A 72,089-nucleotide genomic window follows, 5' to 3' on the forward strand; every position below is an offset into this window, starting at 1 on the left:
TTCAAGTTGGTCAGTGCTTCCTGGCATGACTCTATTTTCGTTATTTTTTTCTGTTCTTTTTTTTTTTCTTGAAGATGGTTGATATTTTAGTTTCATCGAAACTTTCCACAATTAAGGTTTAATACGTGTGATTAAGAAATAGTATGGTTAAGAGTCAAATAATCTTCTAATATTTTCTTATCTGGTTTTCAAGTCTCTGTTGTCTTTTAGTATAATCCTTGTACATTCTTAGAGGGATGTTCCAAAATTATTGTAAGTATCTCAGAAAGGTCATGTAATGGCAATAATTTGTTCCCCTATGAACTCTTGAGCTGAATTTAGATTGTTATGCTTGTCTTTAATTTTGCTACGTTCCAATCCAATTTGGCATCATACATGCATGGTTTTCACTTAATTAATCTTTTTGTGTAATTATTTATTATTTTTGTGGTGTTTGTTGTGTTATTGTTATTTGTTCATTCAGTTTGACTAATATGCACATAAATACGATTTTCTACACAAAAATTTAAAATACATAGCCTTAAGTGCCAAATGTCTAACAATATTCTTTTCCGATGACTAGTACATTTAAAAATACCACACATACACAGACTCGATAGTGTGAGTCTAGAACACAAGACCGGTGACCCATTCATTTATGTAGAATGCAAGTTGCACCAGTTCAACAAACTTAACAAAGCAAAATAGGGTTTACAACTTGGACTCGTTTATTCTTATGGATCTATCACCAAAGTGGACCAGCTATATAGCCTAGAGATCAGGGCAACAACTGGACTCGTTTATTCTTATGGATCCATCACCAAAGTGCACAAACTATATAGCCTAGAGATCAGGGCAACAACTATAGGTAATGAAGCTCTTCATAACTTTGCCACAAATAAGGCATTTAACCTTTTTAGGGGTGCTCCCTATGTTAGCAACAACGGCCAAGCTGTAGCAATCATGATAGCTTTCATAGGTCTTACCCTCTTTAATCTTCTGAATGAGTGCATCAACAAAACCAACTTGTTTGTTGAGTGCTGCCCATGTAGTGTAGTTTTTCAATAGATTTAGAATGGTTTCATCCTGAGCTTTGGCCATCTTAGGGCTTGAACCACGACAAATTGCAGCCCATCCTCCAGCGCTTGCATCAAAGCTCAGAAGTGTCACGATGTTTTCCATTGTCATATCATCTACAATAGACTTACCACTTTCCACCCTAGTTTGCCATATGCTTTGCAGGGTGGCCCAAAATGACGACATGTACTTTTTTTCTGTAAATCGAAATATAATATTGAAATTGGGGTTTTTTTGTTCGAAAATCTTCTGGTGTGTTTTCCAGCTCAAATTGCTTTTTCCAACGTACATCATGACGAATTCTATGTTAGCATCCTTTACAACGTTGCAAGCATATTCTACAAATTCCTGAATCCACTTTGTGTCTTCACCTCCAAACAAGAAGATGTACTTTCGAGCATCAATCTGGAAACACGAATAACCTCCGTCATATTACCATATATAAGTATGTAATAATGATAAAAATATCACTATTAACTTATACTACATGTTAGGAAGATATGAAAATGACATTTTTCAAACGCAACTAATCATGCAGGGCAAATAGCTGCTGTTAAATGGCCAATTAAGTGAGAATATAGTCACATACCCATTCATTTATTGTTTCTCCCAAAGTATCTTGCAACAGTTGAATCATGGTCCCTTTCCAAAGTTGTTCATCTTCTTCCTTGATATTAGTCGATTCAGATGCAAAAACCGATTTTTCCCAAATCCAAAAGAGGTCGACGGCGCCAGATTTCACAAATTTTCCTTGTGGGTTTAGTACCACAAGCTGTGACCTGTCCTTGAACTTCCAAACCTCCTTGATGTACTTGATGACAGCTTTGCCAAGCTTGAAAGGCTCGTTAATGCAGTACCAGGGCATTGAATCTCGAGTTTTCTTGAAGTATTTTGCTATCTCCTCATTCCATGAAATTGATTCATCCATGATAGGAACCCACACGATCTCATATGGAGTCAATTTTCTTTCATATTTCTCAGAGAGAATAGAGATTTCGTCTTCGGAAAGCTGCTCTAGGTTTGAAAAGTATAGCAGCACATGTTTACCACTTAGCTTGTTCATTTCTTCCTGTGCACACAAAACAACCACCGCCAGTTCAATAATTACACATATAACAATTAGAAAAGAAGATAATAAAAACTTGAACACGATATAACAGTCGAGTTCCATAGCCATTGAGTTTTTTCCTTGCCATCTCAATCATGAAGATGAAAAGAGAGGATTTAAGGATGATAAGCAAGCTACAGTCAATAGATAGTTGAAGCAAACTTCAATAAGCTAAAACTCCATAGCCCACAATCATCATACAATCTGGGCTCAATAAACTCCCAGAAAAGGTTCATCATTGTAGGAGATACAAGTATTTGGGCTTATTAATTAGGGATTAAAATATATAGATCTCCCTACACCTGATCCAACAATAGAAGAGGCTTAGCAAAGATAAAGCAAACCTGCATCTTAGTAGAACAATTATAGATCATTGTCGCTTGACTCTCTTTCCAGAGTAGAGCTTTGAGGATTTCCATATTATTGGTGTATGTTCCCTTAAACTTACGGACAAGTCTCCCATAATCCTCAAGAACAATTATCTCCTCTGCAACATATATGACAACTTATTATTCGGTTTGTTCCATTATGAATCCATGCAATTTACAATACACGCTAAATAAGCAAAAATTGGTATTAAACGTTTGAGATAAAAATGACGTGTCTATCTTATATATATTTATTAAGAACAAATGAACAAGAAAATATGATAATTTTGTTGGATTTTCCAATTGATAAATTGGAGTTGGACTAACCAATGTACTTCTTCCAGCTTTCCATTTGGCTCCCTAGCTCCATGCGTACGCTCTTTAGCTCTATCGCTAGGCTAGAAAACACTTGAGCGTCCGTTGCTGTTGGTTCATACCTGATATTAAGGGATTATTTAATTGTGTAAACCAGTCCCTATTTTCAGAAATGTAATTAAAAAATTTATTCAAATATAAAAGTTTTTTAAATAAAAAACTCAAAATAGAGATTTTCTAAACATGATTCTTGAAATTAAACTGAACTTGGAATAGTTCTAAAACGATACTTATTTGGATATTTGAAAAACAAGGTTCTCCGGAAAATTTTGCCAAAATCATTTTCATCTCCTCTAACACAAGTTACGCGGAGAAAACTCTCTCTCTCTCTCTCTCTCTCTCTCTCATGCATATGCTCCAATTTTCTATATTAAAAATTATTTTCCTGTGCTTTTAACATTGTACTTCTAATATTGAACGCTTTTTTCGCTTTTATAAAATTTTATTAAAGAATTAAAGATAGAAAACTAAAAGACACATTTTGCACATCTTAACCCTTGTCAGGCCAAGCTGTCGAAGATAAAGAATATTCATATATAAAATATTATTTGTATAAATAATTAGATAATCAAGAGGATAATTGAAAATGCTACTTTCTAACATTAAAGGCACCAATCGGGCTAAGTCCGGCCAGGTCAGATTTTATGATGAAGCTTGATGATTGATGATGAAATTCGATCTAATTTTATCATTGAATGAAGTCCAATTCGATCATCGAACTTGTACATTTCGTCAGTATATGTAATATATCCTAAATATATTAATTTCACAAAATGCTATATATAGAAAAAGGATATATTATTGCTCAATTAAGTTGGAGAAAACGTACTCATATCCCAAGGCCACAGTGCTCATCAGTAGTGATTCAGAAGCCACGGTACTTAAAATGCTCAAATACACAGCCTTTGCCAAATCATCTTCATAAGCATTGAAAATTGAAGTTAACATAGCGTTCTGAGATTGGAAGGTCCTGACGTCAACAATGTACTTGGTAAGATAGAGGATGGCCTTGACAACTTTCAGTGCCTCAGACTTGAATGTCGAATGGGTCTGTTTCGATTGATTTGGGGACAGTTGGAGGAAAGCCACAGATTTGACAAATGGGTCGTTCCTCTCATAAAGTTGGGAAACCAGTAAATATGAGCCATAGTTGGCGGCAAATGCGGCCAAGGTTATGACAGCCTTGGCTTCCCATGAGTAGCTTCCCAGTGATTGAAGAAGTACCAGGGCGACTTCCCTCGTGTTTGCAGTAGCCCCCGAACACTTGCAGGAGAGCTGCCACAACAGTTGACACATATAAACATCTCGAATCTGGAAACAACGCTGCCTTTCAAATAAAAAGCAGGAAAAAGTTCACCTTGTCAAATAATTGTTTCTTTTTTCCTTCAGTTAGTTCAAAAATTTCACTTCTATCATTTTACTTTTTTGCTCAGGCAGTTCTATGGCACATAAGTTTAATTGAGATTAAAAAATTCATATATCTGAATTCTGATGTTAGAGATAATTAAAAAATCTAAATTAGGTTAGTTTAAATTAAATTTATCAGTTTAAGTTTAGGATTAGATCAGTCTTATCTCTTGGATTAGGGTTAGATTTATCTTTGTTTCCTAGATTTATGTTTAGAGTTAAAATTAGGGTTAGTTTTGTTAGGTTTATTATTATATTGTATTTTAATCTATAATTTTTTTGTATATTATCCTTGTTATATACGCAAACCAATACAGTATCTACCTTTCATATTCTTCTAACATCTCGAAAGCTAGTGAGGAGCAAATTTAGAAATTCATGTAAGAGGAATCTGAAATTTTTTTTTAAGATGTAAAATTATATATCACAAATTTTATAGTGAGCTGTAATTTTTATTTTTACTAGCTTATTATTAAAAAATATTTTTTAATATAAAAAATTAATTTTAGTCATGAACCGCCCTGCGCTGAGTCCAAGGCAGCTCAAACATAGATCCGAAGTTATCCCATTTGGCAGAGAGAGCTAACTACTCTCCAGAATTTCTTTCACCCAGAATTGCCTTTGCGACCACACATGGCCTCTGTTCAACTTCCCTCACAATTGATTTGTGAGCTCACCTACTACCTTCCCCAATTTCGTACTAACAATGCTCGGTCTTGTTAGACCAAATTGGTGGGGGAGAATGGGCGGAAAGTCCTTCCTAGCTTTTGTGCTATTGTTGCCAGGGTTTGTTTGTTTGAGCTTCCTGTTTTGTTGGGTCCTCTAATGTGTTTGGGTCTTCTTGTTGCTGTTTAGTTGTCTGTTGGGCCCTAGCTTGCTACTTTTGTAGTTTTAGGTTCATTATTATATGTAGCCTCCTTTCATGTGGCCAAAGGTTAGACTCTGTGCGTTAACCCGAGCTCTTGTGCCTCTATACTTTGGTCTTTTTATGAGAAGCTTATGCAATGGATGTTTACAAGAAAATAAATAAATAAATAAAACTAACACACCTCACAAGAAACCTTTTTAATAGTTTCATGGATCCAGGGTTCCATCATTCTGCCGAGATCGCCTTGGGATGCCTTGCCATTGGATCCCTCGACCTGGGTTACATTCACAAACAGTTACATACATATATATATATATATATGAATATATAGCAGGAAAAAAAAGATTAAAAATGATTAATACTCGTCGAATGATATCCTCTACAGCATCAAGAAGAGGCTTGGCATCAAATTTCTTGGCATCCAGTGGCTTATGAGAGTCCAGGATTCTCTGCAACAGTGCTCCATCTACGTTCTCGGGGATCATTCTTACAGCTCCATTTGCAGTATCCATGCAATTAGGCTCAGTAGGGGGACTCTGATGAACAAATAGATAAAACAGGACGAGAAAGCACAGTAGGAACTAGGACGGACGGACGGAAGGAAGGAAGGTCTCTCTGTGGAGCCTATAACTTGGTAGCGTGCATTTGTCCTTGTCGATCGGTAATCCCTTTTTATAAATGAAACAAATCAATGAATACTACACTGCATGGTGCGGTCTGCGACATTTTAAAAATGGTTTAAGGATTAATGTTAGATCTCAGAGTGTGATAATTTTAATAATAATAATAATCGTTATAGATTGAAGATTGTCTATTATATGAACTTAAAATATAAAGGCTGGAAGAGGGTCCGGGAAAAAAAAGAAATTGCATCGGCCTTTTAAGATATTTTTTAAATTACATAAATTTCATTGAGAGTTGCCTGCCGCATAGAGGTTAATTAATTTGAATGTAGTTTACTATTGTTATATTTGACTATCAGCTGTTATGATTTCATAAAAAAACATGGAGTGTTCAGCCTATTTAGTCCCATCTTATTCAAACAAAGGTGGTTGAGCAATAATATTCTTTACAGCAACTTCTTATCAAAGCTAAAGGTAGAAGTTGCAAGAAGCCTCGTATAAGTGACCGTGACACCCATGCGTCATCCATATGCTTATGTTCGCATCCCTTAGAAATTTCTAGACTTTTGAGATGGCGTGTTGCTTTACATTTCCATAGGAATCAAACATGCACGTCTATCAATGCTTCATAAAATCATATACGACAATTCAACCCAAGGGTTTATAATCGAATTGAATTAATTAATATTTATACGAAATTTGAGGCTTTACAAACATGTAGGGGCTGAGTTGAATAAATTTTAGTATTTTAAATGCATGTTAAATATTTTGAAAATAGGATTAAAAAAATTCACAAAAACCTGAAACATTAGGAATTTATATATATATAACACAACCAAAACACAAACGCAAAACACGTTGTCTTCCTCTCTTTTGCTTTGGTCCCCCATTGGAATTAAAAAGAAATTAAGAATATTGTCTTTAGTTCTTTGCCTCCAATTTTTAATTGCTTTTTGTTTCAAGAATATTGTCTTTGGTTATTTGCCTCCAATTTTTAATTGCTTCTTGTTTCTATAAGATTGGGATATTTACCTTTTTATTGTTATATTTTTAAATCTTTTTTGTTTCTATAAGATTGGGCTGTTTGAAATGTCAAGCCACTTCTGTAGTACTCTTTGCATGTAATTCGTATGGGGGCGAAAGCAAGGATGGAAAAGTATGCTATATTCCATCATTTGAATTTATTTTTTATATGAAAAATTTATATAAAGATATATTTTCCTTAATAAAATTATTCCTTTATCAAATACTTCTCATGGTTTTTACTCAGCAAAAATTTGATAAAAGTAATTAAAATATATTATCGGAGTTAGTTTAGTGATGAGTAATAGTCTTAGTGAAATTAAGATCTTAATTTCTGTTCTTGTGAGTCACATTTACTCTTCTATTAAGTCTCAAGGAATATAATCTTATTAATTGAAAAAAATAATAAAACATAAGCAATACCTTTTAGTTAAATGGAGTTGAAATTAATCAAAATTAGCTCCCTAAACTCTATTAATAAATAATTAGCTTAAATTTCTTTCTAGTGAAGGCTAAGTTTGTATACTTAGGAAATTAATAATGCCCAACTTGTTTCTTTGTAATGAGAAGTTTGGTGGGCCTACTTTAAGTATTTTGTATGATTTCGATTTAATTTTTCATAACATATATGTGAAGTTTTTTCATCCTCAATTATTTTGGTAAAAGAAATAAATTTAGTCAAACCATAGAATTTTGGGGCCGATCACTATCCGATTTACGCAACAGTCGTACTATCTTATAGTTTCACTTAAGGTTGTCCTAGCAATGCTCAAGTGTGAACTTGTTTGAACTAGTTCTTCCTATAAAAGAAGAGTGGGGCCTAGTCTTCTAGTGAATCTTTTAACACTTAAGTTAGTCACTTTGTTTTTTGTTTTTTTTTTAAGTACAAGAGATATGCATAAATAGAAATAAAATGTCTGTACAAAACACAAACCAAGGCATACCCCAGTTTACATGATCACCTAAGTGAAGCATACACTCAAGATCAAAACAAGACTGTAGTTAAAAACATAGCAGAAGTAACAATGGAGCTACATAAATGGAAAGTAATGAACAGCTCCAGATCCAAAGGGGCTTTAATGCACGTCTTCCAGATGAACGTGAAGACCAGGGAAAAGTTGCGAACCTGAGGCAAGCATGGAAGAGCCACCTCGCTGGCAATGTGTACAAAGTGACAAACTAGGACCAGAAGAATGAATAAGTGTTACCAAGTGACCCCAGGACACATACTAGAACAAATTACACTCAGGGCCAACCATCAAAACATAGCCCAACTCAGGAGTTACAGTTTTATTATGGAGACACACAGGGGTTATGTCTGCTCCAAGTTACTAGGTATGTCAACGTATCTTTTGACTATGGAAACGCATAGGGGGTCTGCCCGCTCCAAGTTACTAAGTAGACGACCACTTGAGCAGGCAAAAATAAGAGGCTGCAACATTCTACATGACATCATGTACAAAGTAAAATCTAGGATCGAAGGATAGCATCAGTTTTGGTCACAAGAGTCTCTCAACTCCAAGGAACTCATTGACAGACCCCAGCAGTCCAACATCGTCAAGTCATATCTGGCAGTAGGGCCATCCACCGTTTAACTATGGAGACGCACAGGGGTTCTGCCCGCTCCAAGTTACTAAGTAGAATGGTACCTAAGCCAGGAGTGCTAGTTAGTAAGGACCCACCAGAAATATTGCAGTGCACGGCTCTATCTAGTATGGGAAAGCGGATGGTGACCAATTGTGCCCACATGGCACACTGTACTTGATGTGTGAGCTGGTCCGCAGACTGCTCGGAACCTCGCCAGCACCGGTTGTTGCGCTCACACCATAAAAAATATACCATCGCCTGTAAGACCAAACTATTAGCAACATGCCAAGGATTTTTACCTTTCCACCGAGCCGCCGCCCAAAGGACCCCAATATCCCATTGATGCCAAGGCCATGCAAATTTTTTTGAACGTCGAAAACATGACACCACCTGCCTAGAATAGGAACATTCAAAGAATAGATGGTTGTGTCTCTCAAAATCTGCTCTGCAAAAAAACATCTATTGGGAAATGGAAGAAACAGGTTAACACGATCAAGAGTATATAATCGTTCCCTAACTGCTAACCAGAGAATAAATGAATGCGCAGGGACTCCATACCCAAACCAAACCAACCGATGCCATGGGACTCATTCCCGTTGTTCTAACGAACCATGTAATACCAACCTAATAGAGAAGGTACCATCTGGGACCAGGGTCCTAACCAGCACATCACTACTCCCAACCCTATGGGGCCTCGGCATCCGGTGCCGGATAAGCTCTAGAGATGGACATGTCCAGTCCGACAACCACTCCCACCTACCATCTATAATGATGTTAGAGACACGGGTCGTAATAGGGATATTAAGCCGATGGAGGAGCTGACAGGAGAAACGTTCGACAAGGATCCTAAGGGGGTCCCACTTATCATACCATAGAAAAACACGACTGTCGTCCCCCACCTTCCACCCAAACATATCTTTGACCACACGCCAGACATATAAGAGCTTCCTTCGGTGCCAGGGGCAAGAATGTGGCACTGGGAGCATCCATAAGCACTTGTTCTTGATCCGAAAGGTGTGGATCCATTTTACCCACAAGGACTCGCTCTCACCTGACAAGAGCTTCCAAATTATCTTTATCAACATTGCCTTGTTCCACAAAAAAAAAAAGGTTTTAATCCAAGACCTCCTTGCTCCTTAGGACAACACATATCACACCACGCGACCTTAGCTTTGTGGGAATCCTCATCTGACCCACTCCAAAGGAAATTCTTGATGATGCCCTCTAACTCCTTAATCACCCACTTGGGCAACAAGAAGACAGACGCCCAATACAAGTATATCGTGGCAAGAACCGAATGAGCCAACTGAAGTCTACCCCCAAAAGATAAAGACTAACTATGAGCACACCCGACTCCTCACTTTATCCAAGATGGGCTTACAATCCCGTAGACTAGCTTCGTCAATAATAGGGGGACCCCTAGGTACCTCATGGGGAGTTGACCTTTGTGGAATGCTGAAGCAAGGTGCAAACTCTCTCTCAAGGACTCATCCTAACAAGACACAAAGCAATCACTTTTCGCGGGATTAATGTGCAAACCAGGCAACAAAGCAAATTTTCCTAAGCACTCCTTGAGGACTCTAATGGAAGCAACGTCTCCGTGAAAGAATAATAAAAGGTCATCAGCAAACATGAGCATCACCGTCTGGACGTGTCGGCTAACGATACCTTGCAACACTTGCATGACCAACACAAACAGATGAGGTGAAAGTGGGTCTCCCTGCCTCAGGCCCCTACCTCCCCGAAAAAACCCATGCAGTTAGCCATTAATCTTGACTAAAAAGTGAGGGGTGGGGACACATTCACAAATCCAACCACAGAATCTAGGCAAGAAGTTCATCAGTTGAAGGATAGCTAATAGGAAATCCCATTCAACAGAGTCATAAGCTGATGACCCCTTCACTACTTTGTTAGGAAACAACATAGTAGTGATGCAATAAATATCGTATATGGCTCTTAAGAGACTGTACCTTTATATAGGCAAGTTGAAGGGGTCAATATAGGCCAAGATGATATCACGTGAACAGTTTGATTTGATCCTTTAGATGAATCGGGTGAACAGTTTGATTTGATCCTCTAGATGAATTGGGTAAGCTAGCTATAGGCCTGGCCTTGTACTTAGGCTCTCCTTTATACTCCTTGCTTGGATAACCTTAGGGTGGGTTTTTAAGTAGGTCCAACTCTTTAGTCCTCAATTTTGTTAGGGGCCTTAGATTAAATTTGGGTTGTTATGGGATAGAGTTTTGCCCATAAGAACTAAAGATCGCATCGCCACTTGCCCCCTTACTAATTGGTATAATTTTTAAAGGTTAGGCTATGGAGTAATGTAAGAGGTCTTTTCAACTTTAACTAACACATCCTTAGCGGTGAATGCTAAGAATTGTGAGGTCTTTTTAGGCTTTAACTAGCACACCCTTAGCATTCGATGCTAAGAATGGTGAGATCTATAGCTTCTGATTAGCACATCCTTAGCATTAATGCTTTACTAAACCCATTAGCTAGAATCTTCCAATTGGAGGAGGGAGGTCATTTCTCCTCCTTTTGCTCCAAAGTGAAGATAAATAAGGGGTTGCCACATTACTAGTTTAAAGGGGTGAGCGATGATTAGCCTTCTTGTTAGTGTAGTATGTGCTAATGCTAGATTTAGATGATATTTAGTGGCCGTGTAATAAATAAATTTGTTGTATCTTTATATATATTAATAAAAGGAAATTTTATTTTCATTCATAAACTCTCCAATTTGTTATATATATGAATGAGTCCTTAAATCTCCTATTTGAGAATCTTATTCTTAAGGTGTTAAAAATGTGTGACAAGATTCTATGATGATAGAATTTCTTAAATAATTCATGGTCTTTTACACTACAAGAATTTTGTGTTTTAGCGACGGAAATATTCCATCGCTAAAGCCAAAAATCCGTTGCTAAATCAATTTAGCCACAGATTATCGACGAACTTTATCTATCGCTAAAGTCTTTGTTACTAAATTTTTTTGGCGATGGATTTGTCGCCAATTTAGCTATGGGTTAGAGATGAAAATATTTCCATTGTTAAATGTAATTTTTTAAATTTAGCAACAAAAATTTATTTCATTGCTACTACTATAATTTTTTTAAATTTCTCTACGGAATTTTTCATTGCTAAAATATATTAAAAAATAAAAAATTAAAAAATATTTTAGCAACGAAAAATTTTCGTCACTAAAAAAATTAAAAAAATGAATAAAAAAATTAAAAATATTTTATTAAAAATTTAAAAAATAAATAAAAATTTTTAAAAATTATATTTTTAGCAATGGAATGGCATCGCTAAAATAAATACATTTTTATTTTTTAAAATATAATTAATTAGTAAATTAACCTTGATATGCCCTATAAACTTGGAGAATCACAAGACCTAAAAGAGTCACGAGACATGGACATGAAGCCCAAAGGCCCAACGAGTTGTAGGAGATCAAGGAAACAAGCCGAAGGAGCAAGAGGTCAAGCCGAGACCAAGTGGCGAGGACCTACTCGGTTATGCCAAGTGGGTACGACACTGATTTAGTTTTTAGGGCATAACTCTCTCATACGAGCTCTAATTGAGATGATTCAAAGTCCTATGGAAAGATAAGAGAATTATCTACAATTTTTATGTTTTGAGTTTTCAGATATTTAGGATTCATCAAGGCTGAAATTGGGCTCTAAGTTGATGCACCTGCACTATTAAGGCTCAGAGTCAAGTATTGGAGCGGAGATGGATCCGAACCAAGACAAAAGGTAAAAGAGGCCCTCAAATCCAAGAGAATGAAGACCTACTCGGCCATGACCGAGTGGGGGGTCACTCGGTCATGACCAAGTGGGCGGGTGACCAATTTCCCCTCACTTTTCATGACCCACTCGGTTATGCCGAGTGGGTACGACACTACTTTCGTTTTTTAGCCACAACTTTCTCATACGAGCTCTGATTGAGCTGATTCAAATCCTATGGAAAGATAAGAGAATTATCTACAACTTTCATGTTTTAAGATTTGAGATATTATAGCTTAATAAAGGTTTAAATTGGGCATGAAGTTAAAATATAGGAACCACTCAAAACCAAACCAAGGAAAATGGCAAAAGAAGGCATGACCAAGTGGCCCCCCACTCGGTCATGACTGAATGGCCCCCAACTTGGTCATGACCGAGTGGTTCCCCACTTGGTCATGGTCGAGTGGCCCCCCACTCAGTCATGGTCGAGTAGGCTTGGCCAATCTCTCCTCTTTTCCCTCTCAGATGGGCCGCAAAATCATCGAAACAGGCCGCGAGATTCTCGCCTCGATTATCGCACGTCTCCTCTCTCTCCTCCTCTATAAATAGGAGACCATGCCTTCATCACAAGGTACACACTCTTGGGTCCCTCAACACAATTCCATACTTTTGGCTCTCAAGAACTAACTTAGGCATCAGAGGGTTTGCGTAGGGACCCCTATCCGCGCCCTAACGTTGCTCTCATTTTGTAAGCCACTCGGTTATGAGGCCACTTGGTTATGAAGGTCACTAGGTTATGAGGGCCACTCGGTTATGAAGGTCACTCGGTTATGAGGCCACTCGATTATGACGTCACTCGGTTATGAGGCCACTCGATTATGAGGCCATTCGGTTATCGAAGGTCATTCGGTTATCTTGGGTCACCAGATCATCAGACCCTCAACGCGCCTTGGTCACGAGACCCTCAGCTCACCTTGGTCACGAGACCCTTAGCTCACCTTGGTGATGAGACCCTCAGCGCGCCTTGGTCACAAGACCCTCAGCTCGCCTTGGTCACGAGACCCTCAGCTCGCCTTGGTCACGAGACCCTCAGCTCACCTTGGTCACGAGACCTTTAGTGCGCCTTGGTGACGAGACCCTCAGCGCGCCTTGGTGACGAGACCCTCAACGCACGTGCACGTTGGAGACGAGATTGTACTCTCATGGCACCTTGGTGACAAGACTCTCGGGACACTTGACTCTCAAAACCCTCAAGACTTGCAAGTCTCTAGAAACTCCCATGGTCAACCACGCACCTTACATTCTCCCACGTAAAAAAAAAAGATTGTTGTATTTTGGCAACAAGAATTGGCGCCGTCTGTGGGAAACGTAAGATAAAAAGTTAACTTAAGAATGGCAAACACCCGTGGACACCGACGAACTCTCTCTCAAGACGTAAAAACACGCCTACCACCACGAAACTCTCAACAACAGGGAGCACCTCCCATTATTCCTGATTCTCACCCACAAGGAGCACCTCCGCCCTTCATAATGCTTAACCCCAAGGAGGTGATCGCTCCGTTTCCATGAGCCAGCAAGTAGGGAACCAATCAGTCCCACCTCCACTTAACATCGGCTCAAGGCCACTTCCCCTTGATCAAGCTGGGACTTCACGACAGCCACAGCATACAGTCCCGTGCGAAGAGTATGAAGCATTGAGACAGCAACAAGTTGAGGGCATGTAGGCACTTCGAGACATGGTTGGTATACTCTAAGATATGATGCCAGGAGGGACGTTACCCGATACCTTGAAAAAGTTTATGCCACCGCCTGAGCCTTAGCTCGAGGTGGGAGCTGATTCCTATCAGGAGGCCACTCCCAATTCTAATTCTTGATCTACTTCTCGTCAGGAGGATAGGTCACCACCACCAAGGAAGAATCCTCGCACCATGCCTTGAAGAAATGAGAGCCCACGAAAGGAAAACCGGGCTAAAATCCCCCAAAGGCGAAGATACCATGAAACTGGAACCAGCACGCCAACAAGACATGATAACCAAACAACAACAAGTATACGGGATGACATGAAATGGGTAGTCAAAAAAGTACTTGAATGACAGAAATTGATCCTAGCCATGGAGGAGCAACAACGCAGAAAATGTCCGTTTACTACAGATTTATTGGAGAAGCCACTGCCTAGAAAATTCAAGATGCCTCAAATCACTCCCTATTTCGGTAAGGATGATCCCTATGATCACATTCAAAACTATGAGTTGTTGATGATATTGCACGGATTGGATGATGACATAATGTGCTGAGCCTTCTCCTTAACTCTGTCAGGGCATGCCCAAACATGGTTCAACAGTTTACCTGAGGCCTCTATCTCTTCATTCGGTCAGCTCAGAACAGAATTTTTTAAGGCATTTATGATTAATAGTCGAAGAAAAAAGGACGCCACATACTTGCTCAATATTCGACAAGGTAACAAAGAAACTCTGCGTCAGTATGTAGATAGATTTCGGAATGCCACCCTCGAAGTTCATGATTTACCAATTGCAATGGCAATGTCTGCTATGTTACAAGGAACACGATTAACTTCCCTACAAGAATCATTATCTTTGGATCCACCAACATCCCTAACAGATTTGTTTGCTATAGCAAATAAATACGTGCACCATATGGAAGTTATGAGAGTTGTAGGTGGGAATGAGGACAGAGAGCGAAAAGAAAGGAATGTGATGTTGAAGAAGACTCCAGACAGGTTAGGGGATCACATATACCTTGACCCCAGTTCCACCATTACACAAGACTTCTTCAACCTCAATCGACCATACTTACAGCCATCGATGGATCAGGTCTCATTAAACTCCCGAAAAAGGTTGACCATCCCATGGGGAAGAATAAAGAAGAATATTGCAGGTATCATAGAACTCGTGGACATTCCACTGACCAATGCCGGGAGTTGAGAGATGGGATTGAGATGCTAGTTCGTGAGGGACATCTTCGAAGGTATGTACAGGTTAAAGACAGGGAGCCTTGAAGAGGAGAAGATAGACAGGAAGAATGGGAGAGATCAAATCAGAGACGTCAAGAAAGAGAAAGGGATTATGTAGAGAATCCACCCTAGACAATGAACCAGTCATGAGCCCATACATGTCATCTCAGGTGATGAAACTATGGCAAGGGACTCCTCCTATTCCACCAAGACAAGCCACGAAAGGACATGCCCTTAGGACAAGGCAGTTAGCCAACTCAAGCCCGTTGCCCCGCTCACGGCCCAGCAACGAGGGAAGAATAAACTCAAGCCCGTTACCACACTCATAGCCCGGCAACGAAGGAAAAATAAATTCAAGCCCGTTGCCCCACTCATGGCCCGGCAACGAGGGAAAAATAAACTCAAGCCCATTGTCTCGCTCAGAGCCCGGCAATGAGGTAAAAGTATAATCTAGCATGTTACCCCGTTCACGGCCTGACAATGAGGTAAAAGTACATTCAAGCCTGTTGTCCCGCTTATAGCCCAGTAACGAGGTAAAAGTACATTCAAACCCATTGTCCCGCTCACAGCCCGGCAATGAGGTAAAAGTATATTCAAGCCCGTTGCCCGGCTCACGGCTCGACAATGAGGGAAAAATATAGTCAAGCCCATTGCCCCGCTCACAGCTCGACAATGAGGTAAAAGTACATTCAAGTCCGTTGTCCTGCTTATAGCTCAGCAACGAAGTAAAAGTACATTCAAACCCATTGCCCTGCTCATAGCCCGGCAATGAGGTAAAAGTATAATCAGTCTAGCCCGTTGCCCTACTTACAGCCCAACAATGAGGTAAAAGTACATTCAAGCCCGTTATCCTGCTTATAACCCGACAATGAGGTAAAAGTACATTCAAACCCATTGCCCCGCTCACGGCCCGACAATGAGGTAAAAGTACATTCAAGCCCGTTGCCTAGCTCACGGCTCAACAACGAGGGAAAAATACAGTCAATCCCATTGTCCCGCTCACGGCCCGGTAATGAGGTAAAAGTACATTCAAGCCCGTTGTCCCGCTTATAGCCCAGAATGAGGTAAAAGTACATTCAAACCCGTTATCCTACTTATGGCCCGATAATGAGGGAAAAAAACCAACGCAACCCCGTTGTCCTGCTTATGGCCCGACAATAGGAGGAAAAAATAAATTCAAACCCGTTGCCCTACTCACAGCCCGACAACGAGGGAAAAATGAACTCAAGCCCATTGTCCTGCCCACAGCCCGACAACGAAGGAAAAATGAACTCAAGCACATTATCTTACTCACCACCCGACAACAAGTGAAAAGAAAGTGCAAACCTATTGTCCTACACACAACACCAAAACTGGGAGCAGAATCAAACTCATTGTTTGGTCCACAGTTCAATATCTATGGAAAGCGAACTTACTAGTATATCTACCTCATACTTCTGCAAAAGAATTGAAAATCACTAGAGCTCAGAAATTTAAAAGCACGGTGTGCAAACAAGCTCGAGAGGATGTGTAGAAGATGAAGCAGCTAAAAGAGAAGTAATGTTCAAAAGTTTACAGGACAAGATACTCTTTCACCTGAAGCTCCCGGCTAAAAGAGTAGGGAGCAATTGATATGTCCTGCAAACTTGGAGAATCACAAGACCTAAAAGAGTCGCGAGACATGGACATGAAGCCTAAAGGCCCAACAGGTTGTAGGAGATCAAGGAAACAAGCCGAAGGAGCAAGAGGTCGAGCCGAGACCAAGTGGGGAGGACCCACTCCGTTATGCCAAGTGGGTATGACACTGCTTTGGTTTTTTGGGCATAATTCTCTCACACAAGTTTCGATTGATCTGATTCAAAATCCTATAGAAAGATAAGAGAATTATCTAAAACTTTTATGTTTTTAGTTTTAAGAGATTCAAGCTTCATCAAGGCTGAAATTTGGCTCTAAGTTGATGCACTTGCACTATTAAGGCTCAGAGTCAAGTATTGGAGTGGAGATGGATCTAAACCAAGACAAAAGGCAAAAGAGGCCCTAAAATCCAAGGGAATGAAGACCCACTCGGCCATGACCTAGTGGGGGGTCACTTGGTCATGACCAAGTGGGCGGGTGACCAATTTCCCCTCACTTTTCATGACCCACTCGGCATAACTGAGTGGGTACAACACTGCTTTGATTTTTTGGCCATAACTTTCTTATATGAGATCTGATTGGGCTGATTCAAAGTCCTATGGAAATATAAGAGAATTATATACAACTTTTATGTTTTGAGATTTGAGAGCTTCGAGCTGAACAAAAGTGTAAATTAGGCATGAAATTGAGGTACGGGAACCACTCAAAACGGAACCAAGGAAAAGGGCAAAAGAAGGCACGACCGAGTGGCCCCCCACTCGGTCGTGGTCGAGTAGGATTGGGCCAATCTCTTCTCTTTTCCCTCTCGAATGGGCCGCAAAATCATCGAAACAAGCCCCGAGATTCTCGCCCTGATTGTCGCACGTCTCCTCTCTCTCCTCCGTTATAAATAGGAGACCATACCTTCATCACAAGGTACGCACTCTTGGGCCCCTCAACACAATTCCATACTTTTGGCTCTCAAGAACTAACTTAGGCATTTGAGGGTTTGCGCGGGAACCCCCACCCACGCCCTAATGTTGCTCTTGTTTTGCAAGCCACTCGGTTATGAAGCCACTCGGTTATGAAAGTCACTCGGTTATGAGGCCACTCGGTTATGACGTCACTCGGTTATGAGGTCACTCAGTTATGAGGCCACTCGGTTATCCACAGCCACTTGGCTATCCAAGGCCACTCAATTATCTTGGGCCACCAGATCATTAGACCCTCAGCGCGCCTTGGTCACGAGACCCTCAGCTGACCTTGGTCACGAGACCCTCAGCTCGCCTTGGTCACGAGACCCTCAGTGCACCTTGGTCACGAGACCCTCAGCGCACCTTGGTGCTGAGACCCTCAGTGCGCCTTTGTGATGAGACCCTTAGCGCGCCTTGGTCACGAGACCCTCAGAGCACGTGCACGTTGGAGACGAGATTCTACTCTCATCGCACGTTGGTGACAAGACTCTCGGGACACTTGACTCTCAAAACCCTCAAGACTCGCAAGTCTATAGAAACTCCCGTGGTCAACCACGCACCTTACATTCTCCCACATAAAAAAAAAAATAGATTGTTGTATTTTGGCAACAACAAACCTAATTATCAAACAATAGCATTTAAAAGGTGAAAAATAAGTTATTATCAAGAAAAAGAAGTGCATGACAAAAGAGACTAAATTGTAGAAAGTAAGGCAAACTTAAGGTGGAATGAGATGAATGCTATAATTCAAAACATGGAAAAAATTATTCCATGAGAGAAATGAAAAGCTGTAAAAGGACCAAAACTAATGGAGTTATGGTCGCGGAGTGAGGAGATAGCATAATCTTGCCAAAGCAATGCAACAACATTGGCACAAGTACAAGAAGAAAATAGGCAAACTCAAACCATAAATTTATTTCCAAGACAAAAAATACTCGCAGGCAAGCCACAAACATTATAATTTGTAAATCCAGCTATATATATACAACTATTAATATGTAAAAGAAAACAAATATATATAAAGAAAGAAGATCATGCTTCATTTTGATTTCAATCCTTAGAAACTTCAAACCTTATGGAAGTTAGTTAGCTGAAACCTTCTACAGATTCCCTACAGTTGGAACTTCACTAATCCTTGCTTAATTAACCATAAGCTCCTTAATTAAGCCTTTAATCCAACTTCCTCAATTTTAAACCAAAATTACTAATTTCCATATCATTAGAATCCTTTTTTTATGCCTAATAACATATTAAGAATGAAAATATTTATCTCTTAATTTAGTCCCCAAAAATTGATTATAAATTCAGTTGCTTACTTATGGTTTTCCACTTGCTTGGCTACCACCTTACATACTTTGTTTCAGCAAATATCTAAGAATAGCTCCTCATCTTTTGAAGTGTCATGCTGGGACCCTATTCCTACACTTAATTTATGGGTATCACAATTAACATGATCCTTAAATCGAATAAGATGCTTAATGCATGCCCATTTACAAGAATAAAGAAGGTTCAAAGTGATGAAAATTATAAGGGGGTTAAGTAAAAAATTATAAAGGGATCAAGTTAACTCATACTACGAAACTTTGGGAAGAATGTCTAAGCAAAGATTAAAAAGAAAAATCAAGGTCTCTGAAATCCAATTTAGTTTCAATCCTAGTAGGCCAACAATAGAACCTATCTAGTTACTGAGACACCTAGTTCAAAAGGTCTAGCGAAACAAACAAATTTGCTTATGGCGTGATAAGTGTTTCAATTGATTAATTTGTCCTAAAACTATTCTATTAAATAGCTATATTAATATCACAAGCACAACAAGGGCTTGAAAATATAAGTTAACAAGGTAGAGTTAGTATGTTCCTAATAATAAGTAATAAAAATACACAAACATAATTTCTTTGGAAAAGAAAACCATTTCAGGAAAAAATGACTGTAATTTTGAAAATATATGATTGCTAATAGTACTTGCACTATAAATGAATATTGTAAATGTAATCGCTTTTGCATATATTTCTATAACAATTTACTTTTACAACTATCGTAATACCTAAAAGCTAAGCAAGATGAATAAATTCTTCTTTTGTATAATTACTGTAGTCTCAACGAGCACGTTGCAAAAACAAATCCCATACCTTCCTAAAGCACTGAACTTCCATTAAATAGTTTGCGTGTGTTTTCCTAATGCTTGTTCAACAGATAAAACTTACGAGGCATAAAAAATGGTAGGTGTTGTCTTTTTCTTCGAGGCCTTATTGTTTGCTGCTGGTGGAGCTGGATATGGATTTCCTGGAGCTAAAACAATGGAAGATGCCTAGATTATCCAAGCATTACGTAGTCATTGACATAATAACATGATTACTTGAACAGATATATTACCACCCAATCTAAATGCAAAACGAGAAATGCCCGTTAGGGCTTCAAATTGTACAAATGTAGAAATGGTAACATCGAAGGCATGCCTAACATGAAGGCTGGGATTCGGGGATAAATCCACCTCCATAAGTAATGGGATTGGTCGTGGCCTCAGGAGCAGGCTTCAAGATAGCGAGACTAGAGTCAATCTTTCTGGAGGGATAGCTCTGTTGCCATGCGAGAATCGAGCAAAAGAGCGAGAGTGATTTCCCGATGTTGGCGGGGGATTCTAGTAAGGCGTGGGAGTGGTCGTCCCTTAGGGCTTGATCGAGAGTTTTCTTCAAGTTGCGACGGCGGCGGTGGGGGATTCTGTGCACATAGTTTGCTTCAAGTTGTGGTGGTGGTGGGTGTAATACCCAAGAAACTTGGATTATTTAAGAATAAGTATTTTATTAGAAAAATGAAATTTTAGGGAAGATTGGTATCTAAATAGCCCAAAAAATTGACTGAATAGACTGCAAAGAGTGCCCTGGAGTCGAGATGTCTAAGGATGTGGTATTGACGAGAATTTTGAGGGTTGATTTATGGCATCGAAAGAAATTGGATTTGAGACAGTTTTTAGTACAACTAAAATACAACTATGATTTAGGCTAAAATACCGAGTTATAGTAGGGGACTCCCGGGAAGTCAATAGAAGCCTGAGAAGGGTTCGATTTTTCATAAAGAACAACCCTTAAGTGGTTTCAGGAAGAAACAAAAGGGTTTGAGGTCAAAATAAAGATTCGAGCCTAAGGTCAAAATGTCATCATTTCTGAATCTTTTGGGATGAGATGGAATTTTTAGAACTTGTGGGTAGTAATGGAATTCTTGAAAGTTCAAGGGCTTCAAGAAAATGGGCAAAGTGTAATTTGGGAAAAGGTAGGGGCCAAAATGCAAATTTGCCAAAATTTAAAGCTGCCATGGCCGACAGCTTCTGCCTATCTCCGACCAGGCGATTCCAACCACAGGGAGTCCAAGGAGGATGGTCAAGCATGCGTTAGGGACAAGTCTTGGCCGACCGAGCATGGGGGTGGCCGAAAAATTGAAGAAATCAACCACAGTTTGGTTGGCTAAGTTGCATCCTGCAATTGGGTTTTTTAGGCGTTTGTTGCTGCTTTTGGGTCATCTGAGGGGTTCTAGAGGCGTTTGAGGCATCGGGTAAGACAACCATGGGTGTTTCGAAGATCAATTTTGGCTATAAATAGCTGAGTTTCAACCGAGGGTTTTGGCAAGTTGGGGCTTCAATTTTTTCGCATTTTCAAATGAATTTAGAGGTTTCAATAAGGGGTTTATGTTGCCCAAGGCTTGAGGATGAATTCTGGAAAGTTTGAGGCATTTTCATGTGCGTTTGAAGGGGATTCGAAGCTTGCCGGAAAAGGGAGGCAGTGGTCTCGGTCGAGACTTTGGCTGGTCCATTCAGGGCTCTCTGGTGCTCCTTTCAAGGCACAAGATATGCCATTTGGATCGACTCTAGGAGAGGTTTCCTGAGGTGCAAAGATCCGTCGTTGTCGGTGTGCTATGGCCGGAGAAGAAGGCCGGAGTGTGGGCTTCACTCGCGGCCAATCACGTGCAGGCGCTTGGTAGACCTTGTGTGGGCGCATGGCTTGCTGAAAAATTTTGAAAAAAAATGAAAAAATAGAGAAAAATATGTTGAGGAGGGTTGTGTAAAAAGATTTGGTGTTTGTCTTTTTAGTTTATCGATTTTTGCAATGACTAGCCTCATTTTGCGTGCAATCAATGTGTCGAGGTAAGTTCTAGAATTTCCTTTTGAAGTTCTTAGAATAAATATGGTTTATAAGATTGTTGTGCTCGAGATTAAGTGATTTGTGTAATTTTTTAAGTGTGGCATGAAAATCGAGGCGATGCACATTTTTTGAGGTGTTCTAAAATTTGGGCATCTCGATCAGGTGAGTGGTTTTTCCCAAAAACTTATATATGATATGATTTCTTATGTTATGCATGATATTCATAAAAGTCATGAGCATTTTGTCATATTTGTTCATATATTATTGCATGGAAAGGCATGATCTTCATATGGCATGATGTTATTGGCATATCGATACTTATGCTTGGGATTGGGATGCCGCCCCGATAGTGTAGACATAATTCCCTAAGGACAATTGATGGAACAACGTTAGGATTATCCTGCCGAAAGTGTCAGGATTCTGCCTAGGGTTTCGTGCCGGACTGGGCCTAGGAAATTACTATAGGGAAAATGTTTGTTCATGTATTTGCATCATGCATTCATGTATCATGTTTTTTAAACTCTCATTAGAAGATTCATCTTCTAATTGGGTTATGCCCTTGGAACATTCAAACGTTCCAGTTAGGACTTGCAGCTGAGGTAAGGAGGCAGTTGAGATATAACCGACACGAGACTATGTGTCTGGTGGAGTTGGTGAGTAGATCCGGTATTTCCTCCTGTATGAAGATTCGGATATGTTTTAGTCAAGTTGAGAGATGATCATGTATGATGTTATTTAAGGTATCATTTATTATTATTTGAGGTATTTAATTATTATCTCTTGATGATGAGTCTCCATGTAATTTATGTATTTGAAGATGTAATGGTACAGATTCTTGTGATATAATTAAAGTGAATTCAATTGTGTACCATATCAGGTTTCGATTATTGCTTCTGCAGTTGTAAATGATGTGCTGGGGGTTTTGTTTGGAATTTGGTACTCAAGATTTAGGATATGTACCGAGAAAAAAAAAAGAATTTATGTATGTTTCGACCCTAGCATAGTGACACACTCGGTAAGAAAAAGTGGGGTGTTACATTTGGTATCAGAGTTAAAGTTGAGTCAAAGAGCTACTTGATGATTTAGGGGTTGTGGATTTAGAGCAGAAGTTTATTGGGAGTCCGAAAGCGGCTCTCATAAGGTGGATATTAGAGCGGAATTTTATTTGAAGACTTAGGAGAAGTCTGATTTGGAGACTTAAGGATCTGATATTGTTAGAACCAATTAGTAGGAACCCCAAGTGGAGACTTAGGGGGAAAAGAGACTGATCGTTCGTAGAATGAAATCCCTACTTAGAGATTTGGAAATTGTCGGTTGAAGTCTTAGAGGTTATTGGATTTAAGTGTAAGTATAGTGAAAGTGCATGTCTGGGAGAGTTCTTGCTAAGGAAAGACTTGGTATTTAAGTGTGTCCATTTGTGACCCATCTCTCTTTCCTGGGAACTTACCTGGTGTACTATTCACGTGCAGACACTATTCCAGTATACAGTTACTATTCACAGTGAATAGTGGAAGCTTGATTGAAACTAGTGCAAGCAAAATGATTAGTCTGATGTGGCATAGACTAGCTGTTGAGTTAGGATCGAATGATAAGTATTTTCAAGGATCATTTAGTGTCTTGAAAATAAGATGTGTAGATTAGGGATCCAACAGATTGGGTCAAGCGAGAGACCAAAGGTGGTCGAAATGATGGCGTGTGAGTTGCATCAATCGATGAGGTGACAATGGTGCAACCAATGTGACTGGTAGAGACGGGATAAGGAACCCTTGTAGCGTGATGACACTACTAGTTCGGTGTTGGCAGTGACAGATCTAGATCTAGGGACCCAGGTGCAGAGGGTTAAGGGATGGCTTGCGGTAAGGTACGGGAGACCCGTCGACCAAAGCATCATAGCGGACTGCCTGTGAGACGATCAGATGCTAAAGATGTGGGACAACCCAGTAGGGTTTATACCTTGTATGGGGTCTAAGTCCCAATGGTCTAGGGTGCGAGGTGTGCCACTAGCCTAGGGAATCAACCCAAAATGAGATGGATTGAATAAGGACTGTGTGTCCTATTCAAAGAATTGCATCGGGGTTCGCAATCATCTTAGGAATGGGTGACACGACGAACAATGCGAGGCTTGAGGGGTAGAATACCTCGGTGTCTGGTATGACAATCGGATCATGAGATGGTCGTGCTTGTAATTGCCTCAAAGAAAGAGTTGGGTTGCAAAGGAAAAGCTACCCGACATGTGAAATGGATAGGGAAGATGCATGCTCATGATCCGTTTAAGCGCTACCTATGTGGTGACGTAATCACCGCCTGTGATGAGGACTTGGAATGAATGTTCTTGCGGAAGGAGTTAGACTCATGGCAGCGACAGCGAATGATAGTTTTTAGAGGACTACGACGAGACCGTGTAATTTTCACCCAAGACGTACCCATGTGAGGGTCGACGTATGGTGTAGGAGTAAGCTTACTATGTGATCGAGGTGATGATGACAGCTTGTGTGCTGGATGACGGTAAGTGTAGTGCCTAGGAAGAACTAATTTAATGGTCGTGTGCCGATAGTCAACTGGATCTAAAGAACGAAATGTGAGAGTCAGTGGTTTCTCGATAAATGAGATTTCAGGTAGTGGAGCATGGCCAGTCTAAAACCTTGACGATGAGTTATGAGATGGCAATTTCGACTCAAGGTAGAGTTTGAGAACCAAAAAGGTAAGAGTTGGTTGATAGGTCATATCGACCCTAAAAGGAATGATAAGGAGACCTAGTCAACAGAAGTTGTGACTACGTTTCAGTGTGCCAAATGGACCTGCGGAATCAGGTAGAGTACTCAGTGGTCGACTCGACAAGGAGAACTTGAAAGCACCATGATGAATGATGGATTGAGAGCTATAGTTGCAAAGAAATCGATTTCATGGAAGACGATTGGAACGAGAGATCGTGATCTAATTCAAAATTTTCGGAGATAAATCAGTTTGGGATTCTTGAGAAATTTCTTGAAAGAATTGATTGAGGATCTAAGGATTCATGATGGAACTTTAGAGCTTTCAGGAAGAAATCCAGCGGGAATTAGAGTACCGTAGGTGACATAAGTACTTACTTGCTCTAGTAGGTAGTATAGTTATGGATTGTTGTCTTGAAGATTATGTGAATCTTTGATGTGATTAAGAGAATTAGGTAATAGCAGATATGCTAGAATGACAGGTCGCAGTAGGAGAAGTTGCATACTAAGATCCAAGATTTTCGATTTTAGAGAAAGGAACCTCGTATGGCTAAACGATTAGTCTAGGTAGCCTGGTAGGCAAATTGGGAGATGTTTAGCTGGACAATTATTAAAATGACTTCAGCAAGTTATGATTATAAGGAGCCTATTGATATGTGGTACAGACACTTACGGTTAGTGAAAAGCCATAAGAAAAATTGGGAGATACCAAGAATGTATTCTCGAAAGATTTAGGATTATTTCTTAACAATGAATCCTAATTAGGCCAATGATAGCTTGAGATTATTGGATGCTGAGTTATGTGTGGCTTGATCGAGGATGTAAATTATAAGGCTTTGGAAGATGTGATAATTAAGAGTCTGTATCTCTTACCTCGAGTTTGATGAATTATGAAACAGCTGCAAGAGGTTGGGATATTTTTATGATTGATATGCGATCGATGGTAAGATAAGGGAATGAGGCATTCTAGAAATGGCATTTGAGTCATGATTTGATGATTTGACCAATTTACCATCTGCATTGAAGTTGCGTTGGTAATTGTGTTTATCGATGATATACTGGTGTACTCCTCGGATAGGGAGACGCACAAGGAACATTGAGGATAATGTTAGGGAACATCGCGATGGATGTTGTGACCGAGATTGGATTGCTAGGTCGTAAGCAAATCGTGAAAGAAATGATGAGAGCATGAGGGACCATGTCAGTGAGCGTGAGGTCAAAAATTGATTGTTATAAGCACCGTAAGCTTAGGAAGTTTCAAAAAGTAGGATGTCCCGATAGGTTTCAGGAAATGAATCGAAAGTTTTAGAAAAGAGGTTGATCCAAGCGAAGATTGGTAACCTGAGCAAGTGTAACTCCGAAAGGGATTAAGGATCCGTGAGGTGTGGAGATTTGAGCTGGTACTAAAAGAAGTACTAAAAGTGACAAGAGTTGAGTCAATAACAACTCTTGGAGATGGGATAAGGAGGCTCTATCATGACGATAACACGATGGGTGTATGGCTTGTAACAGCGGATCTGAGCCTAGGGACCAAGGTAGAAGACTAGTAATGAGCTCATGACTACTAATGATCGAAGCAGCTAGGCTGGCAAGCTATGGGGTGGGACCCCTGGGTCTGAGTTTCTTAGTGAATTGCCAAGGAGACAGTCAAATGCCAAAGTTTAGGTAACAACGTGACTGTTATTTTTTGACTAGGATCCAAGTCCCAAGGGACCGGAGCACTGTGATAGGACCCCTATCTGTCTATGAAATGATTGAAAGTTTTTGAGGTTGGCAAACTATTGTCAGGGGTTCGTGAAGGGACTCTCTGAAATAGTTGTGTCCACAATAGGACTCATAAGATGGTAGAATGGGCTGACGGATGCAGGGAGAGCTTTCGATGGCTCAAAGGATATGGTTGCATGTTAATGCAACATGGATGGGTGATCATGTATGAATCACGCCAAGGCACAAAGTGAACTACCCGATGTAAGACTTGGAGCTGGCAGCTGTGGTATGTGCTCTTGAGCTTATGGAGGCACTATAGATACGGTGGGACATTTTGATGTGCTCAAGAACCACGAGGAGCCTGAGGTATGAGTTCTCACAGAAGGAGTTGAACGAGCAGTAGCGACAATGGATAGAGTCCTTGAGGACTACGATTGCACTACTTTGTATCACTCGAGGCGGGGCAGTGAGGTGCCTGATGCTTGGAGTAGGAGTGTGCCTACTATAACTGGGTGGATAGTTGTGAGTGGCAGTTATTGGGGGCTTGTTGGCTTGCTAACTGTGAGTGTAGTGCCGAAGGGATTGTCTGTTTTTATCGCTAGTCTGACAGTTTAGCTGGACCTAGTGAACGAGATACGGAAGGCATGTGTGGTTGACAAATGTACTTGTCTATGGATTAATGATCATGGCCAGTCCAAAGATTCGGGCGTAAGTGCAATTTCCTGAAACTGACTGAAGGAGGTCAAAATATCGTCGTTTCCGAATCTGTCGGGATGAAAGGGAAGTTTTAGAACTTGTGGGTAGTAATGAAATTCTTGGAAGTTCAAGGGCTTTAAGAAAAGAGGGTAAAGTGTAATTTGGGAAAATGTAGGGGCCAAAATGCAAATTTATAAAAATATGAAGCTACCATGGCCGACAGCTTCTGCCCGTCTTTGACCAGGCGACTCCGACCATGGGAAGTCTAAGGAGGATGGTCGAGCATGCGTTAAGGACAAGTCTTGGCCGACATCGAGCGTGGGGGTGGCCGAAAAATCGAAGAAACCGATCGTGATTTGGTCGACCATGTTGTGGCCTACAATTGGGTTTTTGAGGCATTTGTTGTTGCTTTTGGGTCATCTAAGGGGTGCTTGAGGCATTTGAGGCATCGAGTAAGGCAACCATGGGTGTTTTGAGGGTTGATTTTGGCTATAAATAGTTGAGTTTCAATCGAGGGTTTTGTAAAGTTGGGGCTTCAAATTTTGTTCGTTTTCGAATGAATTAATAGGTTTCAATAAGGGGATTTTGTTGCCCAAGGCTTGAGGATGAATTCTGGAAAGTTTGAGGCGTTTTCGTGTGCGTTTGGAGGGGATTCGAAGCTCGTCGGAGAAGGGAGGCGGTGGTCTTGGTCGAGGCTTTGGTTGGTCCGTTGAGGGCTCTCCGGTGCTCCTTTCATGGCATAAGATATGTCATTTGGATTGACTGAAGGAGAGGTTTCCCAAGGTGCAAAGATCCTTCGTCACCAGTTGCCATTGCCGGAGAAGAAAACTAGAGTGTGGGCTTCACTCGCGGCCATTCACGCGCAAGTGCGTGGCAGACCTTGTGTGGGCTCATGGCTTGTTGAAAAATTGTGAAAAAAATATGTAAAAATAGAGAAAATATGTTGAGAAGGGTTGTGCAAAAAGATTTGGTGTTTGGCTTTTCAGTTTCTCGATTTTCACAATGACTAGCCTCGTTATGCGTGTAATTAATGTTTCGAGGTAAGTTCTAGAATTTCCTTTCGAAGTTCTTAGAATAAATATGGTTTATAGGATTGTTGTGCTCAAGGTTAAGTGATTTGTGCAATTTTTTAGGTGTGGCGCAAAAATCGAGGCGATGCGTATTTTTTAAGGTGTTAAAAAATTTGGGCATCGGGGGAGTGATTTTTCCCAAAAACTTATATATGATATGATTACTTATGCTATGCATGATATTCGTAAAAGTCATGAGCATTTTGTCATATTTGTTCATATATTATTGCATGGAAAGGCATGATCTTCATATGGCATGATGCTATTGGTATTTGATACTTGTCCATGGGATTGGATGTCGCCCCAATAGTGTAACCGTAATTCCCCAAGGGCAATTGATGGAACAACATTAGGATTATCCTGCTGAAGGTGTCAGGATTCTGCTAGTTCTGTGCTGGGCTGGACCTGAGAAGTTACACTAGGACAAATGTTTGTTCATGTATTTGCATCATGCATTCACGTATCATGTTTTTTAAACCCTTACTAGAAGATTCATCTTCTAATCGGGTTATGCCCCTGGAACATTCAAACGTTCCAGTTAAGACTTGCAGCTGAGGCAAGGAGGCAGTTGAGATATGACCGGCACGAGGCTATGTGTCCAGTGGTTTGGTGAGTAGATCTAGTATTTCCTCTTATATGAAGATCCGAATATGTTTTAGTTGAGTTGAGAGATGATCATGTATGATGTTATTTAAGGTATCATTTATTATTATTTGAGGTATGTAGTTATTATCTCTTGATGATGAGTCTCCATGTAATTTATGTATTTAAAGACGTAATGGTACAGATTCTTATAATATAATTAAAGTGAATTCAATTGTGTACCATATCAGCTTTCGATTATTGCTTCCGCAGTTGTAAATGATGTACTGGGGTTTTGTTTGGAATTCGGTACTCGAGATTTAAGATATGTACCGAGAAAAAAAAATTAAAAGAATCTATGTATATTTGGGCCCTAGCATTGTGACACGCTCGATAAGAAAAAGCGGGGTGTTATAGCAAATTAGTTTGATATTTTGAATTATTTATTATTAGTTTGTTATCTCAAATAATTATTTGTTTTCTATAAATAAGAATTACATTAAATGAAAACTATAGAATATCTACAGATTACCAAGGTAGATCTTAAGTCTCACAAAAAAATAATGAGGCAAAATTTATAAAAAACGAAGAGCTCGACACACGAAAACAAGTATTGAGAGAGTTTAGAAATGATTTTGATAATACTTTTATAAAAAAATGACGAGACATTTGGTGAATTTATTTTAAAAATAATCTATTTCTTATAAAAATTGCATGTTCTAGTTAAGTTTTTAAAACAATTATTATATGATGAATTTACACTATTATTGTCAAGATATAATAATGAATTATTTTTATGGGAGAGAATATCTCGATTAAAATGCAAGAAAATGTCTCTTGGCGTCTCCAAGAGGCTTGCAAAGAGAAAAACAAGTTTAGTGCACGAATAAGATCACCTACAAATTTTTTAATACATAAGTCAGTCTTGTATTCGAAGTGAAATAATAGTTTCACTAAGATTGTGCGCATATCTTAGCTTAGCTGAAAGTTCTCCTATTTATAGAGAAAAAGAGATTGATAAAATAGACTTTGAACTCATTTCTATATAATACAATCCCTCGATATTGTTTTATTTTTTTATGATTTCTAAAATTTAAAATAATAAAAATTTTAACAATATTATGGTTTTATAAACTTTTTATTTATTTTTCAAATGTAGTGTTTGTTTATATTTTGTACACATTTAATAAATATTACCAATAGTTAATTATTATACATTTAATATATTTTTATTTTTATTTTATGACATGAAATATATTAATTGATATATTTAGAATTTAAATAAATATATTTATTTTATATATGTATATATTTATAAATAAAAATTCAAATATTTTTAAATTAACATCTTCAATTCATCTTAACTAAATATATTTATTTAAATTAAAAATTTTATATATTATAAATTAATATTTTTATATTCATCTCAAGTTTAAATATTTATAAATTAATTGACTAAAAAATCAAAAAAATAAAATCATAAATTCAAATTAGCGACTCGTCCGTCACTAAAATAAATTAAAAATATTTTTATAATGATCGAAATATATTTATAAAAACAAAACTGTCACGACCCGAAATCTGGTATGTCATGACCGGCACTAATCCCTAGGCCCAGCGGCCCCAAAATGGACTAGTAAGCCTCTTCTCTAGCTCGATTTGAATAAAACAATATTACTGACAAGATATAGAACATGAATAAAATACCAATTCACCTTCTAACATAATATCTCAATATTTCATATACAGCAGCTGTACAAAATAAGAATATCTATCACACTGCTGTCAATAATACATACCCGATCCCGTATCTCGGGCCCTTGGCACAATTATGTGCCAACAAAATAAAGACAAATCATCAGACTCTACAACATGGGTATGTCTCCACAGAGCATCCTATAATACATCCGAAATCAAAAGAGGGTATGACATCATACCAGAAGATCTGCTGGACCAATAATCAAAAGGAGAATTCCCTGAAAATATTTTTAATAAAACGAGGTGAGTCTTGTGGACTCGCGAGTATAAGGTATGTCATGCCCACTAGGAGAGTATACAATAAAATGCTAGGATGATCATCATGAGTATAATAACGTAATAACAGTATAAACAGTGGAATTATAAACCATAAGTTAAATAATTTGAGATTTCAAAGGAAAACATAGTGTAGGAAAAATAGGTGCTTAAAGACAACCCCCATAAGTTGTTCCCTAACCACCCAAGTCCCCTATACTCTTGTATGAGATGCATGCACTGATTCTGAGGACACACTAGTAGAAACTGGCCTAACGCCTATATACACATGCACACAAGTATATATATCGGCACATACATCATCATCACACAATATCATCATAAAGGCCCACGTGATAGCAGTGCTGAAACATACTATCCGTGTCTCTCATGGCCTTGGCATGCCAAGCCTCACAGTACCATGATCTTTTCCTGCTGTGAGTCACCAGGGAATCTACTAGATAGTCCTCTAATAATAATGCAAATAATACCCTAATTTATGCACAAGTCACAATCATTTATCATTTCATGTGGTGCCTAAAATACACCATATCATTCAATAATTCACATTCTCAAAACAAGAAATCAATTAGGGTATCTTTCAGTTTATGTCTCTCCCAGTAGGATGAAAATATTTCATGCAAATTAGAAACATTTAAGAGTATTTTTCTATGATCCGCATATAAAAATCATGTACGAGTTATGCATATAAAAATTTATACAAGGTTATAATATTTATGAATAAAACAGTATATACGTGCATAATATAAGGTAATCATAACATATCCTGTCTACTCGCCTGGGAAATGATGACTCAAGTCCGAGTCTGGGGAGAAGATCGAACAAAATCCTGAGAATCTGAGCCTACAATAAATAGAATGGGGTGTCACATTTAGGTAACAAGAATAACGACGTAAAGAAATTACCGAAAATCCTAACCATTGCCTAACACCTTAAATCGATTATTTGGTACCTTGGCCCGCGCAATATTCAAATCTGGCGTCATGGAATTCGTCGAGCTAAGCCATCGACTACGTCATCATGTCTCGCTTTGCTTGCTACGCGTAAGTGTATAGTGGAACTACACACCCACTTATAGGCTGCAATATCATAATATATATATATATATATTTACCCATAAACTAGTTTTCTTTTAATATAGATAATATATTTTTTTTATCTAAATTCCTCCTTTATCAAAAATACATACATATATATATTTATAACTAAATTGATAAATTTTCTTGAAAACTTAATAATTAATTAATAATTTAATAAATGGTTTAAAAGGAATAAATTGCAATATTCTAGCCTCAGATAAAATGAATCCATCAGAAATCAGGATTCGAAATAAACCCACGTCATCATCATAGGCTAGCCTAGAACGCACTCGGGGTCAGTCTTACTCGGCCTCGAGTCGTCTAATAGGGCTTCGTCCTTAGGAATCCGATCAACAAAATGACTCGCCAATCATATCGCCAATTCTAGGAGACCTAAAGAGAACCCAAATTAAACTGACATCGATATCCCGAGTAGGACCAACCTAACCAAGTCATCCTAGGTTCCCGGACAAGCGACAAGGGAGAACAAGCCGAGTGGGCCAGCCCAAGGGCTGCCACAACTGGGTCAGTCATGCCCAACACATTGGGCCATCCTAAAACCCAATCGGGCCCCGCCATCCTAGGCTAAAACCTAACCCGACATGCCCAACCCCAAAAGCCCTCATTTCCTTTTTCCTTATATTTTTTTTTTATTTTTATTTCCTTTTATTCTTTTTCCTTTCTTTTCTTTTCTTTTCTTTTCTTTTCTTTCTTTTTCTTTTCCTTTTTTTTTTTTTTCCTTTTCTTTCCAACACACTGCCACCGCCGGCGACCGCCGCCGGCCGGCCAAAAATGGCCGACCAATATACCGATACGAAGCCCTCACCACGAATATCAACATATATTAAAATGAAACCCATCGGACGGTCAGATCTTACTAGATCTGATATTTAATTTTCGGCCGAAAATAGGGGCGAATCTGGCCGTCGCCGTTCGCCGGCCGCCGGCCATTTTTTCGACGATCAGAAACTACCCCGAGGTGCGCAACACTAAGGAGACCAACATACCCAAAAATGAGAAAGATCGGACGGCTAGATCTTCGTAGATCTAGAGTCGAAGTTTCGGCCAAAAAGAGAAAAAATACTGCCAACGTCGCCGGCCACCGTGGCCGGCGATTTCCAGCGATCCAAGACCGCCACCCAACCCTCTTAAGCAAACCGACCATCATATCCAAGAATCACAAAAATCCAACGGTTGGATCTTCGTAGATCTAACCTCAAACATTCGGCCAACAAGCCCCATCGCGCCTCAAGCCTCATTTCACGAAAACAACAAGCAAAACAGAGAGGATGAAGCCAAAACACTTACCTCCTTGTAGATCGGGGGCACTTTAACGGTGAAAGCGAAGTCGAATCAACGATCGAACGGCCGGATCGCTTGGAATCGAAGATAATCCGAGAGGAAATCAAGAGAAAATAAAAGAGATAGAGAGAGAGAGATTTTCTGATTTGGGGGGGGGGCTGCCGAGCGCCTCCCCCTTTTCTTTTTATATTTTTTTGTTTTTTTTTTTGTTTTAATTAATTATTATATATATAATTTAATTAATTTAATTAATTTAGTTTTTTTTTTTTTTTTTTGGATCTTTACATTCTCCCCCCCTTATAAAAATTCGTCCTCGAATTTCACGGAAACAAATAAGGATATTTCTCTTTCATAGCATCTTCCATCTCCCAAGTGGCCTCACCCTCACTATGGTGGCTCCACTGAACTTTAACAGAAGCTATTTCTTTAGATCTAAGCTTTCTGACCTGCCTATCTAAGATCTTAACAGGTTGCTCTTCATATTGCAAGCTTGGTTGGATCATAGTGGGTGCTGTCGGGGGCAAAACATGAGAGGGGTCTCCAATAACCCCGCGTAGCATCGACACATGAAATACAGGGTGCACTCCAACCATCGACAGTGGTAGTGCCAACTCATAAGCTACATTCCCAATCCGCCTAAGGACTCGAAAAGGTCCAACATACCGGGGACTGAGCTTACCTCTCCTCCCAAACCTCACTACCCCCTTCATAGGCGATACTCTAAGGTACACCAAATCATCAACTGCAAACTCTAAGGGTCGACGCCTACGATCTGCATACGACTTCTGACGACTCTGAGCTGTCAAAAGCCTATCACGAATTACTTGGACGATCTCCATGCTTTGGCCAACCAGATCTGGGCCAATAAGTCGTCTCTCACCAACCTCAAACCAACCTAAGGGTGACCTACATCGTCGACCATATAGCGCCTCGTAAGGTGCCATTTGAATGCTAGATTGATAGCTATTGTTATATGCAAATTCGACATACGGCAAATTCTTCTCCCAACTACCCTTGAAATCAAGGGCACATGCTCTAAGCATGTCCTCAAGTATCTGGATAGTCCTCTCCGATTGGCCATCCGTCTGGGGGTGAAACGCAGTACTCAATGCTAACTGCGTACCCAAAGCCTCGTGAAATGAGCCCCAATACCGAGAGGTAAATATGGACCCTCGATCAGAAATAATAGAAATGGGTACTCCGTGATACCGTACAATCTCATGAATGAACTTCTGAGCTAACTGAGAGGCAGTAAATGACGTACGTACAGCAATAAAACGAGCTGTCTTCGTTAGGCGATCTACCACTACCCATACTGAATCATGTCCCGCAGGGGACCTCGGTAATCCTGTAACCATATCCATGGTAATATGTTCCCATTTCCATTCTGGAATTGGGATGCTCTCCAACAAACCTCCTGGCCTCTTATGCTCTGCCTTCACTTGCTGACAGACTTGGCAAGTTAGACATGTACGAGCAACATCTTCCTTAAGGCGTGGCCACCAAAACAATTGCTTTAGGTCCTGGTACATCTTGGTAGTCCCTGGGTGAATGGAAAATCGAGAGTGATGAGCCTCCCTAAGGATCCTACTCCTCAACTCGTCCACCTCGGGGACACAAAGCCGAGTCCTGAATCTCAACACTCCAGAAGAGTCCATAGAAAAATCCAACGCCTTACCTTCTCCGACATCTTTAATGATCTTGGCTAAACTAGGGTCCTTAACTTGAACCGCCTTAATCTCCTCCATCAAAGCAGACCTAAGCTCGATGTGAGCCAAAAATCCCCAAGATTCAGATATCTCTAAACGTGCACCACTCCGCTCTAAACTATGTAACTGCTCCACTAACGGTCTCCTCCAACTAGAAATATGAGCAAGGCTACCCATAGACTTTCTACTCAAGGCATCTGCTACTACGTTAGCCTTTCCTGGGTGGTACAAAATATGGATATCATAGTCCTTAAGGAGTTCCATCCACCTACGCTGTCTCAAATTCAGGTCCCGCTGGTCAAAAATGTACTTAAGACTCTTATGATCTGTGAACACCTCACAAGTCTCGCCGTACAAGTAATGCCGCCATATCTTGAGAGCAAATACTACGGCAGCCATCTCGAGGTCATGAGTAGGATAGTTCTGCTCATGTTTCTTCAACTGCCTAGAAGCATACGCAATAACTCTCCCACACTGCATCAACACACATCCTAATCCAACCCTTGACGCATCACAGTACACAGCATAACCCCCATTCCCTGATGGTAGGGTCAACACTGGCGCTGTAGTCAAACGTCGCTTCAACTCATTGAAGCTTTGCTCACATGCATCTAACCACTCAAACTTTACATTCTTTTGGGTGAGACGTGTCATCGGCGCTGCAATCTTAGAAAAATCCTTCACAAAGCGACGGTAGTATCCTGCTAAACCTAGGAAACTACGTATCTCGGTGACTGTAGTGGGTCTAGGCCACTGAGCCACAGCCTCTATCTTCTTTTGGTCCACCTGGATCCCTTGACTAGACACAACATGCCCCAAAAAGCCAACACTCTCTAGCCAGAACTCACACTTTGAAAACTTGGCATACAACTCATTCTCACGAAGGGCTTGTAAAACCGTCCTAAGATGGTGCTCATGCTCAACATCACTCCTCGAGTACACCAATATGTCATCTATGAATACAATGACAAATCTATCCAAGAAAGGTCGAAATACTCTATTCATCAAATCCATGAATGCTGCCAGGGCATTGGTCAACCCGAAGGACATCACCAAAAACTCGTAATGCCCATACCGAGTGCGAAAGGCAGTCTTGGGAACATCCTGATTCCTGATCCTCAATTGATGGTATCCTGATCTTAAATCAATTTTAGAAAATCGCCTCGCACCTTGCAATTGATCAAATAGGTCATCAATGCGTGGCAACGGGTATTGGTTACGGATAGTGACTTTGTTTAGTTGACGATAGTCGATACAAAGTCTCAAACTCCCATCCTTCTTCTTCACAAATAGCACTGGCGCACCCCATGGCGACGTGCTAGGCCTAATAAAGCCCTTATCTAAGAGTTCTTGTAATTGATCCTTTAACTCCTTCAATTCCGCTGGGGCCATTCTATACGGGGGTATCGAAATAGGTCGAGCCTCCGGTATTAGGTCGATACAAAACTCAATCTCCCAATCGGGTGGTAATCCCGGAAGCTCCTTGGGAAAAACGTCTGGAAACTCACACACTACCGGGACTCCACTAACCTCCCCAACTGATCGGTCACACTCTCTCACGACTGCCAAGAACCCCTCACAACCTCTGCCCAACATACGTTGCGCCTTTATAGCTGATATCAACATGCTAGCCCCTCGAGTCCTATCCCCTTGGATATAAAACGAATCCTCACTTGGAATATTAAAGTAAACGCGTTTCTGACGACAATCTAGGCTAGCGTGGCATGAAGCTAACCAATCCATACCTAAAATGACATCAAACTCCATAGGACCGAGTAAAATAAGATCTGCTAGCGTATCCCTACCCACGAGAGAAACAACACAAGCCCGATACTCTTGCTCTACCTGTAGGGCATCACCCACAGGAGTTCCCACTAACATGGGCTCGCCTAGAGGAGTGGCACTTACTCCCAGACAGGGAGCAAATTGCCGCGATACAAACGAATGCGTCGCCCCGGGATCAAATAGCACGTGTGCACTGTGACCACAGATATGAACCGTACCTGTCACCACCTGATTGGATGCCTGGGCATCCTGAGTCGTCATATGATAGATCCTCGGCTGACTCTGTGGGCCATGTCCCCCTCGAGGCTGGGGAGCGCTGCTCTGAGCTCTAGATGTCGGCTGCTGAGCTGGAGCCTGTCGTCCTGGAGGGCCTCGCCCTAGCTGTGAACAATCCCTCTGGATGTGACCTGACTGTCCACACCTAAAGCATGTAATCGGGGCCTTCGCATACCTGCACACCCCTGAGTGTCTCTTCTTACATGTCGGACATAGGGGCCTCTCTTCCTGTCTCTGCTGCCACTGCCGCTGCTGCTGCTGTCTCTGGGAAGGGGGCGCAGGCAATGAAGGAAATGGTGGCGCTACTGCCAACGACTGCAAACTCGTCGTGCCCTTCCCCTTCTTCCCAGAAGAGAAGGAAGTACCAGCGTCGCCTCTAACCCTCTTCAAGTCTCTAGCTGCCCTCTCCTCTGCTGCTCGTGCCTCAAGGGCTAAGGCACTATCAACTGCCTTCTCATACGTGCCAAAACGAGTGGCGTGCAAACTCCTGAACCACGGCTCGATCAATCAAGATATAAAGCGTGTAATCCTGTCCTGCTCCGTAGGAACCAAAGCAGGTGCAAACTGTGAGAGCTCAGTGAATAACGCATCATAACGCTCAACGCTCATATCTGGGGTCTGTCTTAGGGCCTCAAACTGCTGGGCCCTCTGGAATCTCATAGTGCTAGAGACATATTTTGCCAAAAATAGTCTCTTGAACTCAGCCCACCCTAACGGGGCATCACCCCGCCGTCTCCTCAATACATCATACCACACGCTCGCCTCACCATGAAGACAAAAAGAGGTGAGCTCCACCATCCGGTAGCCATGTATGCGAGAACCTCTCTTCAGTTTGTCCAACTGATCCAAAAACTCTTCAGCCTTATCTCTCGCACCTCTGAACTGGGGCGGCTTCAGACCCATAAACCGCTCAAACTCATAATCTATCCCAACGGCCTCAGGGTCCACTGGAAGGTCCACTGGAGGCTGTCCCCTAGTCTCGCCTGCATCACCAGTGCCGACGGCAACACCTGCAGCGCCACCGCTAACGGCGCCCCTGGCGCCACCAGCCACAGCACCGTCGCCAGTGCCGCCACTAGTGCCACCTCTAGTGCCATCCTCGGTGCCATCTCCAGTGCCGCCACCAACCCTAGTATCAGGGCTCACACCCCCTGGCGCCTCTGGCTGTCTCTGAGAATTAACTATATTTGTCAACAGCACCGTGATGTTTGCCAAGGAGTCAATAATCAGCTGGTCCCTATCTCTCGCCGGAGTACTACCATCAAAGTCAACTCCACTGCGACCCGAACCACGGCCCCGGCCTCTACCTCGGCCTCGGCCTCGGCCACGTCGTTCGCCACGACCTCGTCCACGGCCTCTGACCGTGTAACCGCTGGTAGGTGAGGGCTGAGGAGCCTGATCACCCCCTAAAGAATCTGTCTGCCTGGATGCTGTCCGAGAACGAGTAGGTATCATCCCTGTCATCGTACTGATAGGTCAATAAAAGTAGCAATAGAATCTGAAAGCAAAAGATCAAATGATACTAGACTCTAACACCCTTAGCAAAAGCTAGATCAATAATGTGCCATGGCTCACACCACGATCTAAAACCCAGCTAAGAATGGCTCTGTGGGACTCAATGAGACAAGACCTTAGACAAGGCTAGAGAATCGAATAGAATCAAAAGACACAAGCCTAACTCAAGAGTAACCTAGGCTCTGATACCAATCTGTCACGACCCGAAATCTGGTATGTCATGACCGGCACTAATCCCTAGGCCCAGCGGCCCCAAAATGGACTAGTAAGCCTCTTCTCTAGCTCGATTTGAATAAAACAATATTACTGACAAGATATAGAACATGAATAAAATACCAATTCACCTTCTAACATAATATCTCAATATTTCATATACAGCAGCTGTACAAAATAAGAATATCTATCACACTGCTGTCAATAATACATACCCGATCCCGTATCTCGGGCCCTTGGCACAATTATGTGCCAACAAAATAAAGACAAATCATCAGACTCTACAACATGGGTATGTCTCCACAGAGCATCCTATAATACATCCGAAATCAAAAGAGGGTATGACATCATACCAGAAGATCTGCTGGACCAATAATCAAAAGGAGAATTCCCTGAAAATATTTTTAATAAAACGAGGTGAGTCTTGTGGACTCGCGAGTATAAGGTATGTCATGCCCACTAGGAGAGTATACAATAAAATGCTAGGATGATCATCATGAGTATAATAACGTAATAACAGTATAAACAGTGGAATTATAAACCATAAGTTAAATAATTTGAGATTTCAAAGGAAAACATAGTGTAGGAAAAATAGGTGCTTAAAGACAACCCCCATAAGTTGTTCCCTAACCACCCAAGTCCCCTATACTCTTGTATGAGATGCATGCACTGATTCTGAGGACACACTAGTAGAAACTGGCCTAACGCCTATATACACATGCACACAAGTATATATATCGGCACATACATCATCATCACACAATATCATCATAAAGGCCCACGTGATAGCAGTGCTGAAACATACTATCCGTGTCTCTCATGGCCTTGGCATGCCAAGCCTCACAGTACCATGATCTTTTCCTGCTGTGAGTCACCAGGGAATCTACTAGATAGTCCTCTAATAATAATGCAAATAATACCCTAATTTATGCACAAGTCACAATCATTTATCATTTCATGTGGTGCCTAAAATACACCATATCATTCAATAATTCACATTCTCAAAACAAGAAATCAATTAGGGTATCTTTCAGTTTATGTCTCTCCCAGTAGGATGAAAATATTTCATGCAAATTAGAAACATTTAAGAGTATTTTTCTATAATCCGCATATAAAAATCATGTACGAGTTATGCATATAAAAATTTATACAAGGTTATAATATTTATGAATAAAACAGTATATACGTGCATAATATAAGGTAATCATAACATATCCTGTCTACTCGCCTGGGAAATGATGACTCAAGTCCGAGTCTGGGGAGAAGATCGAACAAAATCCTGAGAATCTGAGCCTACAATAAATAGAATGGGGTGTCACATTTAGGTAACAAGAATAACGACGTAAAGAAATTACCGAAAATCCTAACCATTGCCTAACACCTTAAATCGATTATTTGGTACCTTGGCCCGCGCAATATTCAAATCTGGCGTCATGGAATTCGTCGAGCTAAGCCATCGACTACGTCATCATGTCTCGCTTTGCTTGCTACGCGTAAGTGTATAGTGGAACTACACACCCACTTATAGGCTGCAATATCATAATATATATATATATATATATTTACCCATAAACTAGTTTTCTTTTAATATAGATAATATATTTTTTTTATCTAAATTCCTCCTTTATCAAAAATACATACATATATATATTTATAACTAAATTGATAAATTTTCTTGAAAACTTAATAATTAATTAATAATTTAATAAATGGTTTAAAAGGAATAAATTGCAATATTCTAGCCTCAAATAAAAGGAATCCATCAGAAATCAGGATTCGAAATAAACCCACGTCATCATCATAGGCTAGCCTAGAACGCACTCGGGGTCAGTCTTACTCGGCCTCGAGTCGTCTAATAGGGCTTCGTCCTTAGGAATCCGATCAACAAAATGACTCGCCAATTATATCGCCAATTCTAGGAGACCTAAAGAGAACCCAAATTAAACTGACATCGATATCCCGAGTAGGACCAACCTAACCAAGTCATCCTAGGTTCCCGGACAAGCGACAAGGGAGAACAAGCCGAGTGGGCCAGCCCAAGGGCTGCCACAACTGGGTCAGTCATGCCCAACACATTGGGCCATCCTAAAACCCAATCGGGCCCCGCCATCCTAGGCTAAAACCTAACCCGACATGCCCAACCCCAAAAGCCCTCATTTCCTTTTTCCTTATATTTTTTTTTTATTTTTATTTCCTTTTATTCTTTTTCCTTTCTTTTCTTTTCTTTTCTTTTCTTTTCTTTCTTTTTCTTTTCCTTTTTTTTTTTTTCCTTTTCTTTCCAACACACTGCCACCGCCGGCGACCGCCGCCGGCCGGCCAAAAATGGCCGACCAATATACCGATACGAAGCCCTCACCACGAATATCAACATATATTAAAATGAAACCCATCGGACGGTCAGATCTTACTAGATCTGATATTTAATTTTCGGCCGAAAATAGGGGCGAATCTGGCCGTCGCCGTTCGCCGGCCGCCGGCCATTTTTTCGACGATCAGAAACTACCCCGAGGTGCGCAACACTAAGGAGAGCAACATACCCAAAAATGAGAAAGATCGGACGGCTAGATCTTCGTAGATCTAGAGTCGAAGTTTCGGCCAAAAAGAGAAAAAATACTGCCAACGTCGCCGGCCACCGTGGCCGGCGATTTCCAGCGATCCAAGACCGCCACCCAACCCTCTTAAGCAAACCGACCATCATATCCAAGAATCACAAAAATCCAACGGTTGGATCTTCGTAGATCTAACCTCAAACATTCGGCCAACAAGCCCCATCGCGCCTCAAGCCTCATTTCACGAAAACAACAAGCAAAACAGAGAGGATGAAGCCAAAACACTTACCTCCTTGTAGATCGGGGGCACTTTAACGGTGAAAGCGAAGTCGGATCAACGATCGAACGGCCGGATCGCTTGGAATCGAAGATAATCTGAGAGGAAATCAAGAGAAAATAAAAGAGATAGAGAGAGAGAGATTTTCTGATTTGGGGGGGGGGGGCTGCCGAGCGCCTCCCCCTTTTCTTTTTATATTTTTTTGTTTTTTTTTTTTTTGTTTTAATTAATTATTATATATATAATTTAATTAATTTAATTAATTTAGTTTTTTTTTTTTTTTTTGGATCTTTACAAAAACAATAAAAGAAATATTAAAATTAGCGACAGATTGAATAATTCATCGCTAAATCAGCGACAGATTGTCCACATCCGTAGCTGATTTTTATTTATTTTATTTTTTATTATTTAAACAAATATTAAAATTATTTTTTTTATTTTCAATTTTAGCGATAGAAAAGACAATTCATCGCTAATTTTAGCGATGTATTATGAATTTCGTCGCTAAAAATTTATTCTTTTTGTTTTTTATTACATTAACGACAGAATATTGTTCCATCTCAAATTTTACAAAATTATTTTTTTCGTAATCCGTCACAATTCCATCATTTTTTCATCACAAAATGGCGACGAAAATTTTCATCGCTAAATCCTAAATTTCTTGTAGTATTAGATTAATTGAATGAGAACTCTGATTACTCGAGTATAGATTAGCATAGACTTTATTACCTTGATCAGTACAAGATACTGATGGTAAGGGTGATAAGTTAGATGCCATATGACATAGGGATATCTTTAGTAAACCTATGGGTGGTTATTTGAGAACAACGCATTAAATGTGACGTTGATGACTGACCACATGGTATTATGGATAATGGTCATGTCATCTAAGTTGCGATAGTGTAATTGATCCTTAGATTTAAATTGACGCAATTGTCTTGTGTATTAGTGTGTAGGATTTGCTAATGGGATGAACCATCCAATTGCGAGGTGGAGAGGTTTATCTATGTGGTTCTGTATTGTTGGTATATGGAGGCAGGTATTCAGGGATATGATTTTTCACCCTTGTTGTTAAGATGAGATGAACGTCTTATGTGGTCTACTATTAGTGTGATAAGACAGTCCATGGTCAGGGAAAATTCATTATCAGGAAAGGTATTTTCTAAGGTGTCATCTAGTCATACTGATAAGATCTGACATATAATTATTGAGTTTGTGAGTTTATCATTTCATGACTCTCCTTCAGTCGGGACGTTAGGTGATGGAACAATTATAGCACACGATAATCGTCAATTATAATAGGTTCACTTTAAGTGAGATTTCACTCTCTTCTTATATTGTCCTAAACTGTTGTTAGGCGCTTCTCAAGAACTCTCGAATCATCATTGGGATATGGAAAGATTTTGTGATGGCTCAAGGAGTGTTGGCTAGTGTGAAATGGGTTTTGGTGTTATTTGTTTGCTAGCAAACGGTGAACCTACAAAGTCACACATTGTATAGTGATGCATTTAGTATCGACACTATGCATCCATTGTGTCTTAGATATGTCATTAAGTGTTAATGACAATAGTGTGTTAATTGTTAGCATGCTGCAATACCGAAAGCTGACTACCTCATGTATAGGAGTTGACTGCCTCGGTAGTTGACTTGCTAATGGACGGGAGTCGACTCTCGGTGCTGCCTTAGCCTTCTTAGTGTTGTCCATGTGGCGAGCAAATGGAGAGGCTTGGGGTGAGCATGCAGTGAAATTGGACGTGAAGAAGGAAATTGAAATTAAAAGATGGGTTTTACTGCTTGGCCTTTATTCTTCTCTGCTTTTTCTGTCCTTTTCTATTTTACTTCAGAAATTCAATTGTGCATGAGTGTCGTGCATAGATTGATACATGGGTGTTGGTGGTACGGAATCCTCAATTTAGCACAGAAAGAGGTGCACGAAGAGGTACTAGATCGCACACTGGGTGTGGACGGACTAAAACCACCACATTGTGAGGTGAATTTGGTCTCGATGAAAAAATGATTTTTGTATCCAACTTAACATCAGACATCAGGTATTTATTTATTATATTGCATATGATCAAATAACGTGTTCTTTAAATATCAAAGTTTTATATGTTGTGTGTATTTATTGCTTCCGCTGTGTATGTCTGATGCACATAAATTTTTTTATTTTACCTGCACCACCATATGTGAATTCCTTCACTTCCCTTGAGGCCTGTAAGAAAAGGGGTGGCTTAAGCCTTCCCCACACTTGGCATTTCACTTCATTAGCTCTTCTTTTGAGGCGTTAGAGACCTCAATTATTCTTTCTCAACTCATTTCTCTTTTAATCAACTAGGAATGTCTTTTTCTTCCAAGCAGATAAATATAAAAAATGATGAGCTTGAGTAGCGAAGCGAGCTGCAACTCTAACTTAGGTTCTTCTTAAAGCTTGATCTTCTCAAGTTTCGAGGATAGGTCCAACATTATCATCCACGTGTGACTGCCTGGAGGGGGGTAGTGTTTTTTAAGGTAGATAAGGAGATTTTCAATAATTTTGACTTGAACTTGGATGCTCCCCTTACTGAGGAAGTTACTTACCTTGGTAGAAAGGCAACTGAGGCACTCATAAGTAAGTAAAGTCTTTTGGAGAATAAGTGATAGAAATGACGAGCTAAGGCACACACCAAGATGGGGGGTGAATTGGTTATTTTACAAATTAACTTTCAAAACGTTAAACAATGTAAAATATTTTTCAATGAAAGATTGATATGAGAAACAAATGGCGAATGAATAGGTGTTAAAAAGGGAAAATAAATAACACAAGCACATAAGAATACAAAGATTTATAGTGGTTCAGCTTATCCAAGCCTAGTCCACTACCTTAGCTCCTCACTAAAGATTTTCAACTCAATCCATTAAAACCCCCTATTTAATCCAAGTAGGTCCTCTAGTTCAAGGACTAGGAAAATACAACATTCTATCAAATAGATAGGCCCTCAAGCTCTACAAGCTTGGAAAAATGTAGTAAAATGAGAATTCTAAAAGTTTTGACCTCTTAGTTACAAGTTCTCTCAATGAAAATACAAGACTTGAATGAAGATAAATACAAAAGAAGCACAGCCTTTACACTTGATACGAGAGAACAAAAAGAATTAAAGCTCAATAACTTTTTTTGAACACTTGGTAGTTGAGTATTGAATGATCTAAGAGCCTTGAATGATCATTCAACCACCTATTTATAGTTGATGGTGGATGCTTCCAAAAATCTGACTGTTCCTTGGTGGTTGGCATGCATTAAATGCTCCAAAAACTAGCCATTACGAGATTCCGTGACACAAACTGTCGACAGGAAATAAGGGTTAGTTGACAGTTTTAACTTAAGAATGAAGACTTAGTCGACAGATGTAGATAAGCTGTCGATAGATGCCTTTGCAAGCATACTGACTGTCGACAGTTTCAAGGCAATTGAAAATCATGCTCTCTGACTGTCAACAGAATGCTAGAAGACTGTCGACAATTTCAAGCATTTTTCCAATGCTATCGATAAATAGGCTAGAATGCTTCCAAAATGATTTATTTTGATTTGAAATGATTATTTCTTGGAAATTTATTTTGATAAACATGAACTAAATATTTCTTGGAAACCCAATAGATTCAATGAATCACATATACTTTGAATTTGATCTTGATATTTATAAACTAAGAGATTGATTTCTAAAAACATTTATTTTATCACAAAGATTCACATATACTTGATAATTTTGATAATTGATTTTGATACTTTTAATAATAGCTTGCTTGGAATGTTTTCATCATCAAAACCATAATTAATAACAAGAGTAAAAATATCAATATATCAATAAGTATTACTATACTCATCCAAAATTTTGTTAAGTCCATGAAGCCCCCGTGAACACCTTAGTCATCTATGCAGATGCCTCTAGGTTGGTCCACTCATTCCTATCCACCTTGTGGCTGTTGAGGTGTTCTATTTTCTGGAGATGGATCCCTTTTAGTTGGTCTCATATGGCTTGAGGATTTTCTCTTTTTTCTTCATCTATTATGTGGCCATGCAGATCCCTTTATTGTTCAAATTTTTCTCTCCTTTTTCATTGTTGACACCCTTTCCTCATCAAGGGGTGGAAAAGTCAAATCTTATTCATTTGGCCTTAAGAAGGCCAATTTTTCTTCCCATCGTTCTAGAGGAAATGGAAAGTAAGCACCCCGACCATTGAGTTAACCAAGGAAGAGAGGGTAACCAACAAGTAGATAGTGTGCCTTTAGCGTGTCAGTGCCCAAAAGCTCTTGTGTGGTTGTTTTTTGGGTCTTAGTGTTGAGTTAATATTGTAACATCCCGCATCGAATGATAGGAAGGACTAGAACAACTTACCCTGATGGGCCTACGCGAACTTCCTAGGAGTCACCCATCCTTAAACTTTCCCATCTCAAGCACACTTAATCCAGGAGTTCTTTGCCTACATTCTGCCCAAAAGGTATCCAGTTGGTGTTCTTTCCTTCTTTACTTATCCTTGATATATACTACCCTTCTCTAGACTCTTGGGGTATTACATTCCCCCCCCTTAAGCACATGACGTCCTCATCATGCGACCTTACAACTAGTCCCAACTCTCCCCCTTCCAATGTCCCCGATCCAGTACCCCCAACCTTTAGCTAGTACACGGCCTAGGTTGCTCTAATACCACCTGTAACATCACGCATTGAGCGATAGGAGGGACTAGAACAACTTACCCTGATGGGCCTACGCGAACTTTCTAGGGGTCACCCATCCTTAAGCTTTCCTAACTAAAGCAAACTTAACCCAGGAGTTCTTTGCCTACATTCAACCCAAAAAGTATATAGCTGGTGTTGTTTCATTCCTTACTTATCCTCGATATATACTACCCTTCTCAGGGCTCTTGGGGTATTACAAATATAGTTTTGATGATAATGTTGATGATAAAATATTAATGCAAAATTTTAATTATTTATGTATCAAATAATAAAGTGAGCTCTTATGCATGATTCAAGTGCATCCATAACTATGCCAATAGGAGATTAATGAGTATTCGAGTGAATGAACTGAGAAAGATTGTTTTAACTATTTTTCAAACCACTACTAGAGTTAACTTGTGAGAGATATCGAGTATAACAAGTTTGGGCTTGCTTAAATCAAGTATTTAAACAAGCTTGGTAAAGCTTAAATCGAGTATTAGCTTGTTAATCTCAAATGGCTATATAAATCATTTAATTAAATGTTCCAAAATATTTTGAGTATTTGAATAATCAATCTAGTTAATCTTATTGACCAATCGATTGGAGACAAATGCTAAAATAACTTAGTCTCTTATTCATTAATCTAGTTAATCTTAGTCTCTGTGCTTGCATCATCAATTAGGTAAATCACTTAACAAATTGAGTAAAAAAAATATGCTAAAATATCAAGCCTTAGTGCTTATATCCTAAATCGATTTAAGATTTTATCAAATTGAGAGATAGATTAGTTGTAGAATTTCAAGTCTTTACATTAAGTTAGCAATCGAGTAGACTATGTTCTAGTCGAATACTTAAAACAGAATAGAGAGCAAATTTTTGCATCTCTTTATTTAATCAATTGTTAGGAATGAACTACTCGAGTGATAACATGACAAATCTAATACCAAGAATTGCTCAATTGAGTGTTCATTCTAAAGCCTATCTAAAAATCAATTGAATGCAATCGAGTGTTCAAGTAGTGTTGTTCAACCAATCGAGTATGTAGAATAATGTAGTTGAGTGAATTAGCATGGATAGAGAATGGTTCTTTGTAGTTTAGAGTCACTACAAGAAACAAGCTTTGTGGTGGAGGCCAAGGTCGTCACTAAAAGCCTAAAAAGCCGTCACTAAAAGTATTAGTAACGACCAGACAGACCATCACAAGTCGTCACTAATGTCCTCGTCACTAATGTAATTAGTGACGATAAAGCTGGCCGTCACTAAAGTTAACCCTTAGTGACAGCCATATGTGACCGTCACTAAAGTTAACCCATCAGTGACCGCCATACGTGGCCGTTAATATATGTTGACCGTCACTAAAGTTAACCCATTAGTGACACGATGTCGGCCGTCACTAAAATTAACCCATTAGTGATGATAATGTCGGCCGTCACTAAAAGTGATTTACCCATTAGTGAAGTGACGACGATGTTGGCTGTCACTAAAGTTAACCCATTAGTGACGATAGAAATATAGGATTGGCGGGAGCATCGCCCGCTTGATAGAAATACATCGGATTTTTTTTTTTAGTTAAAACATTTAATTGTTAAATAAAAATAAAATAACTTATAAAATTAATATTAATAATAGTTTGATTGATAAAAATAAAATAATTATGATTATAATAACTGATAAAATAATTTAAATTATAATAATTATTAAATAATTTAACTAATAATATATGATAATAATCTAAATTATAATAATAAAATAATTTAAATTATTGCATCAAATTAATATTTATTTAAAAATATAATTATATTATAAATCTAATAATTATAATAAATTAGTTTAATATATTAGATTCTTTTTAATGTGTTCGTAATTTTTTAATACATTGTATTATCAATAAATAATTAATGTTAAATTATATTGGTTTAATAATTATATTCGTGCATTTATAAAAAAAAATATAATCAACTTAGAGATTACTTATATAAATGTTAGTTAAATCTTAATAATTTTTTTCTATTATCTAACTGTTAGAATTTAAATATTTAGTTAATAATGACGGAAAAGTGGTATAACTATTTCTTAGAAGTATGGTTAATTTTTTTTATTCAAATTATTATAACTATTTCACATTAAAATAAGTTATATTAATTTATCTAATATTTCATTTATTTATGTTTTCAGGTTCTTGCAATGCATAAATAACATAAGAAGAAATAGCTCGAAATTAAATTTAATGTTGCTTTCATTACATGTATTCACATTAAAAATAGTTAGAGATTTTTTATAGTGTGGTTGATATTAGTTTTATTTTATGTGATTAATTGAAAGTTTTAAAGTTATATATTGTGTGCTTTATATTTTATTTAGATTGTATAGGTTGGTATAGGTTTAGAAAAAAATATTATTCCCAAAAAAAGGATTTTTTCTACTACAAAATTAAATTTAGTGATATCATACATAGTGGTTTATTAGTTGTTTATAGAATTAACTACAAAAATATAATTATGGATTACAAAAATTTTGGTAAAGAAAATCAATTTACATCAAAATTAATATGATTAGCAATGATTTGATGTAGTAAAAAATAAGGTTGAGTTCTATTTGCAAATAATTTTTAATTTTGAGTTTTGAATTTATTTTTAATTTTCTGTTTTGAGATATTGTTTTCAAAAAATTGAAAATACGTTCTCTTTATTATTCTGAAAAACTGTTTGTCTTAATAGAAAGTTAGAAAATACATTCTCTTCGAAATTTTCAGAATAATTTTATAATGATATTTTATTTAATAAATTTGATTATTCAATAAATTATAAGTATTTAACGTTAATATAATATTAAAAATATATACATTTTAAAGTTAGTGAATTTTGTAATATTTTTTCCCATTATAATAATAAAATACGAATAAATATTAAAAAAGAAACTTGTTTTATGTGTTTTGAGTTTAGAGTTTGTTTTGGATGAAAACACTCAAAACAACTTTTTGTTGTTTTGGATTTTCTTTACAATTTTTTTTTTATTTTTGAAAATGCGTTTTTAAAAAAAGTAAAGAAAACACATTTTCATTATTTGAGAAAGTTAAAAACTAAAAAAGCTTAAAAATAACAAAGAGAATGCAGCGTATTATCTACAATTTCATACAGAAAATCAAACTTTTTGCAGTGACTACAAATTTTGATTAATTTTTTTATTGTATTACAAGAATTGTTGTGACTAGATAAATAAAAGTACTCAAAATATCCAGTTATTTGAATGAAAAAGTGATTAATTATCTAGAGTTAAAAAATATGTAAATTTACAATTTAATTTGTTTGAAGACATTAGTATATCTATATTTTTTTTTTAATTCAAAAACTACGCCATCGCGATTTAAGTGGATTCATTTTATTAGTTTAAAATTACATAATTAAGTGTATTAAGACTAAATCATGTTAAATTTATATATTTTATATTTTTAATGTGTAACTCTTTTTTATGATTCTTTTTTAATCCTTAAAATTATACATTTAATGATAATTTTCATATATCACATTTAGTGACGGCCAACTGTGGCTGTCACTAATAACCTCTATTTGTGACCACCATCCCCTGGCTCTCACTAGAGGTGTATATTCACTGACAACCAATATTGACCGCTACTATTCCTAACCCATTTGTGACCGAGCATTCCTGACCCTCACTAAAGGTTGCACGTTCACCCCCATTTGTGACTATTGTTGCTTGGCCCTCGCTAAAGGTCCAATATTTAGTGACAGCCATGTGTAGTGGTCACTACTATGCCCCCATCTATGATCGAGGTTACCCGACCCTCACTAAAGGTGGTACATTCAGTGACGACCAGGTTTGGTAGTCATTATTGGGCCTCCATCTATGACTAATGTTTCCCGACCCTCACTGAAGGTGGAACATTCAGTGATGGTCACGTGTGGCCGTCACTATTGTGCCTCCATCTGTGACCGAGGTTTCCCGACCCTCACTGAAGGTGGAACATTTAGCGACGGTCACGTGTGGCCGTCACTATTGTGCCTCCATCTGTGATCGAGATTTCCCGACCCTCACTGAAGGTGGAACATTCAGTGACGGTCATGTGTGGCCGTCACTATTGTGCCTCCATCTGGGACCGAGGTTTCCCGACCCTTACTGGAGGTGGCATATTCACTAATGGTCACGTGTGGCCTTCACTATTAGGAACCATCTGTGACGGATACTATCTGACCGTCACTAAAGATTGGAATTAGTGATGACTTTTAACTGGTCATCATTAAAGGTGGTCACTAAAAGTCAAATTTCTTGTAGTGAGTGTAGTCGACTAAGTATTCATCCAATCGAGTGAAGCTTATACAAAATCGCTTGGCTATTATGACAACTCAAGTATGTGCTAAAATCAATTGATTATCCCTATTTTTCACTCAAATATTTATGTGACGAATTTGAAAAATATTGCCGTTAATTAGCCTTTACATAAAAAATTCAGAAATGATAGTTTTGACTGTTTGAGCCTTAATTCTTTATTTTATGTGGTCGAATTGCTGTCTCTTTATGTATAAAGAAAAATATGCTTACATCTTGAGTATATGCATATTTTATATAACTAATTTGATTGTTACCAGTTAAATCAAAAAGCTGTTGAGTATGTATAGATAATAGGTGTTTAATTCAAACCTCAAAGCTTCTATAAAAGGCTACGAGCTACATGAGATCAAACTGTTGCTTCCTAGCCATCCTAAGATTAATTTGAGCCAAAATTCATGCTGAAGTCCAGCCATGATGAGCTTATTTAGGCCAATCTATATTCCTTGAGTGACTCCTGTTTTATGATTATTTTTCTTCACCTCAAGCCTTCATCTGGTTAAGCTTTAAGAAAGATCATTTGAACCAAAATCTATCAAGAGAGTCGAGTGATTTGATTTCACATTATTTTCACTTCTCTTGTACATACCCTCATGAGCTTTGCTTATTATCATTTGAAGGTTATCTTGTTGTGAGCTTTCATTTCTATATCTACTTACAAGTGATTGTGAAGGTTATACCTTATCCCGTAAAAGGTATGTATGGTTTCCACTTTGTCCTTAAAAGTAAAGGTTATTACTGAACTTGTAAAAGTAGAGATTCCAACTTAGTCTTGAAAAACTGAGGTTCCAACTTATCCTTGAAAAATCGAGCTTCTAGTTTAGCCTATAAAAATTGAGGTTTCAGTTGAGCCTTGAAAACATGGGTTGTAGTTGATCCCTTAAATGCTAATCCATTTAGTGGATGTGTTTAAAATCCTTAGTAAGGAGTTAAGGTGGTAGAGTAGGTTTGTTGGTCGAACCACTATAAATGTGTGTCTTGTGATTGCTTCTTATGTTTTATAGATTTTGATTTATGCTTGCCATGCTCTATTCATAAAAAACTCAAACTTGATATTTTGAATTCAAAAACAATTGTTTCAGTTTTCATATTCTTAGCACAAATGTTTTCTCATAAAATTTGAAAGCTAAAATCTTAAACATTGATTTTTAAACATCATTTTTCATTGCATCTGTCTCTATCTTAGAAATGAAATAATATCCTTGAAACAGTTTTGGCACATAAATTTTAAAATAGAAAAAGTTATAATATATCCAATTCATCCCCCTCTTTAGTGGAGATTCCTACATGTTCTTTCACTTAATAACCTTTCCCCTCATATCTGCTAGGAATGCTCATATATTGGCTTCTTTTTCTTAGAATTATACTTTTTCTTTATTGTTATTACTTGACTAACACCTTTTTTGTTTCTTGTGAAGATAGATCACACGTTGGAAGAATCCTAGCTTTTTGGAGGTGGTGTGACTAGTGAAAAGTCCGAGAAAGCTTAGTGTAAGAAGTGTCAACATGAAGAGATCGAGACAACCCCTTTGAGAAAAACATTTGTTGTAGGGCCTACTCGTCAACTAGCTTCGTACCTTTTCTACTCTAACGTGTCCACATCAACCAACCCCAGCTATAAGTGAAGGATATTCAACCCCCTTTTGTAGCTAGCCATGACCATTTTTAGGGTCCCATGTTTTTTCCCCAAGTGCTTGCTTAAGAAGAAGGATTATAGCTTTAGGAACAAGGATGTGGCCAAACAACTATTCGCTAATGGGGTTGAGTTGACTTCTAACTGCCCTAACAACCTAGGCTTCAAGGGGATTAGTAGAATAAGTTTCCTTTATATTTTGGTTTATCTTCTGCAAGTTGTAACCTTTTCTAATCGGTGAAAGTTCTAGCTAGGTGAATTCAAAAAGATCATCAACAGTTGGATATGGTAGCCCCCCCCTATGCTAGTCCCCTCTCCATCTATTCTGGCTTATTCCTCTTAGCTAAAAGGACCTCTCCCTTTTTAGAATGGGGAGGATCCTAGGCAGCTTCTGGTTGTGTCTCTTATTAGGCCTCTTGTACCCGTTGTGTATCTTCCTCTAGCTTGCCCAGCATTACTCTGCGAAATCGACTTATCTCTATGCATAAAAACAATAAATTGTCAATAAATAGTTAGAAAAATAGAGACAATCAAAAAGATAAGGGGTAGGGTGAGCACCTTCAAGGTCTGTATCCCCTTTGCACCCTTCCTCCTCGTCTTCTCCTCTCGCATCCTCATCCCCCATCACATCTACCTCCTCATCTTCAAATTCTTCTCTTTTACTACCTTTCGACAAGGAGTATGAAAAGGACGTAACCCCCATGGACTCAATTGGTCTCAATGGACTAGCATCATTATCCCCGTCAACAACCATCCACCTAGCCTCTAAGAAACACTTGTCGACTGCTAAATCAAGCAAGGCTACTAAACCCCCTTGGGCTAGATTATTAGTCTCATCCTGGTGCTCCTTCACCAGTGAATTCATGTTCAACCACTCGCGTTTTTCATTCCTTATTTCCTTAGTATGCCAACATCATGACTGAAGGGAAACAACCAACTATTGAAGTATCAATGTAGGGGTTTAACGGATTTTCAAAAACATTTTTCGAAAAAGCATATAAGGCAGTGAAAATAAACATAAAAAATGTCGTGCAAGACCCGTTTCCAATGACCATATGCAATACAAGACTAAACCATTCTATAGGGGTTTAGTAAATACACCTCACAATACTTAAAAGGTCGATGCAGAGGCTGGAATCCTTACTGGATAGAAACGCCTTGCTCCCAAATAACTCCTGAACAGATTTTTGATTAGACTAACCTGACTCACGAAAACAAGGGAAGTCTAGTCAGTCCATGCTCCGATGAATGGTTGAATCCCTCAACTCACTCTATGAGCTAGCCAGAGAGAGAGAAAGATTGGGCTAAAAATAGGTTCAAAGAATAATCTCCAAACCAATATAAACTATCTATATGGTTGGGTTACTACTATAGTAATGGAGAAATCAAAGAGGGGAACAATGGATGAAGGGGCAAAGGCTATGGAATCAAGGTGAGAAGAATGAGCAAAATCCAGGAGAGAGGTTGCAATGATTTGCAAGACTTAAGGTCTTTTGTTCTTCTTCTCTTTTGCGTTATATATGAAATACATAAACTCTAGATACCCAAAATGCACCCAATCGAACAAAATCGATTAGGAGAGAGAGAATGGACCAAGGGGTGACAAGGACTCATGTCGTTGCCCCTCTCGTCCTCCCGCGCCAAGTGCCCCCAAAACTACTGCATATATAACAAAATGATCGAGCAATTTGCGACCCTTTGTAACAAGAACGGTAGATAGTTCCACTATTGACCATTCTATTTGTATAGTCGACAGAATTGATCGACAGCCTTTAAATGTTGTCGACCGTTTTTCTTCTATTTGACTAAGTTTCCATAAATTACATCTAGGCCCGCCATTAACACTTAATGACCATTTCACCATCCCATGATGAAACCGAGGCCCCCGTTAACTCTTAACAGCATGCCTGTCAACTCTTAACATTTGCTCCTTATTAATTTGATCATTGAACCCGATTCATTAACTCTTAAAGGTAACGTCATTAACTCTTAATGATGATTTCAGCTTTAATCGCTTAACTAACCACCACTCCCGGATATTCATGTGAGCTTCTAGGTTCACTACTAAGAAGCAATCAGGACGTGCCAAACTCTTTGACGTTGACTAAACATTTTGGTCTATAAGGTTCTCTTCATCTCCCTAATGTACCCCGAAAGACCCTGAGTGACAACTAGCATTATGTTAGGACGATCCTACTAGTAATGAAGTCTTACTTCAGAATAAAACCTATTTGGGCTTTCGATTCCCGTGTGCTATAATCCCTCCATCGATTATCATCTCGATCGAGTGAGAGTCATGGACTGATTAAAATCATTAACTCGATGACTATGTCAAAATCAGTGTGGTGAGATTGAGATGACAAATCAAAACTCCTTCCAACATTAGAACACTTTCGAACCAAGTGTATCCTGGCCAGGGGTTTCTTTAATTAAGACCACCACTGATCGCATAGGATGTTCACCTCACATTAGAGGTCCATGGATCCCATTAGCAATCACCTGCCTCCATACATCACTGCACAATACATCACTGCACAGGGACCACACAATGCATCTCCCACCAGGTAACCAGGTAGTTCTTAGTAACAACATATCCCTGGCACCGACATACAAGATAATTGTGTTATCTCCAGTCTAAGGACCAATAACACAATTGAAGCCTATGAAAAATCATAGATCTTCTCAACCATGTGATTTATAACGTGCGTCACATTCAGTAGATGTCCCACTAGCATCTACCCACATATATATTATATCCATGTCATGTATTATGGTATGGGACTCACCATCCTTTATCATTAGCACTTCATACTAATCAAAGGTAGTATCCCATGTGTTAGTCCATACTCGACAAATCATAGTTCCCTTTTAAGAAGTCTAAGAACTGTGAATTATCATTAAGATATCCTTAATACAAATGTCCTTAGTGATATGTTCTTAACACTTAAGAGTAAAACCTTTAACAAGAAATATAGGGACTCATTTATATATAATGATTGGAGAGCTATGAAAGAAGATATGACCTCAAAATATGAAAACACATTTTGTTATATTAATGTGCAAGAATTGCATCATTAGTCCCATTATTACAATTTGTTAGATGCCATCTAAATCTAGCATTAGGTCACCAACACTAACAATCTACTACTTGCATTAATGTTAATTTACAAGCTATAGGTCCTCATTACATTATTGGCTGGTATCTAATACCCATCTTCTCAAGATGATGATCAAGATGCTATGTGGTAGTACTTTGGTCAGTGGGTCCATAACATTCTCTAATGATGCAATCTTCTACAGCTGCACGTCTCCACGTGTTATGATCTCTAGGATCAAATGGAAGCGTCACTCGATGTGTTTGGACTTCTGGTGAGACTTGGGCTCCTTTGCTTGTGCAATGGCTCCATTGTTGTCGCAATATAAGGATATCATCAACTCAATGGACGGGAGCACTTCAAGTTCAACAATAAACTTCCTCATCCATACAGCCTCCTTTGCAGTATTGCATGCCGCAACATATTTGGCTTCCATAGTGGAGTCCACAGTTATTTCTAGTTTGGAACTCTTCCAACTAAATATCCCTCCATTATAGACAAATACAAATCCGGATGTAAACTTTCTATCATCCATATTAGATTGAAAATCTGGATCAGTGAACCCTTCAACACGGAGATCATGCTCTCCATATACCAATAACAAATCCTTAGTCATTCTCAAGTACTTAAGGATACTCTTTACTATTGTCCAGTGTTCCAAACCTGGATTAGACTGATATCTGCTAGTGACGCTCACAGCATACGCGATATCTGGTCTAGTACATAGTATGGCATATAAGAGACTCCCTATAGCCGAGGCATAAGGGATATTTTCCATGTTTTCTCTCTCTTTAGGTGTCTTGGGAGACATCCTTTTAGAGAGATGAATTCCATACTTGAAATCCATAAAACCTTTCTTGGAATTTTCCATGATAAACTTCTTTAGCATATTTTCTATGTATAGACTCTGGGAGAGACCTATTAATCTCCTCAATCTATCTCTATGGACGCAAATTCACAAGATATAGGTCACTTCTCCTAGATCCTTCATAGAGAATTTATTGGACAACCACAATTTAATTGACATCATCTTGGGTCCATTCCTGTCAAAAGATACTACATCCTTAGGAACCCAAACTTGTTTAAACTTTTAGGGATTATTTCTTATGAAACATTTGTTGATTGAATGACCATTCCTACCACAATAATGACATGTAATGCCTCTCTTTGAGAAGTTTGGTTTGTGAGTTAGATTTCTGTGAATGAACTTTTGATTTGAGGCCTTTATAAAGCCTGTTTTACTAGAACTTGCATGGAATGGATCAAATCCAATTCCTTGCTTATCACCAAAATTTCTTTGAGCTCTAAGAATCATTTCCAATTTATTCTTTCCCTCAACTAGTTTCTCAAGAGACTCTTTCATGTCTTTATTTTCTTTTATAAGATCTTTTTTTTTACTAGACAAAATATTTCTTTCATTTTCAAAAGTTTCTTTTTCAGATTTCAAGTTTTTAATTTCACTTTCCAATGAGCTTATTTTCTTTCTCAAATCAACATTTTTCATATTCATGTGCTCACATTCACCTAGTAATTCATTAAATGCATCACGAAGTTCTTCAAACGTAAATTCTGAAATTGAATTTGAAGGTTGAGAAGTTACCTCATATTCGAACTTTGTCATAAAGCAAACATTAGCCACCTCTTCATCTTGAGATTCATTGCTTGAGGATAATTCTCCCTCATTCCATATGGCTAAGGCCTTTTTCTTTACTTTCTTTTCCTTGCGATCCTTCTTTTTCAATTGAGGACATTCATTCCTCATATGACCTGGCTTTTTACATTCAAAACATCGAATCTCATTAGAAGTATTAGCTCTTTTTTATCTTTGTCCTTTTTGAAATTTCTTCTTTGATTGAATCTACCATTTTTCATGAATCTTCTACATTTTCTAGCTAATAAGGAAAATTCATCATCCTCACTATCTTGTGAATCTTTTTCTTCATTATTAACTTTGAATGCCACATTTTTATCTTTCTTTAATTCAACTACATCATTTCTTTTCATCATAATTTCATGGGTCATTAATGGGCCTAATAAATTATCAAACTCAAGTTTATCTAGGTCTTTAGCCTCTGTTATGGCTATGACTTTTGGATCCCATGACATAGGTAGACTTCTTAAAATCTTTCTAACCTTTTCTCCATTAGTATACGTTTTTCCTAGAGCTTCTAAAGTAGAAACAATATCACTAAATCTAGTATACATATCTTTTATAGATTCATTTTCCTTCATTGAAAATAACTCATATTCATGGACAAAAAGATTAATTTTGGTTTCTTTTACCTAATTTGTGGCTTCATGTGTTACCTTAATCTTGTCCCATATCTCTTTTGTTGTTTTGCATATGGAGATGCAATTGAACTCTTCATGAGACAATGCCCATATCAGTGTGTTCATCACCTTAGCATTGATCTCCATATCTCTCCTTTCCTCAATTGTCCATGTTAACCAATTTGATTTCCTTTTTGACTGCTTGCATTAGGCTTAATCCAGCATAAGATAAATTTGCATTATAGTTTTCCAATAGTTATAGTTAGTGTCATCAAAAAAATGGAGGACGAGAGGTGCTTTGACCCTCGGTTTGTGAAGTAGATGCAAAGTGTACCATTTTGACAAGATCTTTATCCCTAGGTGGTTAACCCTTTGAAAAACAGTGCGAACCAATGCTCTAATACCAATTGATAGAAAAGTAATGCTAGGGCACACACCAAGAGGAGGGGTGAATTGGTTATTTTAAAAAAATAATGACTTTCAAAACCTTAAACAATGTAGAATGTGTTTCCAATGAAAAATTGATACAAGAAACACATAAGGAATAGATTGTAGCTAAAATGGAAAATGAATAATGCAAGCACACCATAACATAATGATTTATAGTGGTTCGACTTACCCAAGCTTAGTCCACTACCTTAGCTCCTTACTAAGGATTTTAAACACAATTCACTAAAAACACTTACTTAAACAAAGTAGGTCATTTAGTATAAAGACTAGAAAGATACAACCTCCTATCAATTAGATAGGCCATCAAGCTCTACAAGCTTGGAAACAAATGAACACAATAGTAAAGAGAGTTCTAAGAGTTTGACCTCTTAGTTACAAGTTCTCTCAATGAAAGATAAGACTTGAAAGAAATTAAACAATAAATAGATTACAAGCCTTTACAATGAATGAGTGAGAGAAAAGAATGTAAGCTCAATAAATTCTCTTTAACACTTGCTAGCTTGGTAGTTGAATCATCTAAGAGCTTTAAATGTTCTTTAGGATGAGCATTTATAGTTGTGGGAGCTAGCGTCCAAAAATCTGATCGTTAGTGGTTGTTGGGCACTCATTTAATGCACTTCAGAAATAGCTATTAGGTTTCTTGCGAAAATAATGGTTGACAGATGCAAGACATCGGTTGATAGATAAGTACAAATTCAAATATCGGTCAATAGTTCAATTACAACTATCGATAGGTCCTCGTGCAAGTATTCTGTCGGTCCAGAGATGCATAAGCATCAGTTAACAGATGGCTTGCAGACTACGAAAGTAATGAGGCTTGACATTCTGTCGGTCGACAGATGCATGAGCATTGGTCGATAGATGAATTAAAAAATATAAGGCCGATCGATAGATGATGAGGATTCTATCGACATATGTAGGTCATTCTTAAGAGCAAGCATACTGCTCATCGACAGATGAATAAGCAACGGTCGACAGATAAAGGTCATTCTTTAAACAAGCATTCTGTTGGTTGACAAGCCAAAGGCAACTGATCAACAGCTAGAAGCTTTGTATACCAGAATGGCGACAGGTCATTACCAACTGTCAATAGCTTTGCCAAAATTTGAAAATTGGTCGACAAGTCATTTTGACTAGTTAACAGATGACCTTATTTCATTTGAAAAAAATTGCCTCATTTTGAATCCATTTTACTAACGGTTCATACGATCATTTTGAATATAAGTTTCCATAACTATATGTATAAAGATTGATTTTATCATGATGGCTAAATCTAAAAGATTGTTTTCATCATCAAAACTATTTCTTGAATTTTAAACATAAAATCGATGACTTGATTTGAACATCATTGTTTTCTCTAGCCAACAAGTATATTTTACAAGCTGAAGTAATGTAAATAGCTAAAGGAAACAAAGATTTAGATAAGAAGAGAAAAAAAAAAAAAAAAAGACTTTGATGAAGAGACAAGCTAGTGAAAGAAGAAAGCCAAAAGAAATGATGGTCCTCCACAACTCTAATTCAGAAACTATACTTCATTTACAGAGCCTCTATCTATTATATCAGCAGTCCTTAAAGGGTTAGAAGTTATTAAATTCCCTAAGAAGACTAACAAACCTTTAGGAAAGAAAATGGAGAGTTGAATACTTAAAAAGGGGCTTTGATTAGAGAGGGGGAATTAGGAGAATTCATAAACGCAAAAGCCCATAGGGGTGAATAGAAAAACTACCCTAAAGACAAAAGGCATAACTTAAGCCAATAAGAGCAAGAAGAAAACAGAAGTTCTTATTAATCAAAAGGAACAAGGATCCAAGAAGCGTATTTTCGCCATTCAAATGTCTAAAACCCTCTAGAGGAATCAAAAGACTTGAAAACACTACATAAAAGTATCATAGAAAAATTAAAGGCATTAACAGTTATATTTTTCATCATATAATGTATGAATAAAATGAATTTTAAACTATTGCATTTCCTTCTTTATGTGTTTAGTTTCTCAAGACAATGAATGCACAAAAAAAGCCAAAGCCTCAGCAAAAGAGCAAACCTAACACCAAAAACGTAGAAAGCATGAGAGTAATCTAGAAAAGAAAAACAGAAAGCACGAGAATGATCTAAAATTAGAAACGCAAAAAGCTTTAGAATGGTCTAAGACAAACCTAGCACCAAAAACGCAGAAAGTATGAGAATGATCTGTAATTAGAAATGCAAATAGAGTGAGAATGATTTAGAATCAAAAACTCAAAAAGTGTTGGAATGGTCTAGGAAAAAACTAGTATTAAAAATGCAAGAATTGTGAGAATGATATAAGGAACACCTAACATCATAAGTGCAAAATGCGTGATATCAAATTAAAAAATTAAAAACGCAAAAGCATAGGAACAATCTAGGGTAACTCAGAATCAAAAGTAATAAATGCGTAAGAATAATCTAGAATAACAAAAAACCTGCTAAGAAGCCCAAACATCATTTGTGTTAATGAATAAAGGACTCAGCCAAACATACGTAGATGATTAAAAATCTTTAAGATGTTTGGGGGTTACTTGTGTTGATAGATGAATAACTCACCCTAAACACATGCGAATGCTTGCTTCTTCAAAACTTACACACGAATTAAACAACATGACAGAACCAGTCCACTCGAGGACTGAGGAGTGACGAAGGAACCTTTCTAAATGCATAAACAACATGACAAAACCAGTCAACCTAAAGGATTAGGGAACGATGAAAGAATCTTCCAAGATGATCGTACAATATCAATAAAAGTCCTTTGATAGAACTAGTCATCCAAAAAAGACTAGGGAGCCATATTGCATAACGCCCCTATGTCCATCTCCGCCTTACCTACGTTAACCACCTCAAAGCAATCTAGTGATCTACTCTGGGATTATATGTCAACCGACGCTTCGCCTAAGCCCCGTTCCTCTTTAATAGTTTGGCCTTAAAAGATCCTCATTAAAAGTCCATAAGAGTAATCTGGGCTACACTACAAGAAAATAGTGTATTAGAGACGGATTTTGAGATGGATTTTGAGACGGATTTCCAGTTTGAGACGGATTTTGAGACAGAATTTGAGACGGATTTTGAGACGGATTTTTTCCGTCTCTAATTGAGACGGATTTTGGGACAAATTTTTTTCATCTCTAATTGAGATGGATTTTGGGACAAATTTTTTTCATCTCTAATTGAGATGGATTTTGGGACAAATTTTTTTCATCTCTAATTGAGATGGATTTTGGGACGGATTTTTTCCGTCTCTAATTGAGACGGATTTTCAGACGGAATTTTCCGTCTCTAATTGAGACGGATTTTTTCGTCTCAAAATTTAGACAAATTTAGAAATGTGTTTCAAACGGATTTAGAGACGGAAATATCCGTCTCAAAATCCGTCTCAAATTTTAAAAAAAATTAAAAAAAATAAAATAAAATTTTATCGCATTTTGAGACGAATTTTAGAAACAAAGAAAATCTGTCTCTAAATCCGTCTCAAATTTAGATATAATTAAAAAAAATAAATTTTATTTTTAAGAAAAATAAAAATTCAACCTGATAACAATTACAAATAACATATCATACATAAAAATAACATGCATACAAATATTATCTACAAATCCATAATCGTCTACAATTCCATATTACATATCCATACAAATAATAGATCATGCTAATGATCCGAAGGGTTCTGGGGCGACGAAGATGAAGAACGATAATGTAGTCTATCTTCAATAGCCGAGATTCGCTGGTTGAAGGGTTCTATTGCTACCCGAACAGCTTCTTGTATCTGATCTGATAGTGAGACGGACAACGATGGCTGTGGCGGTGGCTGTGGCTGTGGTGTCGGTACATAGTAAGAACCGGGGATTATATGTGCCTCTGACCCCATTCCATAAACATGACCCTTTTTCTTACCTCCCGCAACCTCCAACCATAAGGATCTATCGTCAATAGCTGGGTGCGAAGGCTGGCCAGCTTCACTATCTTCTGAATGGCCAACAACCGATGACTGTGATGATGCCTCGTGTTGTCGCGTCTGAAAGTTAGCCTGCAAGCATCATGGATACATGTATGAAATACATTATACTATAAAAAGGCCAATTAAGCATAATAAAATAATATAAAGACACAAGTAATGTATACTTACATAAGTATCCTCGGACCTCCTATCAACGAATCCGGAATTGTCTTTCCTTCTATGTGTTGCGAGGAACAACTCAGCTTGTGTAGGTGGGCGACCAAATTGTCTTGACTACAAAGAAAAAAGAAAGTGTTAATGCAAAAATTATTATATATTAAAAATTCATAAAATAAAATATAATATTAAACATTAAATATTATCAATCTCTTTTTATGCTCAGACATGGGTATGGAACCACATGTATGCATACTACCTCCTACGTCTGAAGCCCTATTTTTCTTTCCTTTTTCAGACTTATCCTTGAATTCTGCAGAATTCCAATACTCCTTTAGGGCTTCAAATACAGAAAGCGGCATCCACGAGGGTTTTTTATTCAAATCCTTTCTGACATGAAATAAAATATCGGTCATACGATCAGAAGCCATCTTTTCAAAATTAGCCCTAATTTGATGCTCCAAAGCACTATCCCAAGACCAATTTTTCTGTAATGTTAAGACAAAATAAAAGTTTAAAAAAATCAATTATATATCAAAATGCAAGGGTTTTTCATAGCAAGCATCTATAACTCATATAATACACATGGTAAAAAATATTCTTGTCTGCACTTGTGGGACATTTATTTCTAAGCATTTTTATTCTCGAGACTTAGGTTAAATACATATACTAAGAAAAACCTTTTCTAAGCAATAATAACAGAGTTAGACATGCATAAATGGATACTATAATTAAAAAAATACAAGGATACAGATAATAAAAAAACGTTTAAATAAAAGACATGAGTATTGTTTTATTATGAATATGGATCAAATTTTACCAAACTATCTCCATACCATTCACTTGATTATAAGCCATAGGTAATTTAAATTTAGACATTACTAAAGCAAACCATCAACCATAGATATACTAAAGAAACACATTACCTTAAACTCGCCATACCACATCTCCCTAACAGCAGGATCTGTCTTCTTCCAACTCGGGTATGGCCCCTCAAACTTACTTTGAATAATTCGGGAAATATCTCGTTTGCTCAAATTATTATTAAACCTGTTAAAATACACATTAATTTGTAAAGTAATGTATTAAAATGAAAATTTCTTTATTTAAATTAAAATTGATTAGTAAGATAAGGGATACTTACGAAAAACCTAATGGACATATCATCGGACGATTATCAGGGGTGGCAGTGGGTGTTGTTAGAACAATAGGTTCTATGGCACACACCAAGAGGGGGGGTGAATTGGATATTTTAAAAATCTTTGATAGAACTTTGAAATCCTTTTGATGGAAAATTCGATGCAAGTGAGGATTATTGAATTGCTTGAAATAATAAATGAAATAAAACCACAAGCACAAGAGAAGAACACAAAGGATTTATAGTGGTTCGGCTTAACCCAAGCCTAATCCACTACCTTAACTCCTCACTAAGGATTTTTAAACCATCCACTAAAACCCCCTACTTAAACTAAGTAGGTCCTCTAGTCCAAGACTAGGAATTACAACTTCTTGCTTATACAAGCAAGCCCTCTAGCACCTAGCTAGGAATTACAGCCACTTGCTTCAACGAGCAAGTCTTCTAGCACAAAGCTAGGAAAATAAGAACGATATAAATGAAAGAGAGAAGCTAAGAGTTAACACTCTTAGTTACAAGTTCTCTCACAATGAAAACAAGGCTTAATAATAAATTTACAATGATAGAACAACAAAGCCTTAGATAGAAAATACAACAGTGAAAGCGCAAAGATTGTAAGCTTTGAGTAAAAATGATTTTAACTCTTTAGATCAACTCGTTCCCGTCCATTAGTCTTCTCTTGATCATCCACGACTTGTATTTATAGGCTTCCCAAAAGATTAAAGAGAAATGTAGCCGTTTGTGACCGTTAGAGTTGAAAAACTAGCCGTTGGAAGCTTTCTGTACAAGATATAGTCGATAGAAGAAAATGCATAGTTGACTATTTTTACAAATAAAACAAAACATAGTCGACAGACAAAAATACATAGTCGACTATCTTATAACACAAAAATTTCATAGTCGACAGATACATATGCATAGTTGACTATTGCAAAAATGTGAAGAGATTTTTGAATTTTATGAACAAAAATAGTCGACAGATGAAAAGCCATAGTTGACTATCCTTACATGATAGTCGACAAACTGAAAAATAGTCGACAGATGCCTTAAATAGTCGACAGATCGAAACAGCATAGTCGACTATCCTTAAATATAGTCGACTATCCTTAACAGTATAGTCGACTATTCTTAGGTAAAGTCAACAGAATGAAACACATAATCGACTATCCTTTTGAAAACATTGAAAACTTAACAAAACCTCACTTTGATTCTTTTGAAAGCAAGTTGGGATTATCAAAAATATATTTTGAAATAAAACCTCACTCAACCATACTCAATATTTCTTCCATATGATTTCATACCTTGCTTCAAAATTCATATATTACAAATTTGTTTTCTCATTCATATAATCCATAGAGATTGATTTTATATTACAAATTCATTTTCTCATTCATATAATCCATAGAGATTGATTTTCATATAGTCATTATCAAAACTATTTTACTAAGAATAAAATATCAATCTCCCCCTTTTTGATGATGACAAAAACAAATATGAAAATCAATTTATTCATTTTATCTCCCCCTTTTTGTCAAAATCAAAAAGATTAAAACTTCCCCTTTTTGAAACACAATGAGGCTCCCCCAATGATAGGTTGAAAAACTTCATTCTTAAATAAAAACATTTCGCATGATTTTACAAATCACAAGACTTTTTCAATGATTCTTTTTAAAACATTAGAGATAACTCCCCCTTAAGATGGCATAATTAGCATCATAAAAGATTTTTTAGCACATGCCATATACAGAAGCCTTATTCATGAGATGCCAAAAATTGAAAAAATTTCATACCATATTGCATACTCATGATCATATTAGAGCCAATCTATACCTTTTCAAGTAATCACTCATATTTAAACAATCAAAGTGCTAGATCAAATGCATAGCCATTCATCATAAAAGAGGCATATACATCAAATGATCAATATAAGAGTGAAATATATCATTTCAAGCAAATAGAGAGACTCTTTTTGAAAAACTCCCCCTTAAACTCACACGGGAGGTTTTAACCATAGAGACATTTTTCATATATAAAAAAAATAGTAATTGTCTCAATTCAAAAGATTTTACAAACATATCAATGGCCATAAATTTAAGGAATGAACCACATGAATTTACTTTCCATATATTCAAAAATAAGTGGTCATCCAAAAATATAAATCTAAACAAGTTATGGAAGATTTCATACAAGAGACATTAAAGATAGCCTTTAAGAACATACATTTGTCTTTTGATAATCTTAGCCATACTTGTAATCACATAGGATCATTACATATAGATAACTTCAAAAAGCAAGATGATCCTTTAGCAAATAAAGCATGATTTCATACTCAAGTATTCATTTGTCACACAAAGATAATCAAGCTATTTCATACAAGAAAAATAGCATTATAAATGATTCAAGACATGAATACTATATGCCATCAAGAATATATCATTTATCAAAAAAAAAATTTGAGATCTAAGAGATTGACGGCGAAGCCCTTTGATTTAACCAATGATAAATTTGAGAGACATAAAGGATCTAAACTTCTTTAGATAAAATCACTTAAACTCAAGAATTGATAGGGATTTATCTAGAGTTTGATTTCCAATAGATTTGGACATGATACCAATTGATATTTTCTTTTTGTGCAAGATTCCCTGATTTTTTGCTAGGACTATAGCATTTGTATTAGCACATTTGATTTGGAATATTGTGGGGATTTATGCCATAGTCTTTTGTTCCATCCATAGGATTTGAGCAACTATATAATCACTTTTAGTGAAAGAGAATGAAATGGAAATTCACTTCCTTCTAAACAAAGACACTAGGAAGTTTCTTATAACTTGTCATGGATCACTAGTAATTCAAGGCATAATCATTAAAGTACCCAAAAACATGACATTCAATCATATATTTAATGCCTTTATAAGAGATCAAGCCATAGGTACCATATCCTAAACTTAGGATTATAACATAGGATCATTTTATATAGAGATCTACAATAAGCAAGATGATCCTTTAATTTTTAAAGAAAAAGCATGTATTAGAATAATTTCTTACTCAAGCAATACATGAGAGTAAATACTAATTATCCCAATAAGCATACATGCATGTCATATTATAGCCAAAATGCAAAAACAAGCTTGGCTTTTGACAATTTAGATCACAAGATTTTTGTATATTTTCAAGGGATATAAGATTTTGTATATCACACACAATTTAAAGATGAATCATTAAGAAATTTGGAAGGATGGATTGAAACTCTACGAATATTTTCCAGTTAATCTACTTTGGAACCAATGATTGAGATAAGAAGCATGCCATATCGAAGACATCTTTTGTTTGAAGTGAATGCTCCAATCATTTAAAAAAAATAGAATTGTAAACAATATCTCCTTTTATAGATAGAAAACAATTAAAGGTGTTAGGGGCATTTCAATATCTAATGGCATCTTCATAAATGGTTCTATGGAGTGTAAGAAAGTATTTCCAAACAATATTTTCTAGATTAATTGTATATATGGAAAATCTATAGAGTCTAAGAAAATCATATGTAAGAACTGTTCCCAATAAATGTTTTAATCACACAGTATATCAAGATGAAAACCTCTCTAGTTCACTTGTCTTAGGATTGGATTGAAATCTAGTATATAGGCAAATACTAAGCACAATGTTCTACCTACTTGCTATCAATATAGCAATAATCCAATCATACTTCTATAATGCTCATTTTCCACCATTTTGGCATTTCCCATATTTGTCTAGGGTTGATGTACTATTCTTTTGAGTGGCTACTAATTTGCTTTTGAAAAAAATTAGATTTCTTAAGAAGATGTATTTTTGAAGAGATATATAAATTCCTTTATCTCCTTGCCTAGGTTGCAATCTTTAGAAGAGATGTTAACTTTCCCATTATGCTCATTTCAAATTTCCCTTGGCATTATATTGACACTTTAATTCCATAGGGATTTATAGATGTTACACAAATCACTTGTAGATTCATAAGATATCCTTGTTATGAGGCTTAGAAGCAATGTTATTTCTATTTGAGCTCTTTTAAGTTTTTCTTCTATAAGACATTTGCTAAGTCTCTCATACATGCCCTAGGGGCTTGCTTTGAATCATGTAGTGCTTTAGAGAGTTTGAACATATGATCCTTATATTGAGGATATCTCATAACTAGGAGATTTATCAATATATACTTCCTCATTTAACCATTCAAAAATGCACTTTTAATATTCATTTGAAATAGCTTAAACTTCTTGTAACAAGAAAATGCTAATAACATCTTTACAGTTTCTAATCTAGCAACATGGGCATAAGTTTCATCATAAACTATTCATTTTCCTTGATTATACCCTTAAGCTACTAATTTACTTTTAATTCTAATTTTGTTTATAAGTACCCATTTGATTACTATGGTTGGGAGATCTTAAGTCTTGGAACCAATTGCCACATTTCATTTATTTCAAATTGATTTAGCTCTTCATGGCAATGATCCAATTTTCATCATTCAAGGCTTTCTTAAGATTTTTAGGTTCTATTTGAGAAATAATGCAGCACATTGACATTTATTTCTAGGAGATGATCATGTTCTAATTTCTCTAAAAAGATTTTCTATGATCCCATTATCTTGCTCATATTCTCTCTTAGAAATGATGATTTTCTCTCTTCATGAGCTACATTTTCTTCATTAAGCATTTAAACATATTATCATTTGATAGATTTGATTCTTTTGATCTAATGAGAATTTTTCAAATCTTTATCCTAATTCTTTATCACCACTTTCCTTGGGTTTTGGAACTTCAACCCTCACATAATTAACTATAATTAGAATAGATTCTTCTATTGTTAGAGTCATATAATTAAATACTCTATATGCTTTACTTTGAGTAGAATATCTTAAGAAAATTCTTTTATCGCTCTAAACATCAAATCTTTCCTAAAGAATTTTTACCACTGTTAAGGATAAAACATGTACTACAAAAAAAATATGAAAATATGAAATATTTGGTTTATAACTCATAGGGGTTTTCTTTAAGATAGGTTTATAGAAATCTTATTCAACATATAACATGAGGTGTTAATGGCTTAGACTAAAAAGGAATTTTGTCACATAGCACAATTCTAGTCATTTATTGTAAAGATCTATCTTTCTTTTCAACTACCTCATTTTGTTCTAGCACTAGAAAATTATGATCAATACATTTTCCTCACAATAGTGGTTGAATTGCTCATTTCAAAATTCTACCCATGATCACTTGAAATTTTTGAAATATATATATTTTTATCTTTTGAAAATATTTCAAACGGGATAAATGTTTCACTCTTAGATGCAAGAAATATTATCAAGTGAACCTAGAGTAATCATTCATAATAACTAGCACATATTATTTTTCACCTAAGTTTAGTGTTCTCATAGGACCAAAAATATCTAAATAAAGTGAAGTTAGAGACCTAGGAGTTGTTACTTAATTTTTAGGCTTAAATAATATATCTATTTATTTGCCTTTCATTCATGCACCACAAATGTGGTTTCTTTCATATTTGTTCTTAGGAAATCTCTCAACAAAATCACGTTGGATAGATAGTCAACAACATTCATGCTCACATGACCTAGTCTTTTATGACATAGCCAAGTTTTGAAGGCTTAAATGATATACTTATTTGTTAGCCTTTCATGTATGCCTCAAATAATTTTCATATTTAAGCTTTAGGCAATTTCTCAACAAGATCCTGTTTGGATAGATTATATAAGCATATTCATATTTGCATGACTTAGTTCATTATGCCATAGATAAATAGATGGGAGATGAATGATACTAGGCATTTCTCTTATACAAGATGAGAATAAGTCTATGCACAATTTTTATCTTATTTTCTATGATCTTCATTTCATTTTCTTTGTGACAAGATACTTCACATGAATTAGCATTAAAGCATATTTGATATCTTTTGTCACAAGATTAACATATGCTAATTAGGTTGAGCTTAAGACCATTTATCAAGACAATATTTTCTAGCACAAAATTTAGGGAAACAAATTTTATTCTCCCCCTTAGTCACTGCCTATATCAAAACACTATAAATATCCCTTAATTTTGAGAAACCAATATATTTGACATTATGAATAGAAATTTTCAGCAAAATCATAATGGCACACTTATAATTCAAAATCATCAAAATTATTAAACATAGAGAATTTAGGGATAGAAATGTACCACCAAGATTTTAATTAATAAAATCTTACTCTTGGATGACAGAACATCTTTTGGGGTTGAATCTCTTTTCATCCCCTTTTCCTTCATGCTTGACTCATCCACAAAAATTTCTCTTTAAAGATCATTTGGATGTCAAGCAACCTGCACAAATAACTATCCACAAGCCTTTGGTGCCCAAACCACCTTGGAATCACCATTGTTAGCATAGAGATCTTCCTTAGGAACCCAAATTTGTTTAAACCTATGTGGATTATTTCTTTCAAAGCCTTTGCTTCTAAAATGATACCAATAGCTAGGATGTGAAGCAACAGATTTTTGTTTCCTTTTTATGAAAATTGTTTGCTTCTTATCCTTATGCACATTCCTCCTAAAATGAGAATTTTTAGGTATCAAAACATGCTTGGATCCTTAAGGATTTGCATGAGAAACATTTAAAGGCTTGGTTTCCTTAGGAATCCATTTCATTTTAGGTCCATAATATGATTTCCTTTTTAAATGACATTTGTATGCAATGTGACCTAATTTACCACAATAAAAGCATTTAATTTCATGATAGGTGTGTAAATGTGAGCTCTTGACTTTTGCTCTTTGACTATTAAAATTTTGAACACCTAGTTCATAATCACATGAATTTGTAATCTCCTCTTTTAAAATGGATCTCTCATTTAATGCACTATTCGAGGATTTCAATTCAAATTCTTCCAAAGTATTTTCCTTTGAAAATTCTTTATTGGAAGCAAGAAAATATTCATTATTTGATCTCAATACTTCCAATTCATTTGACAGTAGATTTAATTTCTTTTGAATAGTTTTATTTTTCAAACATAGATTTTCAAAATTGACATATAAATCATTTAAAGCATTCAACAACTTTTTATTTGTAAAAGAATCATGGTCATTATTTTTAGCATTCAAAGAACTAGACTAATGATCATTTTCACTATGACGACAATCATCAAAATTGACAGTAGAAGTAGAGGTTACCTCCTCTTCTTCATTTACCATGAGGCACATGTTTGAGTTTTCTTCACTAGAGGTATGGAAACTTTCATTCTCCTCTATTTGTTGATGATTCAATGGATTTTTAACCTGTAAATTTTCATCAACATGCTCACAAGATTTGTCAAAGAGATACAATGAATCAAGAGTACTCAATATCTCTTTAGCACTAGAGCACTTAGAAATTTTAACATAAATATCATCACTTAGGGCATGCTGTAAAATATGCATAGCTCTAATATTTAAAGAAAAATTCATTTTATCACGATCATCCCATTCCATCTTTGGTTTTAAAACAAAACCCTTTTCCACAATATACCACAGATAACAGTCAATGGATGTCATGAATACACAAATTCTTTTTCTCCAAAAATCATAATAAGAGCCATCAAAATACGGTGCCACATTTATAGGATAACCTTCCTTTAGAGCCATGGATTTCTCCTTAGGTTGTTAGACCTTGAAACAAAGAGTTAGGCTCTGATACCAATTGTTAAAACAATAGGTTTTATGGCACACACCAAGAGGGGGGGTGAATTGGATATTTTAAAAATCTTTGATAGAACTTTGAAATCCTTTTGATGGAAAATTCGATGCAAGTGAGGATTATTGAATTGCTTGAAATAATAAATGAAATAAAACCACAAGCACAAGAGAAGAACACAAAGGATTTATAGTGGTTCGGCTTAACCCAAGCCTAATCCACTACCTTAGCTCCTCACTAAGGATTTTTAAACCATCCACTAAAACCCCCTACATAACCAAGTAGGTCCTCTAGTCCAAGACTAGGAATTACAACCTCTTGCTTATACAAGCAAGCCCTCTAGCACCTAGCTAGGAATTACAGCCACTTGCTTCAACGAGCAAGTCTTCTAGCACAAAGCTAGGAAAATAAGAACGATATAAATGAAAGAGAGAAGCTAAGAGTTAACACTCTTAGTTACAAGTTCTCTCACAATGAAAACAAGGCTTAATAATAAATTTACAATGATAGAACAACAAAGCCTTGGATAGAAAATACAACAGTGAAAGCGCAAAGATTGTAAGCTTTGAGTAAAAATGATTTTAACCCTTTAGATCAACTCGTTCCCGTCCATTAGTCTTCTCTTGATCATCCACGACTTGTATTTATAGGCTTCCCAAAAGATTGAAGAGAAATGTAGCCGTTTGTGACCGTTAGAGTTGAAAAACTAGCCGTTGGAAGCTTTCTGTAAAAGATATAGTCGATAGAAGAAAATGCATAGTTGACTATTTTTACAAATAAAACAAAACATAGTCGACAGACAAAAATGCATAGTCGACTATCTTATAACACAAAAATTTCATAGTCGACAGATACATATGCATAGTCGACTATTGCAAAAATGTGAAGAGATTTTTGAATTTTATGAACAAAAATAGTCGACAGATGAAAAGCCATAGTCAACTATCCTTACATGATAGTCGACAGACTGAAAAATAGTCGACAGATGCCTTAAATAGTCGACAGATCGAAACAGCATAGTCGACTATCCTTAGGCATAGTCAACAGAATGAAACACATAGTCGACTATCCTTTTGAAAACATTGAAAACTTAACAAAACCTCATTTTGATTCTTTTGAAAGCAAGTTGGGATTATCAAAAATATATTTTGAAATAAAACCTCACTCAACCATACTCAATATTTCTTCCATATGATTTCATACCTTGCTTCAAAATTCATATATTACAAATTTGTTTTCTCATTCATATAATCCATAGAGATTGATTTTATATTACAAATTCATTTTCTCATTCATATAATCCATAGAGATTGATTTTCATATAGTCATTATCAAAAC

General features: G+C 37.4%; 3 protein-coding genes across 4 annotated transcripts; all 3 read right to left on the reverse strand.

Annotated features, from left to right (window-relative positions):
- Window positions 1-524: 524 nt before the first annotated feature.
- Window positions 525-5,810, reverse strand: LOC127810300 (protein SIEVE ELEMENT OCCLUSION B-like). The gene is made up of 7 exons (XM_052349689.1): window positions 5,545-5,810; window positions 5,364-5,456; window positions 3,737-4,182; window positions 2,860-2,969; window positions 2,509-2,651; window positions 1,646-2,125; window positions 525-1,461 (listed from the first exon to the last, which is right to left on the reverse strand). Exons 1-7 carry the CDS (start codon window positions 5,692-5,694, stop codon window positions 823-825), a joined length of 2,061 nt encoding a protein of 686 aa, XP_052205649.1. The 5' UTR covers window positions 5,695-5,810; the 3' UTR covers window positions 525-822.
- Window positions 5,811-37,257: 31,447 nt separating this feature from the next.
- On the reverse strand, window positions 37,258-41,581 carry LOC127809510 (uncharacterized). 2 transcript variants are annotated; one of them, XM_052348351.1, is made up of 5 exons: window positions 41,332-41,581; window positions 39,896-40,022; window positions 39,722-39,786; window positions 38,847-38,885; window positions 37,258-38,222 (listed from the first exon to the last, which is right to left on the reverse strand). In XM_052348351.1, exon 5 carries the CDS (start codon window positions 38,218-38,220, stop codon window positions 37,273-37,275), a length of 948 nt encoding a protein of 315 aa, XP_052204311.1. In that variant the 5' UTR covers window positions 38,221-38,222; window positions 38,847-38,885; window positions 39,722-39,786; window positions 39,896-40,022; window positions 41,332-41,581; the 3' UTR covers window positions 37,258-37,272. The 2 variants fall into 2 exon arrangements, with proteins under 2 accessions (XP_052204311.1, XP_052204312.1); XM_052348352.1 differs by lacking the exon at window positions 39,896-40,022.
- A 19,811-nt stretch (window positions 41,582-61,392) lies between these two features.
- LOC127809489 (uncharacterized) lies at window positions 61,393-69,151 on the reverse strand. The gene is made up of 4 exons (XM_052348318.1): window positions 63,072-69,151; window positions 62,854-62,977; window positions 61,940-62,044; window positions 61,393-61,840 (listed from the first exon to the last, which is right to left on the reverse strand). The coding sequence occupies exons 1-4, from the start codon at window positions 63,092-63,094 to the stop codon at window positions 61,463-61,465; spliced, it is 630 nt and encodes a 209-aa protein (XP_052204278.1). The 5' UTR covers window positions 63,095-69,151; the 3' UTR covers window positions 61,393-61,462.
- Window positions 69,152-72,089: the final 2,938 nt, after the last annotated feature.

The sequence above is a fragment of the Diospyros lotus genome, chromosome 9 (genome assembly GCF_014633365.1).
Source record: "Diospyros lotus cultivar Yz01 chromosome 9, ASM1463336v1, whole genome shotgun sequence".
NCBI classification, from domain to species: domain Eukaryota; kingdom Viridiplantae; phylum Streptophyta; class Magnoliopsida; order Ericales; family Ebenaceae; genus Diospyros; species Diospyros lotus.

Bases quoted from the DNA above. Each gene is read 5' to 3' on its own strand.
- LOC127810300 (XM_052349689.1), bottom strand. From the start codon at position 5,694: ATGGATACTGCAAATGGAGCTGTAAGAATGATCCCCGAGAACGTAGAT. The intron at 4,183-5,363 runs GTGTGTTAGTTT...CTGTTGTGGCAG, and splicing joins TTAAAAAGGTTTCTTGTGAG to CTCTCCTGCAAGTGTTCGGG. The intron at 1,462-1,645 runs GTATGTGACTAT...TCGTGTTTCCAG, and splicing joins GAGAAACAATAAATGAATGG to ATTGATGCTCGAAAGTACAT.
- LOC127809510 (XM_052348352.1), bottom strand. From the start codon at position 38,220: ATGATACCTACTCGTTCTCGGACAGCATCCAGGCAGACAGATTCTTTA.
- LOC127809489 (XM_052348318.1), bottom strand. From the start codon at position 63,094: ATGATATGTCCATTAGGTTTTTC. The intron at 62,978-63,071 runs GTAAGTATCCCT...GTATTTTAACAG, and splicing joins ATATGTCCATTAGGTTTTTC to GTTTAATAATAATTTGAGCA. The intron at 61,841-61,939 runs GTAAGTATACAT...TGATGCTTGCAG, and splicing joins GGAGGTCCGAGGATACTTAT to GCTAACTTTCAGACGCGACA.